Genomic DNA, 72089 nt, shown 5'->3' on the forward strand with positions numbered 1-72089 from the left:
GCCATTTACGTTTAATAATCTTTCATTTGAAACGTACCTATATTAAAACTCTTTTTAGCAATAAAAAATAAAGATTCATAGTGGTCAAAATATTGTAGTTAAAAGCTAAATATTTTTTTTTCCAACATACATATATATTTTGTGAGGATATGCGTATGCTTAATTTTAATTTTTTCTTCATTTACTATTTGCATCTTCAGTAATTTCAATAATTTCAAACTGCAATTGCGTAGGCATATAGTCAATTCTATTCAGCAGAGCATTCATGTAAAGATTAATAATATATTGTATTACTTTTGTAACGCACAAGATAAAGTAATCATTATAACTAACACCATTTAATAACAAAAAATTATTTAAATAAAAGTATTGCTTAATCTATTTTAAAATAATTTAAAACGAAATATATAGTGAAATAAAAAGAAAATATTTATGAATGTACATTTGTACATACATACAAAAAAGTTATGTGTTGCAATGTTTTTCGAATTTAGAATTTAATATAATATTTTTAATTGTTAAAATTTTTTTATTTTGTAAATATAAAAATATTTACTTTATCTTTTTTTTTCAATTTATACTAAATTTTGATTTTTCTTTATTTTATATTATATATAATATTTTGTATTTTATGTTACATAGAAGAGAATGCAAACGAATTTCATTCAACACTTATTTAAAAAGAGAAAAATATTTCAAATTATCATTTTTGTAACTAAATATAATAATTACATAACTTTGCCATTAAAAAGTATTAATATATTTAAAAATTAGCCTTAAAATTAAAATTTTAATAATATTTGGATAAGTTTAATAATAGTTCCTTATAATTATTAATAATATAATATTCAATATATTTTTGTATAAATTTTACTACTTATTTTGCATTTTTTTATCTTACTATCTCTTACAGCTTTATTGCAAAACAAAATCTGTAATAATAAAAAACTTTTAAAGATATTTTCTTTTCGGCATTTGTTAATTTACAATTCGAGTTTAAAAGTTTGATTATACATTTATATTTTTTGAATAAATCTATTAAAGTAATAAAGTTTCGCTTTATTCAGTCGATTGGCACTAAAAATTAAAGGCTAAAAATAAGTTATAAAGAACTTCCAATTACGAGTACTTGTCGAAAACTGCGTGGTATATAGTCGTAATATAAGAAAGTAGAAAAGAAAATCATTCTACTCTTTTATGAAAATTATTATTTTTATTTTAAATACTAATGAAATAGAATTCAACTTTTATTATTTTTTGATTGCGAATGTAAATTCCCTAAAGATTTTTTAAAGTATTGATTCGATTTTTGCAATTGATTACAAAGTTAAAATATTTTCAAATATTTAAATAATTCAGTAAGTTCGGGATACTCGATTCACATTTTTAAAGTAGAATAAAAATATTCCTCCTAATGCGGAATTATACACATATGTATATGTATCTAATTTTAATACTTAACTTCTTAGTCTTAAAATTTGAAGGTAATTGTCACTTTTATGGTAGTTTCAAATTTATAACTTCTTAGATTATTTCTCATTTTGTGTTCCGATATTTTTAATAGGTATAACTTTCTGTACGATTACTGTATGCAACGTGTGTTTCGTATTTCGTAAATTATATAAAATTTTAAAGATTACAAAGTGTACTTTGACTGAATAAGTATGATATAATACTAAAGTACTTACATATAAGAATTACTCATGCATCAGCTTACGATATACTGATTCATATACGCATAAAAAATTATTCATGTGCATAATACATACTTATATACACATTTTTAAATAAGAAGGCCGAAATCAGTAAAATTTATTGCGTTTTTTGCGACAATAATATGTGGGGTTTCGTTTTTCAACTTCGAGTTTTTAAATTTTGTCCTTGTTTTTTTAGTGCGTTTTCCATATGATTTAATGGAAAACAATAAAGACTAGACCTCTGTGCCATCTTCATCTTCATCTTGAAAAAGTTGACTTGTGCTGCCACCATGTCCTGTTGATGTAACTGCAATTTTCTTTTTGGGTTTTGGCGGTGGTCGTGGTGGAATTTTGGCCGATTTTGTTGCATTTTGGTACCCATTGTTGATTGATGGCACTATTGTTAATCCACTATTACTTTTGGCTGTGCCATATAATGGTTCTGTATCAGATGTATTTGTTAAATTTGAGAGTTCATGTATTGGTTCATATAATTTGGAAGTAGATTGTGGGACAAAGTTACTGCTGTTATTAAGCAGAGAATTGTTATTATTGTTATTATTATTTTTATTATTATTATTACTATTGCTATTGTTGTTGTTATTATTACTATTGCTATTATTGTTATTATTACTTATACTTTTGTTAAAATTATGATTAACGGCACCATTATTACTAGTATCGGCTTTATTGAATTTAAGGCCACTATTACTATTACTAACGACGTTAATTGTTACGCCAAAGTTGGTATTAGCACATTCATTGTTAATTGTATTTGGTGTTGCCGGTAATGGTCGATCTTTCATTGTGTACCGTGGTGACATAACTTTATTGCTATTAGCGTTTGTAGTACCAATTTTATGTAAACTAAGCATTGAATTACCACCAGCTGTGGTACGTAACCCTAAATTATCATAAACTGGTTCAGTCAATGATGCTTCTGACATATCTGTTCCAGCTATACTTGGATTTTGCGTGATTGATGCAGGTTGAAATTCTGATAACGGTGAAGTGACGGATGGTGTCCAACTTGGTACACGAGGTTTACGTGGTATTGTCATATAGCCTTGTTTCATTATGATAGGTGGATAAACAACTGGAGCAGGGATAAATGGCGACTCGTTATTGCGATTAGTATTAGAGGTGTTAGCAGTTACAATTGTGAAATTTCGATTTTTAGGATATTGTAATGTGCGAAACTGTGTTTGAGCTGTTCCGTATATTCCATTACTAGCAGGTAAAGATGATGATGTCGATGGTAAGGAACAACTTGGTAGAACATGTTGATAAACTGGACTGGATAATGGAGATTTCCTGTAAGTTGGGCGGTTATCAGTAGGAATATTTGATATAGAGCTTTGTAAGGATGGTGATTGTGGAACACGTTGGGCTGAAAATGATAATAAATCAGGCGGTAAATTTGCGCCACAGCCGTCATCAACATATGTAGCACGGGAGCGTGGTGTTGTATCTGATAAAGTAACTGAATTTGTTTCTTCATCGTGACTTGCTGAAAAATAAGAAAATTAAAAACATTTTAAAATACATATAGATAACACAAACTGAATTTAAATATTGATCTTTTAAATGTATACGTATGGACTGTATCCTTTCATAATATTATCATAGAATATTTTTTATTTTTAATGAATTTTTTTTTTATTTTGAATTGCTATAAGTATTTGTTGTACGCTTTATTGTACGCTGAGCGAATTATTATATTTTCATTATAATTTATTTTTTCCATTAATTTAATTTTTCCATTATTTTATACTTTTTATTTTGTATTATAAGCAAGGCCGATTTTACCATTTATTCAAACTAAGCATTTGCAGAAAAGCAAAGACGCTTTTGAAAATTTCAAAAATTGAAAATTAAAAAAAAACCTAAATTAAAAAAAATTTATTTTTAAAATAAAATAAATTTTTTTATTTTTTTCCAATATTTGTTTTATAAAATCTTTTTTTCTTTCAATTTGAAGCGAAATTAACTTGATAACATTTACGTTATATGTAAGTATACTTTATATTTTGTACATTATACTCGTATTTTGTTCCTAACAATATAAAAAAATCTGATGTGGTCAGCACATAAGCGACCGCATTATATATTGTCTAGTTGAATGAAAGTGTAACAGAATATTATAAAAATGTCTGTTAAATACTTCTTTCCAATTTTTAGGACTTTAGTAAGCTTAGTTTCGGTAACAACCAGAACTCAAATATCAAATTTCATGAAATTCCATCAATTGATTCCGTAGATATGGTGAAAAATGTAAAATCGCCCGCAGATCAGTTTTCGAGCCCTGATCTTTCCAAAAAATTTACATGTTCATTGCTTTAATATGAGGAATTCATATATTAAATTTCAATGAAATTGGTTGATTATTTCTCTTTGTATACACAAAAATGTATATTTGGCCCGTAGTAAAGGTCTAGTTGCCGATGCCTGATTTCTTCCAAAACATAGGAATTTTCGCGGACGATCGAGTTGAGCTTATATATAAAATTTCAAGTAAATCGGTTGAATATTTTCTTCAAAATGATCAAAAATGTAAAACAGGCCGGCTAAAAAGTGCAGTTCCCGAGGCCTGATATATACCAAAACTTGATCAATCCGTGCCATGGTGGAAATAAGCTTACATATAAAATTTCATCAAAATCGGTTTAGCAGAACTTGAGATACACGCGTGCACACACAGACCGACAGGTTGCTGAAAATAGTTTATTTACACTTCCCTACTATAGAGAAGTACGTTCCCACCGAAAACTCGATATGCAAAATTTGTTGCCATAACATAACCTACGGTCGGTAAAAGTGTGCATGAAAACAAACTCAATTACACAAAAAATTATGGCATTAATCTCTAAATAAGAGAAATTAAAATTGTTCATACATTTTGTTACTACACAATACCTTTTCATTCATAATATGAATGGACTAAATGTTTTTGGAATTATATGAATCAATCAGAATATGTAATTCTTATTATTAATTATTACTTTCATTAGTATGTATGTATATACTTACATATATATTATTATTTCGCACATCTGAATAAATTTAATGGTACATAATATACATAAGTTAAATCATTCAATATATATATGTATATAAGATTGTTATATAGTTTATCCATCATATTAAACAATATAAGTTATATATATATAACTTATATTGTTTAATATGTATAGGAACACAGTGAAGTCAAAAACTTCAAGTAAATCTCTTTCTTTGTTTTAAGCAAATTGAATAAGTCCAAGTCAAATTGAATAATGCCAATTAAATGTCAATTTCAAAGTGTTGAAAAAAGACTATTGTTTAATGAAAACTTATAAAAACGAGAAAAAACCGTGTCAACTCTGTGATACCCGTGCGAATTTGTTATCCTATGTGCGAATAAATATACCATAACTGACTATGGAACAGACTATGACTTTAAGTTGCCGTATTACCATATTAATTTATGCAAAATTTCAGTATTGTGCTTTTCAAAAAACTGTGTGTGCCAAACTACTATTGAAGTTGTATGGCAGCTACCAAAAAGAGCCAAGCAATTTTAGCAAATTTTTTCAAACACATCGGCCCTACTAATATATTCGTTTGTCTGAAATATCAATACTATAGCTTTTATACTTTCTGAGATAAAGCCAACTAACTTTTGAACTTGTATGGCAGCTTCTGGCAACCAGAAGGAGCCAAGTAATTTTAACGACTTTTATCAGACAAATTGGCCCTACTAACATGTTCGTTTGTGTGAAATTTCAATACCGTAGCTTTAATAGTTTCTGAGATATAGCCATATAACATTTGAAGTTGAGAAGGAGAAAAGTAATTTCAAAGACTTTTATCAGACACATTAGCCCTACTAATATATTCGTTTGTTTTCGTTGAAATTTCAATTTTACAGCTTTTATAGTTTCTGAGATATAGCCAAATAAATTTTGAAGTTGTATGGCAGCTACCCGAACCAGTACCGCGATCATGTGTAATTCAAATAGGGTTCTGCCACTTATTACAATAAATCATTTGGGAAAATTTGGTGAACTTAGCTCAATTAGTTTTTGAATTATCGCTGGGACAGACGGACAGACCGACAAAGCTAAATCAACTCAGAATTCGACGCTGATTAAAAACATACACTTGAGTCTATATCTCGGAGCATTATTTCTTAGCGTTACAAACGGTAAGGCAAATTTAGTATACCCTTCGAACATACGTTCGTACGGGTATAAAAACACATAGTAAATCGAAAAGAGCAGAAGTTTTTGGTTCAAATGTTGGCATATAGTTTCAAATTGTTAATAGATGAAAATAAATAGATGTTTAACATTTAATAAATGTTTAGAACAAATAGATGTTTTCAAAATAAGATTTTTAAAATTTTAAAATCTTACATACAAAAATATCCTACAAAATTAAGGTTTTGTAATGCTAATGAATTTTATTTAGAATTTGAAGTTTTTACATTTTTCTCAAAACTGGAACATTTTGACCAAAAGGTCAATTTATTAGGCAACTGTAACATTTATTATATATTAATCGACTTAGCGCATTTAATAAATTAAATACGCTTACGTCTGATTTGGTTCGAATTGAAATCGTTGTATTTTTGCTTCCTACCTTATAAATTGAATTTTATTTGAAGATCGCGAAGGGTTCGTGAAGATTTTTTTATACCCGTACGAACGTATGTTCGAAGGGTATACTAAATTTGCCTTACCGTTTGTAACGTTAAGAAATAACGGCGTTAGATATAGACTCAAGTGTACGTTTTTGATCAGCGTCAAATTCTGAGTTGATTTAGCTTTGTCTGTCCGTCCGTCCGTCCGTCCGTCCGCCCGTCCGTCCGTCCGTCCGTCCCAACGATAACTCAAAAACTAATTGAGCTAAGTTCACCAAATTTTCACAAATGATTTATTGTAGTAAGTGCCAGAACCCTATTTAAATTGGATATGATCGGGGTACCGGTTCGGGTAGCTGCCATACAACTTCAAAATTTATTTGGCTATATCTCAGAAACTATAAAAGCTGTGATATTGAGATTTCACACAAACGAATATATTAGTAGGGCCGATGTGTCTCATAAAAGTCGTTGAAATTACTTGGCTCCTTCTGGTACCTGCCATACAACTTCAAAAGTTATTTGACTATATCTCAGAAACTATAAAAGCTGTGATATTGAGATTTCACACAAGTGAGTATATTAGTAGGGCCGATGTGCTTGATAAAATTCGCTAAAATTTCTTGGCTCTTTCTGGTAGCTGCCATACAACTTCAATAGTACTAAAATTTTGTATAAATTAATATGGTAATACGGCGACTTAAAGTCATAGTCTGCCCCATAGTTAGTTATGGCACATTAGTTATTCGCACATAGGATAACAAATTCGTACGGGTATCACAGAGTTGACAAGGTCAACTCTATTTTTTTTCTCGTTTTTATCAAATTTTATTTTAAATAAAGTTTGGTCAAACCAATGGCTTGTAGTGTAGCATTTTTCCATTAAAAAGTGAAAATACTGCTTTTATAAACAATCTATGTATACCTCCTACACTATTAAAGTAACTATCATTGATATACGAAACTATTTCAAGGATTGCATAAATTTAGGATGAACGATTCATGCAGTCTTTAAAATTAAGCAAAAATAAGTTTAATATAATTAATGTTAATATAATGCCCGATTTTAAGGGTTAATTGCGTGAGTTAAGAAAAATAATTATATTTTTTAATGTCATGGAATTTACCGTTAGCTTTTGCGTTTACAGGAATTTGTAAAAACTTCCGGTTTCCGAAATATAAAGCGTCAAAAATTCAAATTTCGCAAATTTCGGGAAACGATAACTTGAGAGGGTGTAAAGATGGAACAAAATTTTCTTCCAACGAAATAAACTATTTGTTTTTGTCTAAAAGCTGCTAAAACTTCAGGCTCCTACAACTTGGAGTCTAGAAGAAAAACGAGATCAAAAATTTAGAAAAAACCGATTTTAGATAACTGTAAATTTCGACGGCCATTTTGTTTTTTTAAAGTTTAGTTATAGTATGCTCCGATAGGAGAAGCAAGCCACTACCTTTGCGTTTGCAAAATTTGAAAAATGCTTATATTTTCACTGTAACAAATGAGGGGAGAGATAGGTAAAAATTTTGTTCCACAGAAATAAGTTTCTAGTAAAGATCTATGTACATATTAAATTTTAGTTTTCTATCTTCAAGGGCGTAGAAGTTTTGTAAACATGTCCACGGATGGACGGACGGACGGACGGACAGAATGAAACTAATATGCAATTTTTTTAAAAAATTTTTTGGAAAAGAGCTAAAAAGTATTGACGAAAAATACAAATCAAACGAGAAAACGAACGAAAATTAAAACGAAAAATTCAAATTAAAGAAAAAAAATATGTTTTATTTGTTTTACTTTTTTCATTTCGTTTCTTTCTTTTGTTTAAACTCCCACTTTAACTGTGTTGTAAGCTTGAAAATTTGTTGTTTTCTTATCTTTAACTTTCTCACATTATAGGTATCCCTCGCTACTGTAAGAAACTTAAATCTATCAAAGAAAGTAGCAGGGTTTCTATCAAAAATTGAAAAACATGACAAGGGTCTACGAGAAAGAAAAGTTTGAGAACCTTTTTTGAGGTATATGCAAAGGGTACTTCTGTTTTGCCACTAAAAAAAATAGGTTTAATAAATGCAGTGGATGCTGTATATAGATATTGTTTATAAAATTATGGATATTTAAAAATTTTAAATTATTTTACTAGCAATGATTTAGCCCTTTTTACCAATTGCTTTAAAATAATGAAAACTATGAACTCAAAATAACAACAAGGTTTTAAAAATAATTTCTTGTCACATTCGCCGTGTTTTGACATTTCGCTCGAAAAAATTTTATTATTCAGAACTACAGCTGATGGAAATACAGGTCTGGACCCTAGATTAGATTAGATTAGATTTTCAAGGGAACCGAGTGGGGCATGAGAAACCCCCCGAGCCACCGCAGCTATTTCTGACTTATTGTATAATATCTCCGTCCCAACTATAAATCCGGAGATATCCCCAAGGGAGTTGAACAGAAGTTCCCGAAGACTTAGTAACCCATGTCCATGACAATGCCGGCGCCGGACAGCCAGTGCTGAACAGTCGCAAAGGATGTCCTCGGCAGCCTCGTCAACGCAGTAGCGCGAACCCGGCTCCTGTTCATTCCCAGCAACTCCGCGGTGAATCCGCTGGAGCACGCCGAAACAAAAAGCCGCCAGCCGAGAGGCCTTCACGGCGGAAAAAGGCAGACCACAGAAGAGCAGCGACAAAGGCAGCACTGTATAAAGGCAGCCCCAGATCACCTCCGCGCTAGCCCATTGACAACCTCGTGACCAATGGACTAGCCATGCGGTCATGGCCACTGTAGCCTGGCACGTAAATGAGCGTAGGTCTGTTCTCCGATGCCAATTCCACAAGAGCAACAAGGCAGCCCCAGACCAGCTTGGATGTAACCTGAGTCAAATGAAGTGCCAACAATGTCAGCTGTCCGAGAACGTATAGATGGTACGGTTTTTATATTCCCTTTCTAAATTGATTGTCAGACAAATCTCTATTGCATGTATTTCGGCTTGGAACACCGTGCAATACGGGTCAAGGGTCGCATATATACGCGTGTCCGAACACCCGAACCCACAACCGACTCTGTTTTGGATCCGTCTGCATACCACACGCTAGAACCCGACTCAAGCACCGGGCCTCCTCGATCCCATGTCCATCGATCGGGAAACAGAACCCTGTACTTGCCGTCGAAGTTGTATCGCGGCAGACAGGCATCCGACTTGTTTATTCTTAGAATCGGATCGCTCTCAATGAAATTCCTGTGAGTCCTGCAGGCCAACTTTCGCCCCGTCTTGTCCTCGCCAGAGAGAAGTCGGTAAGTCACTAACCGAGCTTCATTCAATAAATGGAGGTGCAGTGGCGGTAACCCAATCATCACCTCCAATGCAGCGGTAGAAGCCGTCCGCATTGCCCCAGCCATACCCAGGCAGGCCAACCTCTGCAACTTTTCCAAATTGGCCCGCACACCCGCCTCCTGAGGTGACGATGGGCCTAGCAAGGGCCGTATATAGCCGCAGTGCTATCCTGGGACTGCTTCCCCAGGTCCCACCGATGAAGCTCCTGCATGTCCACAAGGCCGCCGTAGCCTTCCCGATAACTCTATCTATATGAGTATTTCAGGAGAGGCTATCATGCAGGCTTACTCCCAGATACCTCACCTCCCTAGAGTAACTAATACGTTCACCAAACAGAATTGGCCTTGTTAGTTTATTTCTGCGTCTGATAAAGGCAACCAAAGTGCTCTTGCTGGGATTTATTTTTAACCCAACGCCTTCGCTCCACCTTTCTACAACAAATCACCTTTCCTGTACAAGATCAGAAATAGTCTTCTCAAATTTGCCGCGTATGAAGAAGGCCACAACTTTGGCGTAACCCCAAACAAGTGCCCCGGAGCCCCCGAGAGCAGATATTAGATCATCCACTACAATGGACCACAGGAGGAGCGAAAGAAGCCGCGTCCTGCAGACACCCTTTTGAAGCGGAGATGAAGAGTGTATCGTTAGCTATGGTGATCTTAACAATCCTATCCTTTAGCATCCGATTAATCCATCTGCTCGTCGTCGCATCAATCCCTCGTTTGTGCAATGACGCACAGATGACATGATTGTCAAAAGCTCGCTCCATATCAAAGAAGCAGCCAACTGCCACCTCCCGCACTTCCAGTGAGTTTTCAAGGTCCCCCACTGGACTCTGCAGAGCGAGTACAGTAGACCTTCCCGACCGATAGGCGTACTGAGACTCATGCAAGGGATTGATTCCCAGTGCGTCGTCCCATAGGAATCTATCAATTAATTTTTCCATTGCTTTCAATAGAAAACAAGCAAGGCGGCCTGAACCCTAAGAGAGAGTGACAGTTCACAGCTGACGAATTTACACGTATTCTTATTGGATCTATAGAGGACCTTTTTTAACATCATAAATTTTCCGCAGGATCAGGTTTTTCGAATTTTTAATTAGAAAAAGTAAAAATTTAATTTTTTCTACTTTACTAGTGCTTACATTCTTAAAGTCTTGTGATATTAAAATACTAAAAAATTGATTTTATAAAGTTGGGTCAAACCAATGGTTTGTATTGTAACACTTTTCCTTTCAACAAAAGAAAATACTGCTTTTAAAAACTATCTCTAGGATTGCATATAGTTACGATGAACGATTTATGCAGTCTTTGAAATAAAGCAGAAATTAATTTAAAGAGGGTAATTGTGTGAGTTAAGAAAAATAATTATATTTTAATGGATGGAATTTACCGTTATTAGTGTTTAATGGCTGTCAAAATAGCTGTACGGCGTAGAAATAAAACCATATCAAAAATTTAGAAAAAACGCACTTTAGATAACGGCAAATTTTAGCGGCCATTTTGTATTTTTAAAGTTCGAGTATAGTATGCCGCAGTAGAAGAAGCCAGCCAATATATTTCTGCGTTTCAAAAATATGAAAAATGCTTATGGTTTCATTGCAATAAATATTTGAAAAATGGCATTGTTAAAGTTTCAGGGAGGTGTTACTTTTAAAAGGGCGGAGATAGGTAAAAATTTTCTTCTACGAAAATAAGTTTTTAGTAAAGATCTATACACACATAAAATTTCAGCTTTCTATCCTCAAGGGTGCAGAAGTTTTGTAAACATGTCCACGGACGGATGGACAGAGTGAAACTAATAAGCACATTTCTTTCAAAATTTTTTTGGAAAAGTGCTTAAAATAATAGTGCAATTTTTTTTGTCGAATTATTTAGTTGATTTTGGTGCATATTTTCAAATTTGAGAAAATTTATATTTGATATTTGATTATACTTCTGATATAATCACATATATATCTATAAAAATTAACTTTATACGTATTTTTCAATTTTACAAATACATTCACAAAAAAGCCCGGTCGAGGCCTTGATTTTTTGGTAATGTCAAGTTCTGAATGTTTAAGCGATAAACGATATTACATTGGCTTTGCGAACCATAATAACTCTATAAAACAATGAATGAACTAGAGGAGAAGAATTAGCTATTTCACACTTTTTTTCAAACTTCTTAAGAATTTATATAAAAATTGAATATATCAAAGACATGCAACGCAAAAATAATCAAAACTCAATTAAGCAACATGTTGCTGAAATTTGAAGTTGTTTATCGACATAATTGTCAACATGTACTAAATAAAAACATGATTAAATAAACATGCAGTAAAACCTCCTTAAGGCGGAACTTCTATAAAACGGAAACCAGAACAATTTTTCATACCCAACTTTTTCAAATACTACAGCCATGCTTAAAAACCTTTTAAAACGAAAACCTTCATAGACGGAAACGGACAAGTTTTTTATATAAATTTTACATGACAACCTCTATAAGATGAAAAATTTATGTCAAGTAAATGTGCATGTCAATCATTTTTTTGTTTAATTTTTTTTTTGTGTAATTTCGGAGAGACAAATTTCGTGAAATAGTTTTTCTAAGAATTTTTGAATCGTGGAAAAAAGTAAGTTGATTTAATTATGTACACATTTTTCTTCTTTTTGCAATAATTGATTTTAATTTAATAGAAAAAGTGACAAAAAAACAAATTAATATTGGAGCAGAAGTACGAGATAATCACACTCAAAGAAAATAATTCAACAGGCGTTGTAGAAATACATAAATATTTTATGTGCGGAAAAATTCAAATTTAGGAAATTTTTAAGTCTAAAGAGACTTAAGAAGAAGTGGAAAGAATGTTTAATAGTACGTGAAAATAAAAATAACGAGTTTAACAAAATTGTTTACGATTGATTTCTTACTATGTGTGAAACAAATTTTCTAGTATCTGGGCCTCTCCTTAAAAAAAAAACAGTTCTTAAAGTTGCTCAGCAGTTCGATTTTACTTTCAAGGCTTTAATTGATTGGTTTGAAAATTTTTAGAAACGGTTCAATATAAAATTTTGCAAAATATATTAAATAGTTAAATAATAAATTAAATATCTAATCCTAAATTTTTTTTCTGACAATAAGAAAAGATGTTGACAACAAAATTCTTTTGACAATTACCTCTGTTAAAGATATAGACAATTACCTCTGTTAATATTTTATAATATTTTATTAATAATATTACTGTTACCTTCAACGGTTGATAAGAGAATGAATAGAACAGTAAAAAGAAAATACAGAACAGTAGAAAATTATTCTTAATTAATAAATGACAGAAAGTATCTGCCGTTCACATATTGTTTTATCTTTACATAATTCAAGTAATTCACAATAAATAAATCAATTCAAACATAATACATATGTAAATTAATTTCAATTATAATATGAAAGTGAATGTAATACAAAATTGTAAATTGGAAATATACCTAAATCTTTAACACTCCGACTCAATTCAATTTTTATAATCATAAAAAAAATTCAAAAATTAAAATTTTAATTTACAAACCAAATTTTCTAAAAACGAAAAAATTTAATTGAAATAAAAAAAATTTGATGTGGTCACCACATAACCGACCGCAATATTATAAAAATGCCTCTTAAATACTTCTTTCCAGCTTTTAGGGCATTAGTAAGCTTATAGCTAACATACCTACAAAAATGTAAATTTGGCTCTTAGTAGAATTCCCTGAAATGCTCTCCAGTTAGTTTCGGTGACAACCAGAGCTCAAATATCAAATTTCAAGAAATTCCATCAATTCGTTCCGTAGATGTGGTAAAAACCGTAAAATCGGTTCTCAGATCAGTTTCCGAGCCCTGATCTCACCAAAAATAGATTCATTTTTTTAATACGAAGAATTTAAATATTAAATTTCAATGAAGTCGGTTGATTATTTCTCTTTATATACGCAATAATGTATATTTGGCCAGTAGTAAACGTCCAGTTGCTGACGCCTGATTTCTTCCAAAAGTTAGCAGGTTTCGCGGAAGGTCGAGTGAAGTTTATATACTTTTTGCCGCAGTCCAATGAACTAACCTTTAGACGGTAAATCTTCCTAAAGAATTAACTGCAAATGATATATCTGGTCGTACAGAATTCGACAGATACATTAAATTATCTATCAATTCCCTATATGGTTTATCAATTCCCGATCTACTAATGTCCAGGTTTCATTTTGTTTCAATTAATTTAATTCTTTAATCATGCCTTCCTTCAATTTTTCACTATTACAACTTTGCGAAGCTGCCTTAAATCTGCTTGGTGTTTCAAATGATATATCTGATGTTAAATTTGCTTTTTCTGAATATGATTTCTTAGGTTTACCTCTCATTCCAGTTTTAATCACTTTCGGTCTGCCTTTAACCTTTTTCTTTAAAGATTTATCTGAAAAAACTTCATTTGTTTCTTCACTTGTTTCAACTTCAGATTTTGAACTGGAATCATCGTCTACCGTTTGAAACGAGTCACAGCTTTTATTATTTATATTATTTGATGTACATCCTTGTTGACTTACAATACCTTCACTTACTATTCCAGATTTCGTATCTTCATCATTGTTGTCAATAGTTTCTTGTAATTAAATAGCTTGCTATTTAACTTCTTTAATTCGATTGTCGCATATATCAATAAGTTCAACTTTTCTTTCATGAAGACCATTTTCATCATTTTCATAACCGAAAAGCTTTTGAATTAATATTATTACCCACAAAAGTGTATTCTTCACCTTTAGGCTCCAATTTGCAAAAATTTCTGCCTTTACGAAGTGCAATAACTTTGCTACCAAAACTTCTAAAATGATTTGTTTCTGGTTTTCGCCCAGTCCATGGGTTCCAGATATAGAAAGTTCTGAATCTAAAACATACAACGCGCCATCTCCATTAAAGTGCGATTTGCTCGAGCAGCGATACCATTTTGCTGGAGAGCATAGGGTACTGAAAGTTCTCGTTCAATTCCATTTTGCTCTGAGTATTCACTAAACTGTTTTGACAAATATTCCCGTCCGTTATCAGTTCTTAGGCATTTTATTTTTCTTCCAGTTTCTTGTTAAAAAACCCACGTGGACATGCTTTGACTTGCCGTCTATAAATGTCACAAAATATTGTGCGCCACCAACAGATTTAGCACTTAACGGAACACAATTATCAGAAGGCACAAATTCTATTATTAACAAATAAAATTAATTTTTGAGTTTTGAAGCGGCATTTGATGAATTTTTGATTTTTCGCAAACAATGCATTTCAAACCTTCAAATTTTAAATCTTTTAGAACTGCATTAATTATATTTCTGTCTTTTAATTTATGTAAATCTCGGAAATTTAGATGGCCGTAAGGTTGAGGCCATTTAATTATTTCATTATTATTTTTATGATTCGAAATGAAAGAAAAATTACTTGCATTACTTCTTGCCTTTACTACATAAAGGTTACCTTCTCGTTTTGCTTTTACAACACACATATTATGGTAATTCATTATAGTTGTATAATTTTTATTGAATATAGTTTTATAATTCTTTTCAGATGCCTCCGATACAGATATCAAATTATAATTTAAATTTGGCACGTAGGATACATTTGTTAGCGTAATTTCAGCAGTATTCTCAATATTTATTATATTAATTATTACATTACATACTCCATATGATTTTAATTTTTGACCACCAACTGTTTCTGTAATTGAAATTAATTTTGAAGTCCAACTTGAAAATAATTCTTTTCTATTACACATATGAGTAGTTGCACCGCTGTGTAAATACCATTGATGTGAATTCGAAAAAACTTGATTATTTTTAGCACACAGTAGTCATTACAGCGTTTGTTTTTGTCGTATCATCCTTCTTACAACTGTTTTTTTTTCATAGCAATCACTTGATTTTTGCTCTCGTTTGCCGCAAAAATAACATGTTCCAGAAAATGAGTATTATTTTTGAAATTATAATTATTGTTATTATTAGAATACTGACTTTTAAGGTCTCTTTTAAAATTATCTTTTACATTAACAAAATTTTGTTTCTTATTTTCTTCCTCTAATAATCTAATTTTCAACCCATTTGGTTCAGGAAGTTCATCTCTGCTTTCCATCGCAATAATTAAGTTTTCAAAATCATCCAGCAATGAATTTAATAACATAATTGAAATTAAATCTTTTGGTAATGTAATACTAATTTCCTGAATTTGATCCACTAAATTCAAGAAATGTGCTATGTGCTCTCTCACACTTTCATTCAAATTTTTCTTCAACGAAAATAATTTTTTATATATCACCTTCTTTGCAGGTCCACGTGAGGTATACAATTTTGCCAGAATATTCCACGCTTCGTTCGAAATTGTAGCTTTCTTGACATGTTGCAGTTGATTCTCTTTCAATGATAGTAACATCAATGCTAAAGCCTTTGCGTCTTTAGATTTCCCTAATTTTTTTTCTACTTCAGTATTAGGACACTTAATATCTCCATTTACATATTTCCATAGATCGTTAAATACAAGAACACTCCTGGTTTGTAACCTCCACGATTCATATTTATCATTATTCAACTTCTCCACACAATTACTTGGAATATTAATTTTGATTAATTCAAAAAAATTCTTATCTTCAATTTCTAATTATATTAAATTATTCAGGCCAAATTATATTCAATTTTACTTATTAAAAAAAAGCATGTGCCTGGGCCCATAACCTGTTAAAGTTATAGGATAGCAACAAACAGGTTTTTAATATTTTATATAACTGCTACCTTCAATGGTTGATAAGAGAATGAATAAAAAGAACAATAAGAAATTATTCTCAATTATACAGAAAGTACCTGCCGTTCCCATATTGTTTTATACACATTTACATAACTCAAGTAATTCACAATAAATAAATCAAGTCAAACATAATTAATTTCAATCAAAATATGAAAGTGAATTGCAATATAAACTTGAAAATTGAAAATATATACTTAAATCTTTAACAACCTCCCTTAGCAGGAAACATCTGCAAGCCGGAAAGTTTTCCCAGTTCCAAGACGTTCCGTCTCATGGAGGTTTTACAGTATAAACATATAAACATTCAGTCTTATTCTATAGACACGTCACATTTTTTTTATTACGTCGTATTTTTTACCGACCGTATTGTGTATACAATAGGTAGGTTATGTGATGGCAACAAATTTTGCATATCGAGTTTTCGGTGGTAATGCACTTCTCCATGGTAGGGAAGTGTAAATAAACTATTTTTAGCAAGCTGTCGGTCTCTCGGTCTGTGTGTGCACGCGTGTATCTCAAGTTCGACTGAACCGATTTTGATGAAATTTTATATATAAGTTTATTTCGACCATGGCACGGATTGATCAACTTTTGGGATATTCAGCAACTGCACTTTTTAGCAGGCCTGTTTTACATTTTTGACCATTTTGAAGAAAATATTCTAGCGATTTACTTCAAATGTATAAGCTCAGCTCCACCGTCTGCGAAACCTCCTAACTTTTGGAACAAATCATTTGTCAGCAACTGGGCGTTTACTACGGGCCAAATATACATTTTGAAATAATCAACCGATTTCATTGAAATTTAATATTTAAAATCTTCGTACTAAAACAATGAACATATATAAATTTTTTTGAACATTTTTCACCATATCTACGGAACGAATTGATAGAATTTCTTGAAATTTGATATTTGAGTTCTGGTTATTACCGAAAGTAACTGGCGAGCATTTAATGGATTTCGGGTAACACAAAGCGAAATTCTACTAAGAGCAAAATTTACATTTTTCTATGTATGTAAACTATAAGCTTACTAATGTCCTAAAAATTGGAAAGAAGTGTTTAACAGACATTTTTATAATATTCTGTAACACTTACTTAACTAGACAATACACATTGCGGTCGGTTATGTGCTGTTCACATCAGATTTTTTTTATGGTATTCTACTGGAAGCGAAATGTAATGTGACATTAAACTGGTAACAGAAAAAAGTATAAATAATAAATAGTAAATTAGAGAAAGAAAGATGTTTTCCAACTTTGTTTTGTTTTTGGTAAAAAGTGACGAAGAAATTTAAATAAAATAAATTTTCCATTAATTCAATTAAAATTTGAATTAGCCATCGATTGGTTAACTTTTATATCTCTGTTGACAACAAAATATATGCGACTAAATGTGACAAAATAATTTAAGTGATAATTTTCAAAAATGCGTCTAGTAGAGTTACATTATGAACGCTTTTTGTGATAAATAATTTGACAATACTCGTAGAATGGAAAATCTATCACCTTACACAGCTTTACAATGTGCTGAACTGCTAACTTGATTGCTTAAAGCAAATGAAGAAATTAAATTATCGATTGTAAGCTTCGGTGCTTAATTATTATAATTATAAATGAAAAGAAAAATTTTTTTTCATAATAATTGATTCGAATCTTTATTATAATCGGGTATGTATGTATAATTGTATTAAACAAAATAAAAAAAAAAACAAAACTAAACACAATGGCATAACATCATGTTAATGCCATATACATATGTCTCGTATCGAAATAATCTTGTGTACTCATAAGTATAAAAAATCTTTGTATAGAGACGATGTTCAATTCTGTGGCTACAGGAAGTTTAAGTCAATCTCGACTGACTTTTTTATTTTTTGAAATTTTAAGTATAACTCCGTGTTTGTGTATGACAGGCGCATTATTAAATATGATTTCTAAACCTCAGAATAAGGGCTTTCTCATAAAAATATACATTAGCTACTATCTGTTCAAATTTCGGAATTACATGACATTAAATTTCGAAAAACTTGAAACTTCATTTTTAAAAGACGTCAATTTTCTAGGTGACATAACATTCAAACTTTCTCCAATTTTCCTTCCCCAATTTTAACTTCCTTGATTCCGAAATCTGAACAGATAATAGCTAACGAAAATAGTCACAAGGAGGTCCTACATTAGTTAGATTATTAAATAAAAGCAGAATAAGAATTATATAAACGCAGTAAAAATTAAATTCGTTTGTATGACTGCCAAAATTTACAATTATTGACACCCTAGTACAACTATTGACATGGCTCAATGGTACTTTTATTGACACCCAAGTATGGCCATTGAAATGGTTACAAAGTACAATTATTGACATGTCTTTATGGAAAAATAATAGAAAATAATGCAATTTAAATAAAAATAAAAGTTTTTTTGTAGTAATTGCAATAAATACACACTTTTATAGAAATTATCTTATATAGAAATTAAAGTTTATCATTAATTTCATGAAGAATAAACTAAAATAAGCAAATATAACATAAATAAAATTAATAAAAAATCTAAAATTCCGATATAAAAAATAATCATATTTGAAAAATAATTCTTGCGCTTTAAGCTGTTTTATACAGGGTGTTTCGCATAAGGTGTAAATAATTTCAGGGATGATTTTTTGATCAATTTCTAGCAAAAAATGTATGGGCGGGTTTGGGGGTGTACTCCTTTATATCTGGTATATTCCTTTTTGAGCTACAGCCGGTCGACAAAAAAGGTATCGGAATTTTCCTGCATATACACTTAATAGAAAAAGTCTGTGGAGACTGAGCGTTTCTATATATTTTGCATTAAAAATAGATCAATTTCATTGCTTAGAAATTTCAATTTTTTTTTAAATGATGGTTGTAGAATTTAGCATTTTATTTTACAAAAAACAAACAATAACAAAAAAACAAACAAAAACAGAATTTCATATGAAAAACGAGCAGAAAAAGTCGGCGTACAGCATCTGAAATTTAAAGCCAATGTGACTAAATTCAGAATGCAAATTTTAACAATTATTATGATTATTTTATTTTACTAAAAAAAAGTTTCTTTGTAGCTTTTCTCTTTGGCGAGTTATTTTTTCTTAAAACATTATTTTGCCAAATGTGCAATTTTCAGCTGGTATCAATAATTGTATTTTCATATTTTTTCAAAATATATCAATCGACCTAATACTATCATTTGCAGGGTAGTACCCCTGCAAATTCTTATTAGATGTATTACAATTAAGTTTTGTCGATCTCTTTCGATATCAACTTCCGATGCAAAAGGATCGTCAATCTTAAAGTGGTGATATTAATAATTAAAACTTAAAACTTAAGTAAAATTAATATAATAAAAATTAAATTAATAAAATTTAAGTAATAACTAAATTATCTAAAACACAGTACAACGCCAAATTTTGCTAAAATAATTAACCTAAGCGACAAAATTTTTTTTTGCCTAATAATTAATATATCACAATCACACACTGTTTTATTCATAACCACACAGCATCATACATACATCCAATATTCATAGCGCCATATTTAACAAACACGATTTCAAGCAACATACTTACATCACATGAGATTCAGCAATTATCCATTAAGTAGCAAATTACATTCATCTATAGCCAATAATTATCATTCAAAAATTTTGCAACATACACCATCAATCATTTAGCACTCCACAGCACATTCTAAAATGTTAACCAAACAAACATCTTAACAAATGGTAATCGCCACTATGCAAGATAAGTAAAATTACCACAATTACAAAAATATTTAAAAAAGATATATATACTTATATATATATTTTGCATATATATATATTTTAAAAAATTTATATATTCAAAAAAAATAGTTTCAATAGTTTTTAATAAATTAAACATTTTCAACAAAAATTATTTAGGTGATTAGGCCATCTTACACCTATTTTTATTTCATACGAAATAAAGCGAGTTGAATTATAATAACATTAAATATGTACATATAATACGAGTATGTATCTAAGTTTCGGTCATACTGTATATATTTCCTCAAATAAGATAAAAGTCGTAAAAATACAAGTCGTAATTGGTAGAAAACTATTTAAATATTTTGAATTTCATAAATCAAAAATGAACTCTTGCTTTTAATTGTAAGTTATCATCTGATTTAATAAACCTGAACTATATCTAAGAAAAATGTGTTTTAAATCTTAGAAAATAAAAATTCTCTAATCTATAATTCATAAAAATTAAAGTAATAATAAACTTTTTTTTATTTCGAGAATTGGAATAATTATATTAGAATTCAATTTTGAAGAAAAAAAAAACTTTAATCAATTTAAGTATGCGCATACACGCATATATACACAATTATTTTCGAATTATAAAAATGATTATTTGCATATGACATTACATGCATACAAACGTACAAACATATAAAACTTGATTTTACTTAAATAATACCTAATTATAAAAAAATATCTAAACATAATACCTAAATATAAAATTTACCTAATTAAATTTTTGTGATCCAAAAAAAGAAAACACAAAAAAAAAACAATCACAATTTTATTTTTAAATTCATCGATCAAATTGAACAAGTATAAGTACCTGTACTCTAGTAAGCAAGTACGTATACAGTAAACTCGAATTTTAACAAACACAGTAAAGTCGAAATTTTCTGAATATTTTTTTTTGAATTAATGTTTTAAATAAAATTTTTTTTATGAATTATAAATTAATAAACTAAAATTATTTTTTTTCGGAAATTAATATTTTTTATTGTTTTTGTATGCGAGTGATTTCATACACAATTATTCTATAATTATCCAATTATTATTCAATATAATCAAATGATTATTCATGTATAAATAGAAGTTCATCATCCCTATATTAAACTATACATTATTATTGTACATTATTATCATTATACATTTTTCAAATAAAAATAATCGCAAATTAATATCTGGGTGTATAATATTACACTCAGACATACAACATTCAAGAGTACTGATCGAGATCGTGAAAACCTTTAGTGACCTCTTGGAATATCATTTTTTTTGTGTATTACCTCTTACTTACAATTTTAATTTTCATATAAATAATATAATTTCTAAAACGGAAAGCTTAACGGACCTATTGATCGATTCATCGAATCCAACATTAGGTAACGGGAGTGTCGACTTAACGCGATTAAGACTTCCGTCGTTTTGGCCAAGTAACCCTTTGACTTGGTTCATGTAAGTTGAGGCGCAATTTGATGTTTCGCGACGGCACGAAGTATTGTCTAACGGTTGCTGCGCTTCCTACGAACATTTGTGAGTGTGCTATAGATATCATCAGTGACCCCCCTAATTGATGATTCGAAAAATCAACGTCTCGAAAAACTTCTTGAAAAAGCCGAACTCGGCAATCGCAAACCTTCGACCTTTTTCAGGACCATGAAACTACTGGCGGGAACCAACTTCGACACGAACACAATCAAAAACCTTTGGCTTCGGCGCTTGCCACGAGCTTTGAACGTTGCTCTGGTATATGTGTGTGACAAATTAATTGATGAATTAGTATCGTTGGCAGATAAAATCTTTGAGACTGGATTCTTCCGGTAACCCTGTAATAAGTTCTATCGACGATCGCAAAAAACACCGAAAAAATATTGAAGATATTAGTTTGGGAAATCGTCAATGTTTTCGTGATAATCGCACTATATCTTCTTCGAGAAAGTTTTCGCGTTCGTCATGGCGCCCCAAAAATTTTCACTCCAAAAGTTATAACCGGCTGTTTTACTATCACAGAAAGTTCGGAAACAAACTTGTGACAAACGCGGCGTATTCTCAGGGTAGGTTCACAAGCCGGTCAAACACAGCGTTTTACACTATATCGAAAATGAAGGTCAACTACCGTACGCAAAACCCCGATGCCTCGATCCAACCATAAAACCGCTCAGGCTGAATTTCAATATATGGTTGATATTGGTATATGCCGACCATCGAGCCACACCGGTTTCCTTTTCAGTTTCAAAAACGATGCAGCCCTGCAAATTCGATTTCAGTTTGAATTTACAGGGCTGCATCATTTTTTTCGAAGGTGGACATGGTCAGGCCTTACCATCTTATACCGGTTGCTCCAGCTGATATTTACAAAACGGCAATTATAATCCCTCTTGGATTGTTTGAGTTTTTGCGAATGCCTTTTGGCCTGAGGGACGCTGCTCAAATTTTTCAACGTTTCATTAATGAGGTCTGCAGGAAATTTGATATCGTTTTCGTGTACCTTGATGACATACTCATCGCGAGTAAGACCGAAAATCTACACAATTTGGAAACACTTTTGAGGCGGTTACCGGAGTACGGAATAACGATCAATGTACCGAAATGTGTTTTTGGAGTCGATTCAATCGATTTCCTCGATCACACAATCAATCCTCCTGGCATTTTTCCAACTCCTGACCGAGTTGATACCATTAGCAATTTTCCAAAACCGGATTCGATTGAATCTATCCAACGATTTGTTGGTATATGATAAACTATTATCATTGATTTCTCACTCATCTCGTTGAACTTCTAGCACCCGTCCATGTCCACTTAACGTCTTTATTGAAGAAACCAAAAACTGCGAAGAACTTCCACTGGCTGCTATGTTGACATACCGTGTACCTGATAGACAATTCAGCATAGCGACTAAGGCATCCAACACTGCCGTAGGGGCAGTTCTAAAACAGCTGAATGGCGACCAATGGCTGAAAAATATTCAATAGAGAACTTTTGGCCATCTACTTGGCCATTTAGCATTTCAGATAGTTTGTTGAGGGAAGACAATTCAAAATTATTACCGACCATAAACCTCTCTGTTTCGCTATGAAGTCAAAGACCGAAAGAAGTCCACGTCAAGCTCGACATTTGGACTTTATAGCTCAATTCACAACAGACATAAATCACGTGAAAGGTACTGACAATCCAGTCGCGGATGGCCTTTCTCGAATCTCACAAATTTTCACTGAGGCACACAGCCCAAAATTACTCAAAATATCGAGATCTCAAGAAAATATTTCCAAATAACAAAAGTTATTATCGGGAAGCAGTATGTCGTCTGCTAGTTTCGAGTTGAAACGCTTTGAATTCCCTGGGCTTGCAGTTTACTGTGATGTTTCTACGGGACGGAACAGACCTTATGTTCCTGGGAAATTGTAGAAATCAATTTTCGATGGTTTACACAATTTGTCGCCCCCCGGATATTGTGTCGCGTTATGCTGGACTTGTGACAATTGTCAGGTTTCGAAAATATATCAGCATACGAAAACTTCGCCTGATATTTTCATTTCGCCAAATTCTCGTTCGAAAACATCCATATGGATATTGTAGGCCCTTTTGCAACCTCCGAAGATATATGCTAACGATAATCGATCATTTCACCAGATAGCCTGAGGCATACCCTATCATGGTTTATTACCAGTTCAACAATCGCGAAGACCTTTGTTCAAAACTATATTTCGAGGATCGGTGTTCCTGCCATCAAAACCACTGATAAGAACAGACAATTCGAATGTAAACTTTTTCGGGAATTAACGGCACATAGAATTCGAACAACACCCTATCATTCGCAATCCAACGGATTGGTAAGGGTCCGAATTGGGCGATTGAGTTGACAATGTTCTTTTGGGAATTCGCTCAGTTGTTAAGGACGATTTGGGGACTTCCCCTGCGGAATTGGCCTATGTTCAATGTCTAAAGCTCCTCTTGTGCTACCCGAATTGCCTGAAATGCTCGCCAATTAGTTCCGGTAACAACCAGAACTCAAATATCAAATTTCAAGAAATTCCATCAATTCGTTCCGTAGATATGATAAAAATGTAAAATCGGTCCTCTAATCAGTTGCCGAGCCTTGATCTTTCCAAAAAATTTATATGTTCATTGTTTTAATACGAAGAATTTAAATATTAAATTTCAATGAAATCAGTGGATTATGAACAGGCCCGCTAAAAAGTGCAGCTCCCGAGGCCTGATATATACCAAAAGTTGATCAATCCGTGCCATAGTCGAAATAAACTTACATATAAAATTTAATCAAAATCGGATCAGCCGATGGAATCGGATCAGGTTCTTCTACCAATGCAAAATTGGTTGCCGTCACATAACCTACCTATTGTATACACAATGCGGTCGGTAAAAATTTTGTAAGAAAATAATGTTCTTTTATCAATGAAATAAAAGCAATAAAAATTTATTATTCAATAACAAAAAAAGTAACACTTATTTACAGTCATCTCAATCTTTTGATAAAACAGATATGCAGAAATTAATCCATGGATTTGATGGATATTTATGGAAAATTTTAGGGCTCAACTCGTGTAAAAAACTGGATTCTAGTAAAATAAAATAAGAAAAGAAAAAGTCAAAATTCAAAATTATATCTTAATAATACACTATGTACTTAGAATATGCACCGGTTATATAAATTTTCAACAGAACTCTATTTAAACTTTTGAACGTTGTCATCAATCGAATTCAGGAACGCAAAACAATTTATAAGGTATGGTTTGAGAACATTAGCGCTTACGAAATACTGGTTACTTTAAATTGGGTTAAATTGAAAACAAACCCAACAATTTCCATTAAGTTCTTATTTAAATGTGTTATATATTAATACGTACAATATCAAATGTAACAAGTAAAAACGTTTCAGTCGTTATAAACCGACCCTGCACGTTAGCTATCTGAGTTTAAAATTTGTTTTTGAAATATCTAGAATTAGCTTTCATTGTTATATACCTAGTATTCGAACCTGACAAACTACTCTTTAGACTGCCAAGTTTCATGTGAACAACAATTGGACACATGACTGCCAAGTTTCATGAATCTAGCTTTATTATTTTTCTAAAAATTTAAAATTAGCTTTTGGAGTTGTATGGCAGCTACCCGAACCATTGCAACCATTCCATTAAAACTTTCGGAACATATGTAGAGTGTAATTGGACCAGTGTTCCCACTCGGAAAAAACAAAATGTATCCAATTTCGAGAAAAAAATGTATCCAAAATGTATCCAACCTCGTAATATAGCATTATTATAATAAGTCGTCTTATTTTGTACAAATTAACCCATAATTAATATTAATTTGCTTTATTCCACAATATGAGTTTTGTTATTTATACTAAATTCTTTAAGAAATCACATACAACTTCTATTATATTTTAAATGTGAAAGTTAAGGTCAGAAAAAAAATATGTATATATGCCTTCTGTAGTTGTTGAACTATGCGGTAAAGACGATTGACCATGAAAACGGACAAATTTTAAAAAATATGTACATCCAATGCATTTTCTATTACGAGTACATCTAGCTAACACTAAAATATTTTTGGTACGTTCTTGTATGATTTTCTAAATTTGAATACAGGAAGAGGCAGTTAATAAAGTATCTTTTTTACTTTCTTGTAAAAAATTCGGAAACCTGCTTAGAATAGCCAGCAAATAACATTTATTGATGATAAAGCAACTTCGCGATTTAATATTAGCAGCATTTTAACTGTCTTGTTATATTTATTTAGTGTTTGAAAAAAAATGTATCCATATTTCAGTAAAATTTTAAAATGTAGCCAATTTCGGCATTTTAGCAGATTTGAGTATCTTTGTATCCAAGCTCAAATTTAAAGCAAAAATGTATCCAAATGGATACAATTGTATCCAAGTGGGAACGCTGAATTGGACACATCTTTGCAAAATTCGATATTAATATTTTTATTAGTTTTGAAAATATTTAAAAAAACCTTTTTGAGTTGTATGGCAGCTACCCGAATCTATTGTCCGAATTGGTCCTTTTACAATAGCAGCCGTCGTTTGCGCAAAAGAAGCAACTTGTGGAAGTTTGGTGCCGATAGCTTTATTCGTTTTTGAGTTATCGTGCGATCGGTCGGACGGACATGTCTAAATCAACGCAGAATTTTACGCTGAGTAAGAGTATATATGAATATGTTGATACCGGAAACGACTCCTTCAAGCTGGTTACAAACTCCATACCAAAGTGAATATACCCTTCACGAAGTGTAGTTTTCTGGACTAAAAATTTGTGACAGTTAACAAATCTTTCGGAATAAAATAAGTGTCAAATCAGTGCATATGTAAGATTTGTAAGATTTTCTTGTCAAAATTATTATGACAGCGTATGTTGATAAATTAATTGATGGAGTATCAAACTATAAAAAAAATAATTGTTTAACAAGGAATGTGTTTTTGTTGTTCATAAATTTTTTAACAAAAATTCAAAATGTTTTGTCTAATGTTTTTTGTTGCAAGTTTTGGAACCCCGGAACTCTTTGATGCCCCTGAAGTAGTTACGACTGTATATACTATGTATATAATATGTTATGTGATAAGAACGATAAAATTCGTTGATATAATATTTCGTTGATATTGAAGTTGTTATTACAAGAAAGAGATACTGAATTGAAACAGTTTTTGCGTAGATGTTGCTACGTACACCGAAATAAATTTTTCAGAAACTAAAAATTAAAGAGGGACTTTTTTTCTTTTGGGCACAAAATAAATATAAAAGCAATAAAAACAAAACGTAAAAGGAAATAAAAAAAATTGAAATCTTAATATTTTGAGGATTTTAAAAAAAATATTTAAATAATTTTGATTGCCAGTGATGTTGATTATTTCGTCCTCTCAAAGAGCCATTTTAAAGGAACCATAAAAATTCAAATGCAAAAAGTTGCGGCTGGCCTTTTTTACAACGGAACAGCATAACTGAATTTTTAAAAGAAATGTCTGCTAGAATTAACTGTAACCGAAAGCACGTTCCTTTTCAAGTTTTTGATATCGGTTTTTTCATATAAAACAGGTTTTAAAAATTTGAAACTTTTCTTTTAGATACTAATAAAATATTTTTCACAACTCCACCCTCTCGCAAATCTTCGCCTCTTCAAATTTGTAAAATTGCATTTTTGACAGCATATATTCCCGCAACTGCAAGTTTTTTTCAAATTTCTATGAATAAAAGCTAACAATAAATGCCACAATCAGCTCTTGAGTTCGAGCATTATGTTAACGTCTTTATTTTTTTTAAAGCAATTTGGAAAATTCCTACTTAACAAAGAATTTAAAGTTTCAACCAACTTTACTAATTTTGTTAACAAAAAAAGTCTTTTCGATTTATAAATATTTCTTTTACTCATAAAAAACAAATATCTTCATAAACTCCTATAATCATAAGCTCCTATAATGTACAAGACATGTTAATATTTTTGTATTTGTGTCTATTGAGAAAGGTTTTACAAAAAATGAGACAATGCTATTAGTCCATATACAAATTTCATACGGAAAGACTGTGTCTATCTCAAGTGCGGTTGAACCGATTTTGATGAAATTTTATATGTAACATAACTTTATTTCGACCCTGGCATGGATTGATCAACTTTTGAGATATATCAGGTTTAAAAATTTCAGGTAGCTGCAAAAATATACAGACAATTATTTTTGCTATTTCACAATTAATTTTTTCTTGTATATGAAGAAAAAATAAAATAATATGAAAATACCTAATGAATCAGTTAGTCATTATTTTGAAATGTATAAATTACAAAAACATAAGCTTATATACTTAAAATTAAATGAATAAAAATTGGCTTTAAAATTTGAATGCTATAACATTCACGTCATTATGCATCACTACGAAAATGAATGCTATAGCATTCGCGTCCGCGAACCTGTTAAAAAAAAATTGACTAAAAAATTGGTAAGATTTGGTGCATTTTTTAAAGTTTTTATATAAAGTTAATAATATATAATGATATATTTAAATACGTTTATATAAATGGAGATGCCTTGAAAGTGTTGCGTCAAAGGATGCAGAAGTTATAGTCTACGAGAAGAACGTAAGTGCTATACCTACACTTATTTTTCCAAAGAACGACGTCATCAGGGATAAATAGATACAAACATTAGGAAAAAGGAATTGGACACCAACGAATTTTTCAGCGATATGCATTCAACATTTTCGGCCGGAAGACGTACAACATAAATTAATGATACTCCTACAAAGTGAAAAAACTCCTTATGAATGGTTGAGATCAAAATTGCTTAACGACGCAATACCTTCCCTTTTCCCGGGACGTCCGCATACAAAAGAAATGGCTTTAAGAAAACCACTAGATGAAGGAAGGAAAGAAATTTAATAAGACAAGAAATGAAAAACCAAAAAGTCCTTGTAAACGATATGGTATGTACTTTTAACGATATTAAATTTAATTTAAAAGAAAAAATTAGTGCAAATATTTTAGAACATTTTAATGTTCATAATGAAAACGATTTCTAGATTTAGCTTTGGAAGTAATTCCCAACGAATACAATTATGTTAATGAACTTATTTTTTTAGTAGATCAACTTAAATTACTTACAATTAAAAATAAGATACCTCGATATTCACAAAACACAATAGTAATTGCTCATTTTCAGTCAAGCAGTGCATATAATATTTTGCGACAATATTTAACATTACCACATTTACATTGTTTTTCAAATTCGCTAAATATATCCGCAAACAGTAGCATTTCAGACAATAATTAACATATTTCAAACAGCAAGTTGCAAGTTTAAAAAATATAAAACAGAAAGTAATTTTAATGATCGATGAAATATACGAGTACATAAAATCAGAATTAGATTAAAAAGCAGGTAACGTTAAAGGCTTCACAGAAAATATATCAGTAGAGTTAGCTGAAACGGATCAAACTTTTGCGGTGAAATCTGCATTTGATAATTTTTCTGAAGTAGTTCTGGTTATTACAAATAACAATAGTGAAAATAGAAAAATGTTTGAAATTTTTACAACCAATATTGATTTCTTCTCATCCGTGGGATTCAAATAAAACAGTTTTCTGCTGTTACGACTCAGTTCATAATTTTAAAAACATTCGCAACAATTGGTTAAATGTTAAAAATTTTAATTATTCAGTTTTATATTCTGATTTTCAAACAGGTGAAACAAAATATGCTAGTTTTACTGTCGTGAGACAATTATATGAAGAAGAAATCGGTTTGCCCGGCAAAACTGCCCATAAATTAAATTTTAAATCCGTGTATCCAAATACACTTGAAAGACAGAAAGTAAATGTAGTAGATAATATCTTTCATCATAGCACAACTGCCGCACTAAAATAATTTGATAATAATTCTGAAACTGCCACTTTCATAGCCAATTATTAAAACTTGGTGGGACATTGTTAACGTAAAATCAAAATTTAAAGGAACAGTAAAACGTAATGAAAATGCGGAGCCAATTACAAGTGGTGATGATGACAAAGTTAAATAATGTACATAAAGACCAAACTTTTAATAAGAGAAAATTAAAAAAATTTTGGTAATAATTTTGTCATTGAATAAATACTAGTTTTAAGATGAATATTCATAATTTTTGTTTTATTTAAAATTTTTATAATTTTTACTTTTAATTTTAAAATTTAATTTTGCTATTATTTAAATGATTTCGTTTAATACGTTTTTATTTTTCAAACGTCCCAAATCACCATGAACATTTCTAATTTATTCGAAAATACCTAATATAAAATATAAAATATAATATAATCTTAACAAAAAGTATGATAATCAATTTTCAATATACCGTATGAATGTAATTTACCATTATATTGTTAAGTCTTGTATAAAATTGTCTGTGGAAAATATCACCCCGAAGAGATTTCACCTTTACGCTGTGTGGTGGCTTATTTGCTACTGAACTCAAGAGCGATGTCGGTGGACACTGCAATCTTGTAGTGTCTGGCAGGTTCAGCCATGCCGATAAGGTCGGGAGGAAGGTTGCAAATTAAGAGAATCTCGCTAGGAGTGAAGCAACGGTTAAATCCTATCTTCAATAAGACCCAATGCCTCAATCCAACGATACGCGACCCGTGCCTAGTGGACTAGTTGATAGCGGGGGGTAATACTATGCTATCACAAACGGAGCCTCACTAATACCGGGTCAGCTCAGTGAGTAATTTGACGTTGCCGCAGTGTTGAACCTCTGCTGCGGTCGATTTTTCTTTGCCGCAATACTCGTTGGAACAGAGTGAAGAATGAAACAGCAAATTTGAAAACAACAACGACAACAACAATAATAGCACCAACAGTAACAACACCAACAAGGACATTGGTGTCAGGTGAAGAATCAGACTTTCCCGAAATACTGTTGTCACTGGAGGGTGGATCGGCCCATCCCAATGACATCGGAATGGGCAGTGATTTTGATGAGGATTCGTCTTTTGGATCTTCGTCCGATGGGGTTGATACATTCGACGAGAGTCAGTTGCTGGAGTCACCTCAAGAGGTGAACTTCACGATCGTTGAGATTGACTAGGCAACCCCTTCGATTACGAAGGCAATTGGGACGATGAAGCTAAAGAGGAAAAAGATATGTGGGTCGGCATGAAAAAAGCTGAAGAAGCTGAAGGTTTGGTCGGGTCCTTCGCCCAAAGAGGCACCCACCAGGAGATGGAAATGAAGATGGGCGGTCAGGCAGGGCAGCAGTTACGGCGGAAAAATTTAAGGATGCCATAAAGCCTGCGAGTCTTGCGGTGACTGCCAGTATTTCGGGGGACTTTACACCAGACGGTAAAGCGTCTGCTGATCGGTCCCTTGCTACTGGAGAAGCAAAGATGGAGGAGCTGCGCAGGAGTCGTCCCCCACTGCAGGCAGGTAGGAGACCTGCTGAGAATTAAGGGAAAAAGGAAGAAAAAAGCCTATTACCTCCTCAACAGAAGCTTCTCGTAGCGGAAAAGACGCCAGAAGAAAGTTCAGCAGGAAACGGCTAGAAGACAGTGGGGAACTGGCTTCTAGGGGACGAAGGAAGGACGAGAGGCGGCCTTCCAAAGATGGTCCGGGGCGCTCAAACCTTTGAAGGTAGTGCAGGCGATTCTGCATCATGCTAGGGCGACTTCGGCTGTCCTAGCCCGTAGATTTATGGGCGAGAGTGTGAAAATAGCTCTCCTGCAAGAACCATAACTTAGCAAAAAGGGTTAGCAAATCTGGGGGCTTGGCGAATCAGACGGAATATTGTTATACATTAACTTGATCACTTCTCCAGTTCGGAGGTTGTCCCCTTTCTGGATGGTGGAGGCTAATTTGGGATCCAATTGGCTACACATGGCCACAGGAGGCCAGTGAAGCAGTATTGGACGCTGGTCAATAAAATTGTCAGCTATGATTGGGTTAGGTGGATCATACGGTCATTAAAACGCTTCAAGTCTATGTCGGCCTGGTACTCACGTGGTTTTTTAGAGCCAGTCTTGCGTTTGAGTACGTCTCGCGTACATGGTCGAGTGAACTGGTGACTTTTTATTTAAAAGCTTAGAAAAGTTGTGGAAAAAATTGTGTTCATTAGAGAAACGTCTCTAACTGTGGACCCTATATTATGCATCAGTACGCCTATCAGGATGGAAAGTCCAACGAGATGGCTGTGCTGAACCTCACCTCTAAGATCAAAAAGTTCATGGAGCAAAAGAAGATTGCCCTGGTCGCTTTTATGGACATAGAGAGCGCTTTCCACAATACCTCATATGGATCAATTATGGTCGCCCTGAGACTGAGGGGTACTGATAAAATGGTGTGTGGATGGATCTTGCCACATCTGTAAGGAGGGCCTTGGTAGAGTTTGGCTACTTCCTTCTGCCCATGGTTGCATGGAGTGTGAACTAAAGTTCAATTTCGACAGGCTCTTCAGGGTTGTGCTTCCTAGTAGGGAAGGATGGGAGAAGGCGAAACCGGGATAGACGGAAATTGAATGATACACGGACAGGTCCAAAGCTGGAGATGGGGTTGGATTAGGTGTCTTTGTGTTGAAACCGCGCTTTAGGCTATCCAGAAACTTGGGGGGGTCTGTTATCCAAGTCTTTGTGTTGGACCTTTGTATACGTGAAAACGTTCGTAGGGGATATGTGAACAAGACTATCAACATATACTCGGATAATCATGCGGCGATCCGGGTGCTTGACTCGTACCAAGTCAAGTCGAGTTTCGCATGGGAGTATTTGCAGGCGCTAGTGGAACTCGGTAGAAGGAACAACGTTACCCTATCGTGGATCCAGGCGCAGGTAGGCATTTGGGGCAATGAGGAGGCGGACGCTCTTGCGAAGTCGGGGGCGATGATGGACTTTGTCGGACCCGAGCTATTCTGTGAACTATCTTACTGTCATATGAAGGGGTTTGGGGTGGAACGAATGGGACGCCTTCAACAGGATTGTTGGGATCGGGCGTCGGGAATGAGGCAGTATAGGAATAAAGAGCCTCGACTGCCTCATATGGAGAAATCAGACTGGTGGTGGGCCTCCTCACGGAGCACTGCAGGTTTGGCTATCATTTGCACAAACTTGAACAACCTGGGGACCGTTTCTGCAGATTTTGCCACGATGAAGATGAGACGGCTGAGCATATTGTCTGCTTTTGTGAAGCAGTTGCCAGAAGGCGATTGGTTCACTCGGGCGGATATGTGGTGGTACTCTTGGATTTGTGGGAGGTGGCGCTTGGGCGAATATATAATTTTGTGGGAGTCACAGGCCTAACTGGCGCTTTATACTGCAGTGACCTGGTCTGAGGTTGACTCCTGCCAATCTGCAATCTGCAATATAATCTAATCTAATCTAAATACTCATAGGTCTGAAAAAACAGCATATTCTGATAATTTTTAATAATTTAATCTTCTCAATTTAGTTAGGCAGAAGTGAGAAAAATTGTTTGTAAATATTTGAGAAAGTTCAAGCAAAAACAAATATAAAACCAATTAATTAATTTAACACATAATAATATTAAAGCTAAATTAAGACTTGAAAAAAAAAATAATTTTTAATATTTTACGTAAAGTACAATAACATTTTACAAAATTTTGTATGAAATGATGTCAAATGTGGTTAACTTACCAAAAGGAGTTTCATAAAGAAGAGTTTTTTCGATTTCATGTATATCATCGCCATCAATGTTTTCCAGTTCAGTTCTTCTAGGCGGCTTTTCAACTGGATTTACTTCAGTTAACAAACTTTTTTGCAATTCCATGATAACTGAACCTTCCAGAACAGAACCATTTTGTGGTTTTTCGAATTTGGATGTTATTAATCCGTTTTCACTCATTGTTGCTTCTTTTGAGTAGTGTCGTACTTTACGGCAATACCAACATAATACTAACACGATAACAATTAATAATAAAAGTAGTGTTATTGCGACTAAGCAAATTATTAACAATAAATTTGATGTGCTATCTGTATTTGGTACTCCAGCAATTAATTTATCAACATTAAGAGCTAATATTATATCAACTTCATCTTTTCCACCACGATTTTCAGTCATACAAGTGTATGTACCACGATCACTCGATTTTAAGCCAATAATTGTAAGTTCAGATACTAAAACATGATCGTAATCTTTTTTAAATGTTTCTAATGCACTTCGAATTTGTATTCTTTGTTCATTCGTATTTAATGGTCTTTTATTAAATAACCAAAAGACATCTGGTTTTGGTATGCCACGTATTCGGCACACTATAGTAACATTTTCCTCAGTTGCTTCAATATAAGATTGTGTTCTCGGTTGAATTATTTTAGGTTTGCAAGCAAAATGCTCTGTTGGTACTTCAGTCCATAATTTACCTTTTAAATGAGTTGGCTCGTAGCAATCTGTGGGAGGAGTATACAAATTTCGTGCAATTGAAAAGTCACGAAACGGTTGCAATTCACATGTACAATTCCATGGATTATATGCCAATGTTAAATCTACTAATTTTGTTATGTTTTCGAATGTTTCTTTCCGTAAAAATGATAAACGATTTGATTCCAAATAAATTAGTTGTAGACTTTCAACATTTATAAAAACATTCATTTCGATTTTTTTGATTCGATTATGTTTGAATTCAACACGTATTAAATATTTCATGTTATCGAATAATCTATTTTCCAATACTTCAATTTCATTATTATTCATAATCAAATTACGTAATCTTTGTAAACTTGCAAATGTTCCAACTGGCAATGCTCTAATATAATTGTTTGATAAATCTAGTTCGAAAAGGACTGCCAAGCCTTTAAATGAATCTCGACTTATTTCTTGTAGAGTGCAATTTTTCATATATATTTTGTGTAAATTTTGCAAGCTTGCATCGAAAAATTCTTCTCTTCTTATTTCTGGTATTTGATTGAGTGATAAATCAATAACTTGAAGCTCACCATTGAAAATTGTCGGTATCTTACTGAATGTTCGATTTTTGCAATCAGCTGTCTTTTTACCAGAATTCCAATGACAATGACATGGCTCACAATCCTGTAGCCAATCAGATCCACCTTCAATTAATGCTAAAGATTTTAATAAAAATAAGAAGAAAACAGTATTTTTTGTCAAATGTATTTTTAACTTTATATAGTTGCACATCAACATTTTGACTTAATATTTTTAATTGATGTTAGTATAATTTTTTTGATTTTTGATCCGTTGTATTAATACGTGTTATGAAAAAAACACAAAATTAAACTCATTGATATTCAATAATAAAAATAAAATTTAAAGTTTCTAATTGCCATAACGCTTACAATTTATTAAAAAATAAATAGCTAAATTGTGGTTGGTAGAAAATTTGTTTTTTTTTGTTTGATATAAAATATTTCTCACGATATAAAAAATTATGTTTATGGGTTTTAATCTAACTGATAGTATTTAACTTGTGATATTCCGTTTATAGAGGCATCAATTTCGGTATTTTTAACTGCATAAATTAAATATAACTAATTTATTGATATTTGCTTATGCACTTTCATCCACAAAATATTTTTATTGCCCGCCTCTAATTGATACATTTTGAGGTATTTTCTTATGTGTCATACTTTTTTGGTATATTTTATCCTCCTGACGTTTTAGAATTATGCTTTTTTTCCTTTTATTTTTTTTTTCCTTCTTTTGTCTTTATTCAGGGCAGGATATATTTAGTTTGTGCGCCTTGCTAGTTGCTTATTTTCTTCTTCTTCTTCTATATTATTTTTTGTTTTGACTCAAAAGTTTTTGCTGTATTTCGTGATTTTTTAAGAGAAATAATTTCGTTTTACTTTTCTTTAAAATTATCTGCTATTCAAAACATTACACTGCATTTATAAATTGTAACATAATAAATAAAAATTTGAATTATCTTTCCTTTTATTTTCACGTACGAATGCTTCCAAGTTAGCAAAAAAATATTTAAACTGATTATTTGAGGATTTGCTTATGCTGAAAAAAAAAAAAAAACAAAAATTTACTGATGCAAATTTAATTAATAATGCAACTTTTAAAAATTTAATAAAAAAAAGACAATTAAGAATATGAGAAAAAATGAATTTTAACTTCTAGCTATTTACATTCAAACTTGAATCTTTAGCTCCAAGATGCAGCAAAAAACCTTAAATTATTTAAAAATTCTTTCAAATAAACGTAAAAGAAAAATAAAACAGAAATTGAAGAAATAAAAAAGAAATAAAATAGTAGAAAAGTAAAAAAACATTGTTTTACGAGTACTAGTCAAATTTTAAAATTGTCAATTTGTTTCACCAGTAAAATTTGAAATGGCTTTTTTAAATTTTTTTGCTCTTTTTCAAAAAATATTCAGTTGAATAAATGCATATACATAATAATAAAAAAATAATTCATATTACAAAAACAAAACTCAGTTTTTATTGTAAAAAATATTATCTTTTCTTATTTAATCAAAACATCCAAATTGCAGACGAAGCAAAATATTTGTCACAATTTTTTACGAACATCACATGATTCAAATTATTTTTTTTTATTTGCATGTGATTAATGCATGGGCATATTATACTATATGGGTAGAGTGTATCAGAATGTTTTTGAAGCAAGCGTAGAATATGATTTATATGCTGCAACATCAAAAGTTGTAGCCAGCGTAGACCAAAAAGTAATAATAATTTTCAACCCGTTGAATTTTTTGTGTGAAATTTTATACAAAATATAAACCAAATTGTTAAAGTTTTATTAGAACTGGTGTTTTTTATTTTGTCCATTAAGTAATTTAATAAAAATTTGAATTTTGAAAAAAAAAATTTTTTTTCTCCACAAATGACACAAATTTATTAATATTTCGTTCTGATTGTTGTTGCTAAGAAATATTTAAAATTTGAAACTTGGTAATGCTAATTTTCATAAAACATTTATGTTTCGTTTGACAATTTGTCAAAATTTGAAAAAAAAATTTTTTGTTTGCAAAAACATCCTCCTGACGTTTTTAAGTTAACAAAGTCTGGCTGTAATATGAAATTTTAAAAAATATTAATTGTACGATGCAGTCAATAAACCTTTTTGTTATTTTATAAATAAGTGTAATGCAAATAAATATAAGCGATAAATCATTTCAGATTAAAAAATTGTTATACATATTTATATTGTTATATTATAATATTATATTTATATTGATTTCCAGATGTACGGAGAAAAAATATTCGTCAAAGTTAAACGAAATTTATACATTTTTCTGATCAATGATTTTTTTGCATTTTGTACCTTTCTTTTTCTTTTTAATTTCATATAATTTTACTTAGTGTGTATAATCTGTAATATAATTAACTATATCACAACTAACCTTATTAGCTTATTATATCTTTTTAAGTTTAAATAATTTATTAATCTTTAGTACAATCTTTAACTTTACAAAATTAGTTTCTACAATTTTTCTTTTAAGAATTTAATTATAATTATAATTAATTATAATATTTTAAATTGAAGTTTTATCAATTTCCCATAACTTTTTCCCCTTTTTTAAATATTTTTAAAGGTAGCAATATTATTACTTTTCAAAGAATACGCTCTTTATGCTAGCTTCATTTTTTTTTCTACGTAAAACATATACGACTCACTATCCAAGTGTTATTATTCATCCATGGATTTACGTTACTTTAACTGTCCAAAATAGATAAGTGATGCAAATATGTAAATTCTTTATAAATATATATTTATAAGCAATGTTTTCTATTTATAAAGAAAATAGTTTGCTTCGTTATGATTTTGATTTATTTAGAACCTTATTTGCAATTTGGATGCCACAATTATAATCAAAAATCTATTTGCAGTTTTACTTCTAAAAAAATTCCTGGTAATTATACAGTTTGTAAGTGTTCACATACTCGTAAGTGTTTTTATTTCTGTACTGAACAAGTAAAGCCTATTTATTTTACATTTCAATTCTACTAATTCTCTTATTTTTTATATCCGTACGAACGTATGTTCGAAGGGTATACTAAATTTGCCTTACCGCTTGTAACGCAAAGAAATAATGGTTTTAGATATAGACTCATTGTGTAAGTGTATGATCAGCGTCGAAGTTTGAATCGATTTAGATTTGTCTATCTGTTCGTCCGTCCGTACTTCCGTCCCAAAGATAACAGAAAATCTAATTGAGCTAAGTTCACCAAATTTTCACAAATGATTTATTATAGTGAATGTGTGAACCCTATTTAAATTGGATGTGATCAGGGTACTGGTTCGGGTAGCTGCCATATAACATCAAAGTTTATTTGACTATATCTCAGAAACTATAAGAGCTATTGAAATTTCACACATGCGAATATATTAGTAGGGGCAATGTGAGAAAAGTCGTCGAAATTGCTTTGCTCCTTCTGGTAGCCGCCATACAACTTCTAGATTTATTTGACTATATCTCAGAAGCTATAAAAGCTGTGGTATTGAAATTTCACCCAAGCGAATAAATTACTTGTGCCAATGTGTTTGATAAAATTCGTTGCAATTGCTTGGCTCCTTCTGGTAGCTGCCATAGAACTTCAAAAGTAGTTTGGCCATATCTTAAAAAATATTGAAAACACATAGGATAACAAATTCGCACGGGCATCACAGAGTTGACATGGTCAACTCTACTTTTTCTTGTTTTTTTTTTTTGAAGGAAATCACCGAAATGAGACATTTAATGGGAAGCGCAAGGTTGAAGTACTGTAACATTCGAAATCACTAAAACCTTCTATCAGACCTTGCAAATTAAACTAGTTCTAAAGGCTAACCATTAATACAAATTTGGCTGTCGAAAGGTTTTGCAGACATCTATGATTCACAAATATTCCAATAGGAGAACTTGATGAATATAATGTTTTTATTATCAATTATTGGTTGCAATCTCTTCAGAAATAATTTTTCAAAAAACTTTGAGACAACTGGAAGCAAAGAAATTGGCCTATATGATGACGTTTCATTTAACTGCTTTCCCGGCTTTGGTATCATAATTATTTCGGCTACTTTCCAAATCTCGGGAAAATATCTCAATCTAAGTACCGCATTCATAATTTTTACCAGAAGTAATATAGCTCTTTCTGGAACATGTTGCAGGACCTCAGCCGTGATTAAGGTAAAAGTCAGACTTTTCTTGGATTAATGCTTTCAAAGAAATTTTCTTCCGTGTCAGGACTCTTTCTTTTAAGTTTTGTTTAAAGCTAGCCCAGTCTGTAGAAGCATTGCAAAGAGATGCTTTAGTTTCTTTTATTACCACTTTGTCCCTAAGTGGTAACATCGCCGAATGATCGGATTCATTTTCTGCAATTTTTCTTCTAATGAAAAAATTTATAAGGTCTGTTTAAATCGATAGACCAATATGTTGGCTTATCCGTCGAATGAAATAAACAAATTGTTCCTCTTATGTCTCCTCCCATGACGAATCTGTCCCCCAGTAATTGAATTACTTCTTTAAATATATGTTTTTTGGTTGTGTAATTCGGCGGACAATATATCGCTTACACTTGCAAGCTATACTTAGTTGTTTTCACTTGAACTAAACTTAACTGTATCTCCCTGTTTTCAACTTTACAGAACTCATGATGTTAAATTGATTCCTTAATTAAACAGCACTACCGTATTGTGATATGTTGTCCGGATGCACTGGAGGGTAAACCTTATACCCTCGAATCATTTGTCGACAGTTGTGACTCTGTGACACAAGACATATGTCTATATTTTCCAAATGTAATATAGTTTGTAACTCCAATTTCTTTTGGAGAAGACCATTGGCGTTCCAAGTCAGAATGCTTATCATATTGTCAGCCACCATCTTTTAATCTACTACGCGGTCTTAATTCGTATCAAGTAATATAGTAACTTTGCTCAAGGTTGCCCAATCTTAGACTAATTCTATCTAATAATTTTAACACAAGTTTCATTCTTTGCCATACATGGTCGTCATTTGACTTTGTTGCTGTTTGCATTTGTATTTTGTTTTCCCTTTTGATTTGGTGTCTTTTCTTGAAACTTTTTGCTGCGTGTTTTTGTATCTGTACGATGTTGTATTTATTTTCGATCTTGAGACTCAGCATTTGAGTACGAAAATCCATTTTCGTTACTTTTACTTACTCTTACTGATATGAATATCTTTGACTTTGAAGTACTCTGTATCGATTTCCTGATATTTTTTCTTAATTGCATATCTTTTATACTTTACACCCTATATAGTTGGGTGGGTGGGTTTGCAGTTTGCACATTTTGGTGCGTTGGACCAAATAATTCCCTTATTATTGGAATTATAGAATTGTAGTACGACTCCTGCAAAGTAGGACACATTTTATCAATTTGCTCGAACATGGCACATGTTTTGGCCATTCATAAATATAATGTTGCTTCAAAAGAAGCATATAAAACCATATAAAAGAATGGTCTAAAAAACACTTTTAAATATTAATATTTTATTTTTTTTTTATCCAACAGAGATTTCGGATTAATAAGGGTATATCATTTTTATAAAAAATAGAATTTATTGACAGATCGGTGATATAATCATTTTCTCATTTTATGTGTTTTCCATATAGTGTCGGCTTGGTCCCTGAGTCATAAATTTTTATTTTCCATCAGAAAAGAAAATAACTTATTTTTAGAAAACTATTTAAAAGATTAATTATTTCAAGGGAATTTTTAGAAGCTGCCAATAACACAGTATCTGCTTTCTTTAACTGGTCTAAAGTTATTCACTTGTTTTGTGTAAAGGCTAAAATAAATCAGCTCTACCACTTGTAGAATCCTACGAATTACGAATATAACTACGTAGACTTAGGAATGATCACAAATTCCTTTCGTAGAGATTGTGAATCGGAAATGTCAACACATTCTTTCGGAGTTTCAAAATCAGTATTTTATTTTTACTGTCAAATGTTTATTTTTATTTCATGGCAGCTATTTCAGAAAACCACTTTCATAAAAAAGAATATTTTTCAAAACATTCATGCAAAAGAATATTTTTTAAAATATCCTTTTGTATGAAAGTTTTTCTGCTTATTTTAGTTTTTCAATATTTTTGCAAGTGAAATAATTTTTTTGGCAATATGAATTCACTTCCTTTAATGGTAGCTCTTTAAATTGCTTGTTACGAGTGATTATTTCTTTCGTAGACTTTTTAGGGTAATATTTATTACGAACGTAATTTATAATTACTTCATTATGAATATTCGGAGCAGAACTTTAGTAATTCGTAAGTGATCATATGATATTTGTAATTTTCCGAATTTCAGAACTACGAACAAAATTCATCATAGATTGTATGTACAAATACATATGTATATGGACTTATTTATTACATACTTATTGCTTTGAACTCACCACATCTTTCAAAAATGTTGAAATGTTATCAATAATATTTTATTTATCAATTTACTTACTTACACATTTTAAATGAAATAATAATAAAAATACATAGAAGAATACATAGAAATTTTAAGAAAATCTTAAAATGCAAGAATAGGTGAGTCTAGAAAATTGAGAACTATATGACCAAACTTCGCTTCATTTAAATTCCAGCTATAAGGGCAAGTTCCAGGACATGTAGAGTCTTTTATATGGTCCATATTGTATATGTATATTGACATTGCCAATATTGTATACATACATTACAATGTCGGCAAAGTCAAATTTTTCTGGGGCTTTACTCACCACATCATATACAGAGACAACATAACATTCTCTTGTCTTATTAACTCATATATATTTTTGAAAACAAAAAATAGTTTTTTTTATTATTAATAAAAAAACGAAATTACAGTTTATTTAGTTAAATTGTAATTTTTTTATGTTGTTTTGTTTTTTATTGTAAATTATTATAATATAATGTGTTACGAGCATAACGCCATTTGTCTTCTTTTTACCGACCGTATTGTGTATACAATAGGTAGGTTATGTGATGGCAGCAAATTTTGGATATCGAGTTTTCGGTTGAAACGCACTTCTCTATGGTAGGAAAGTTTAAGTAAACTATTTTATCTCAAATTCGGTTGAACCGACTTTGAACTTAATTAGACAACACATATTGCGGTCGGTTATGTGTTGATCACATCAAATTTAGAACGAATATAGATAAACGATTTAAACATAATATTAATATATTGATATTATCAACTTGGAATGTACGGACAATGTTGCAAGCTGGTAAATTAATGCAGGTTGCGAATGAAATTTTGAAATATAAAATAGATCTAGTAGCATTACAAGAAATAAGATTCAAAGAAAACGGAACTATAACGAAAAGGGATTTTACCTTTTTCTACCATGGATCAAATTAAAGGACTGGACAACTTGGTAGTGGCTTTGTTAACAGCAGATAGTCTGCTAAGATCAGAATCAAATTAAAGTTTCAAAATGTTACGGTAATATGTGCACATGCACCGACAGAGGGCAAGGATGACGTAAAAAAAGAAGGGTTTTATGACCATTTGGAAAAAATCTGTGATAAAACGCCCAAATACGATATGCTAGTAGTTGCTGGAGATCTAAGCAGAGAAAACTATGTGAAAATAGTTGCTGGACGACAAACTCTCCACAAAGAAACTAATAGCAATGGGAGAAGATTATGCAACTTTGCCACATCAAATAATCTTGTTATTAAGGGCAATTGCTTTGAGAATATAAATAGAAGATGGGAGCAAATTCAGAAAATAATAAATAAGTGCGGCCTGGAAACAATAGGCATAAAGAAAATATAGTAAATGAGTGATACGATTATGACTGTGAAGAAATAATGCGAAAAAAAAAACACCGCAAGAAATGTAATGCTACAGAAGAAAACCAGAAGTAACGTGAAAAAGTATGAAGAATCGAGAAAAACAGCGAAAAAGCTATGTAAAAATAAAAATAAAATAGCAATGCAAAACAAAGTTAGGGAAATCGAAGAGCACAACATAAGAAATTACAGAAAAAACTTCTTCAGGAAATTAAATACAAATACAAAACCCAAGCTTCAAACCCAAAATAAATGCTTGCAAAGATAGAAATGGAAACATAATTACACAGGAAAACGAAATACTCAAAATATGGGCAGAATACTTTAAAGAGCACCTGAAACAGAAATCACCATCAATCATTCGACAGCACAACTTCTTAATGAGTCACCTTCCCAGGAGGAAGTTAAAATTGCAACGGACAAAATGCGTAATGGAAGGGCTCCTGGGAAAGACGCAATAGTAGTCGAACTTTTCAAATATGGTGGCTTAATTCTACTAGCAAAAATGCATGACTTAATAACTAAAATATGGGAAGAAGAAACAATGCCTGCAACATAAAATGTTGGAATTATCAGTCAAATTTATAAAAAGGACGATAAATTGTCATGTCCAAATTTTCGACCCATAACTTTAATTGCCGTAGCCTAGAAGATCTATACGCTGAAGAAATTTTAGTGGAATACCAGGACGGTTTTAGCCAAAAACGTTCTACCTGTGATCAAATATTTGCAATAAGACAAGCTATAGAAAAGTACTACTAATTCAAAACTGGCCTAAATTTAATATTTATTGATTTTATGCAAGCCATTAACAAGCTAAACAGAAGCGCTATTTTCAAAGTCCTAGAAAAATTTGGACTATCACATAAACTAATAAAATTGAAACAAATGAGTTTAAAGAATACAAAGGCTAAAGTTTGTATAATAAAATTGTACTTCAGACGAGTTTCAAATAAACATGGGGGTAAGATAAGAATACTCGTTACCGACGCTGCTTTTTGACATTAAAGTATATGACGAATGTAGAAAAAAATAACACCATCCTGATAAAATACAGACAACTATACAGTCATGCGCATACACTGGTGACTTAGCAATAATTAGTAAAAGAGAGGACGATCTGAGAGAGAATTTTATTGATTTAGAGAAGAACGCAGAGAAAGCTGGCCTCAAAATTAACGAAGCGAAAACTAAATTTATTACGGTGTCCAAAAGAAACATACGAAGGAATCGGCAATATTACACAATAGGGGACTACAATTTTGAAAATGTAAGCGAATTTAGCTACTTAGGTGCACAAATAAGTAGTAATAATTTGACAAGAGCTTGCATTCAAGAAGGAATACAAGCAGGTTCCAGATGCTACTATGCAAATGTAAAAATGTTAAAATCAATTTTGTTGGCAGCTCAATTTTGTTCACAATTTTGAATTACTAAAATTCTAGATTGGACACACTCTAATTGAATACACAACTGCAAAGTTTCAGCTAGTCAAATTTGTCAAATTTTTAGAACATATGTAAAGTGTAATTGGACACACCTTTGTAAAATTTTATATTAACATATTTATTAGTTTTTAAAATATTTAAAAAAATCTCTTTGAGTTGCATGGCAACTACCCGAACCTATTACGATTAGTTTAGTACCCGAACTATTCGTAATAGATTTACTCATTTTCTAAAAAAAAGACATTTTGCTCTTTTTAAAATAACTCTGCAAATTTAATTTACCAGATTGTGCGCCATAGATAAGGCCTTTCTATTTCAACTTGAAGCTCAACTGTCTATGTTATGTTCAGTCTTCCCACTCCGCAAAAAAAAAATTATCAAATTTCGAGAAAAAAATTTATCCAAAATGTATCCAGCCTCGTAAAGTAGAATTATTATAGTAAGTCTTCTTATTTGGTATAGATTAGCTCAGAATTAACGTTAATTTGCTTTAATCAGCAACGTGAGTTTCATTATTTAGTAATTTTTTTATAAAAAGACATAATACATATTGCATCTTGATTGTGAAAGTTGAGGTCAAAAAAATACGTTCTGTTTGGTTTACTCATAAACTTAAGAAGCCAAAAAAAGTTTTGCGCTAATTACATGCATTTATATTATGTTATTATAGAAAAAGTAATATATATGTATATGTTAATGTGTACATATGTAAATAATAATTAAGATTGAATTCGTTTACAGCGGAGGTGATCCACACATCCGACATAACGTAAATATAAAGAAAATTAAACGAAAAATACCGGCAAAATTTACATTTTTGCGCATGCATATAAAGAGAAATAATCGTCTAATTTCCGTGAAATTTAAAATTCTGTCTGAACTCGAAAACCAAACTAGATGCCGAAATTTGATTTGCTATCATATCTATGGCACTAATTGAATAACAAACTGGTTGAAAAATTGAGGGTATTTAGGAAGAGATGAGCGCAAGAAAACTATGTGTCGGCAGAAAATAATGAATAAAAACTGAATTTTACCTAAACAACATGGTAGTACTAAAATATATTAGACGAGGTTTATGGGTGAAGGAATCAATAAGTATAAGTAGCAGCAAATTTAGTAAGATCACTTGAATTCCAATCAACAGTATTGAATGAATGTGTATAAATAATTGACTGTTAAAAATTAAAGCCACAAGCTTCAATCAAACTAAAGGTGTTTTTATCCCCTCTCGTCAGCCGCATTTCGTTCTCTGCCCTATGCATGGCAGCCAACACAGAACAGCTTTTCCAATCTTTCTGTTGCTCAGCAATAAGGCAAAGTTTGTTTTTTTTTGAAGCTGTACTTCCTTACCATGTCGTGTCTAGACATTCTCAGGAACGGAGTCTCTCCGGCAAAACGAACCCGATCCCTTACCCTATTTCTTCCCAAGTTCAAAATGGCACACTTTGTTGGAATTTCAAGAACAGGATGTAAAAGAATTAATATTAAAATCGCCTCCATTGCCGATGTTGACAGGTCCTCATAGCCTATGTGATACAGTTACATGCGGGTCTTTGCAGTAGTTCCAGCTTCTTCCTTTGTGCACCAAGAGCCGCCCTTTGTACCCATGCTATTGCCAAGAGCCAAGGATTAAAGAACAGCCACTGATATATAAACTGAATAAATTTATATAGTAAATCCATTACAAAAGAAAGCATATACTATTTAACATTTACAAAACTGATGAACATTCGAATAGATCGAATTACAAGATATTGTGGATTACTAAATATTGTAAACTTGGACTATTGTTTATGTTTTTCCTTTTTTCAATATTTTTTTCTGACAAAATACTAATACAGATATTAACATTTTCGTTTTATATAAAATATTTTTATATTTTATATAAAAATATTTTATATAAAACGAAAATTTTAATTTTGCTTACTCATAAACAAGACCGGCATGCACATAATACTATGTATTAATGTATTAATGTATAAAATCCCAGTTATTCTTAATGTAATTGATATCAGCACGCAATCATTAATTAAATTTATATCAATATTTTTGTATAAAAACAAAATTTTTTATTTAGTTTTGTTTTATTTTCATTTTCTGGGTAATCAAGAAGCAGTTGATATGTATAAGTATTATATTAAAATATAAATATTAATTTTGATTTCGACAATTTGACTGTATAAGTTAAGCTTTCCATGAATTGATTAATTTACCATTACGAAGTTAATTTACATTAACAGTTTTTATATAGACAATTTTTTAAATATATTACAAGTTAGTTTCATTCGAGTACGAGTGAATTGAACAGAAACATTCATATTTCTTAATACAGTGAGCTAAAAGTAAATTACAAAATCATAGCAAAATTTTCGTCCTTGGTACAAATTTGCACCTATTCTTCTTCCAATATGAAAATAAAATAACAGTACTGTAACAATCTAAATTCACTTTTATCTGTACAGATAAATGTGTATTCTAATGTTATTATGCCAATATAAGTTATTTTGACATTTAATCGTAATATTTATTAATAATAGAATATATGTATAAGTTATACACATACATAGTAAGACTATATACATACATATACTATTATTAATAAAGAATAAAATATATTTTATTTTCACTCAATAAAAAAAAAAAAGCATTTTACTTAAACCTGTGAGAGATAAGTAAATGATAAGCAAAAAGAATTATACCAAGTTCAAAATGGTATACAAGATGATACGTTCTGGTATGAAATATGTATAAAATTAAAAAAAAAATGATGGGTTAACAAAAACTCGACCTTATTGTGAATTTTCTCAACAATTATTTGAAATTTCAATAAATTTATTCTTACAAGTTTAGTCTGGCTAAATCTCATAAGATTTTTATTACTAAACATCTTTTTTTACATTTGTGTATATTCTAAATTTCAAGGGGATAAGTAAAATTTAGACAAACTTTTTCTTACGATAAGCAGGGTTGCTATTCTGGTAGGTTTCTACCTTACTCTACCTAACTTCCCGTAAACTCAAATTAAAACTTTTCTTATTAAAGTCTCTTACAGAAAAAAGATCGTGTTCTCTAGTAAGTTGGTAAAATTATTATGAATACATTTGTTCCAAGAAAGAACCTAAAGGCTTATTGACTTTCTTAAATTATAAAAGAAAAATCTAAAGCTTAAAATTTTTTTGAAAAAAAATTTTTGAAATGTTTAGCAACATTCAAAAAAATAAATTTTGCGGTTGTGTGCTTACTAGATCAGATTTTTTTTACTTTTGTCTACATAATAGCATCACATTTTTGGCGCGTATTTAAATATGCATATGACATTAAATGATATAATATATATATCATTTAGTATTTTAATGTATATAAATAGAATAAAAAAAAATGTGACGTGGTCAGCACATAACCGACCGCATTGTGTATTGTCTAGTTGAGTGAAAGTGTTACAGAATATTAAAAAAATGTCTGTTAAGTACTTCTTTCCAATTTTAAGGACATTTGTAAGCTTATAGTTAACATATCTAGAAAAATGTAAATTTGGCTCTTAGTACAGTTTCGTTTTGTGCTATCCGAATTCCCTGAAATGCCCACCAGTTAGTTTTGGTAATGCCCAGAACTCAAACATCAAATTTCATGAAATCCCATCAATTCGTTCCGTAGATATGGTGAAAAATGTAAAAACGGCACGCAAATCAGTTTTCGAGCCCCGATGTTTCCAAAAAATTTATATGTTCATTGTTTTAATACGAGGAATTCATATATTAAATTTGAATGAAATCGGTTGATTATTTCTCTTTATATTCACAAAAATGTATATTTGGCCCGTAGTAAACGTCTAGTTGCCGATGCCTGATCTTTCCAAAAAATTTACATGTTCATTGCTTTAATACGAGCAATTCAAATATTAAATTTCAATGAAATCGGTTGATTATTTCTCTTTACATACACAAAAATGTATATTTGGTCCGTAGTAAACGTCCAGTTGCTGATGCCTGATTTATTCCAAAAGTTAGGAATTTTCGCGACGGTCGAGCAAAGCTCATATATGAAATTTCAAGTAAATCGGTGAAATATTTTCTTCAAAATGGTGAAAAATGTAAAATCGGCCCGCAAATCAGTTTTCGAGCCCTGATCTTTCCAAAAAATTTATGTTCATTGTTTTGATACGAGAAATTCATATATTAAATTTCAATGAAATCGGTTGATTATTTCTCTTTTTATACACAAAAATGAATATTCGGCCCGTAGTAAAGGTCTAGTTGCCGATGCCTGATTTCTTCCAAAACATAGGAATTTTCGCGGACGATCGAGCAAAGCCTATATATGAAATTTCAAGTAAATCGGTTGAATACTTTCTTCAAAATGTTTAAAAATGTAAAACAGGCCCGCTAAAAAGTGCAGTTCCCAAGGCCTGATATGTTCCAAAAGTTGATCAATCCGTGCCATGGTGGGAAATAAACTTACATATAAAATTTCATCAAAATCGGTTCAGCAGAACTTGAGATACACGCGTGCACACGCAGACCGACAGACCGACGGACCGACAGGTTGCTAAAAATAGTTTATTTACACTTCCCTACTATGGAGAAGTGCATTCCCACCGAAAACTCGATATGCAAAATTTGTTGCCATCACATAACCTACCTATTGTATACACAATACGGTCGGTAAAAATACAAAAATTGTTAGGAATAATTATAAATAAAATTGTAATAAAATAAATAAGTTTGCGCATTTATTTTTTTATGTACTGAATATTTGCAATGTATGTTGTTAACTATAAACAAGAAATTTTATTCGAAGTATAAGAAAATCATACAGAAAAAACAAAGTGGAGAACAAAAAAAGATAACGAAAGATATGCTCGTATTCGAGCTACAGCCTTTTGAAAAAAAGGTATGTACCAGATTTTTGCTGGGCATGAATAAACGATTATAACTTCGGCTTGTTTTACGCCCAACTAAGTTCTGCAACAATAATAATTTCAACAGCTTAATTATTTGAAATTTTAGCAGATTGAAGGATCCTTTCCAAATACTCATTAAGTGTCCGATACCTTGTTTTTTGAAGTAGATTTTTATTATCACTGCGCCGAATAATTTTCTCAGTCATTTCGATTGTTTTACTTGCATCAATATTAATATCTCTTATTCTATCATACTTAATATTACTCTTAAGAAGTGTACCTATGCCTCTGCCATTATTAAGTTTGCTATATACTTTATAAGAAATTCATAAACTTAATTTTGATTTTAGAACATAAAGTTGTATGTTCTAAATCATTTAAATCATAAAACCCTGACGTCATTTAGTAAAACGACGTTAGGGTTTTCAGAGTCTAGAAATCTTTTTAAATATAATGTTTGCTCCATTTTAATCAAAGTATTGACATTATTAGTTATTATTTTTTAGAATTAATTATTAATATCATTTGTTTTTTTTATAATTGATTGTTGCAAAATTCAGAAAATTGTAAGAGGTATTTATCGTCGGCTTTAGCGCATTACTTACTGTAAGAAATATTTCTTTTATTTGAAATATAATTTGGTTGAGTTATAGAATCCGCTTGTTTCCGACCTTATACAGTCAAAAATCTTTCTTCCTTTATACAATAAAAAGCTCGGTTTGTATGAGTGTGAGGATAAGAAGACCTAGCGGTGGGGCTATCTGGCCTAGATGTACATTACGACATCCTTAAACTTAACCTAGCTTATGTTTAAATTTAATACACAGAAATTTACGTACGTAATCCACTTTTTTTACTTGAAAATTGCAAATTTTTCAATATTCATTTTTTTACATATTTGGAAAATATAAATTAAACAACTTTAACAAGATTTGATCATACCAAAATTTAAACAAAATAATATCTTTTGGTTAAAATTTGTGCAAACTCTTATTCATATCTGAAAGCCATATGATATGTGCTGCTTTACATAAAACGCAGTTACAAGTTCGTTTTTAGCACTTTTTCAAAAAATTTTAGAAAAAATGTGCTTATTAGTTTCACTCTGTTATACATTGCGGTCTGTCCGTGTATCTGTTTACAAAACTTCTACACTTTTGAAGATACAAACCTAAAATTTTATACGTATATAGATCTTTACTGGAAACTAATTTTCGTAGAACATAATTTTTACCTATCCTCCTCCCCTCTAAAAGTTATACCATCTCAAAACCCTAAAAATGCCATTTTTCAACTGTTTACTGTAGTTGAACCATATGCATTTTTTTAAATTATACAAACGCAAAAAAGCAGTGGGATGCTTCTTATATCACGGTATACTGTACTTGAACTTTAAAAAAACAAAATGCCTTTAAATTTACCGTTACATAAAATCCGTTTTTTCAAATTTTTGATGTTGTTTTTCTTCTAGACCCCAGGATGTTGGAGCCTGAAATTTTAGTAAAAGCTACTATAATAATAATTAGCTACTATAGGCATTAACAAATAGTTCATTTCGTTAGAAGAAAATTTTTTTCCGTCTCCACCTCCTCTCAAGTTATCGTCTCTTGAAATTTGTAAAAGTTAAATTTTTGATGCCTTATATTTCCGAAACCGCAAGTTTTTTCAAATTTCTATAAATGCAGGAAGGTAACGGTAGATTCCATGACATTAAAAAATATAATTATTTTTCTTAACTCACGTAATTAACTCTTAAAATTGAGCATTATGTTAACCCCTCTTTAAATTAATTTTTGATTTATTTTAAAAACTGCATAAACTGCTCATCCTAAATATGTGCAATCCCAGAAATAGTTTCGTATATGAATGAAAATAATTTTAATAGTGTGGTAGGTATACATCGATGGTTTTGCAAAGCACTATTTTCACTTGGTGAAGGGAAAAGTGCCACAATACAAATCATTGGTTTGACCCAACTTTATTAATATCAATGCCAACATTTTTAGTTCAGCTCAATTTTAATAGCGCCTGTGCTTCAGCAGTAGAATTTTAAATGCTTCAAATTAACAAATTAAATTGATTAATTTTAGTTCCAAAAATATTCAAAAAATATTTGATTATTTTTGGAACTAAAATTATTCAAAAGATATTTTAACCGACATTTAAGTTGATTCTGTTCATTCAACTATAGATCAATTGCTAAAAAATAAATTAACTTAGTAACTAAATTTTTATTATAAGTACACTTACTGAAGCTGCAAGCAAAATTAATTCTAATAGCATTTATATTAAACAAGAGTTCAATATGAGTTTGGCCGAAACTTCAGTAATAACAACATTTATGAAGACATTAGGTAAAACTGAAGTTTTAATGCGAAAGTTAATTGTACAAAATCAATCAAATACTCGTATGATGACAGAGGAATTACAATAAGTAAAACCGCTTAAACGAGTCTAAACTTTAACTTGCTATTTTATTCCACAAAAATTCAAGCATTTACGAATAAACAATAATTGGATACATGACTATCAAGTTTTGTGGATCTAACTTTATTATTTTTCGAAATATTTAAAATCAGCTTTTAGAGCTGTATGGCAGCTTCTTGAACCCTTTCAAGTCATTCCACAAAACATATTTAATGTAGGAAACGTTCCGAAAATTTGTTATTAGGGTAGGAGAAGCATTGTTGGACATCATATTTGGAGCCCCAGACGTGAGAAATTCGGTTAGGGATTGGAGGGTGTCTGAAAAGACTTCCATGTCTGGCTATTTTTTGACTATTGATTTGACACCCTCTCGATGAGTACTTGACATCGTACCTTGACTGTAAATCGGTTAAGGGTCTTGTAAGACATCCTCAGACTCCAGGGCTGTAAATGAGCTGGTTGGAGCTATTGTTGCGTCGTGGTGACTCAACCGGCCTTGGAAGTCGACTGATGCTCCCTGGTGGACTTCAAGAGTCTTGGGAATCTAGTAAGGAGATTAATCAAGAACTTTGGAATTGCATTTCCCAAATACATTCATATGGAGTGCCACAGTAAAAACGGCATGAAATGCTATACATATTTGGTTTGTTAAAGATAAGTTTAATAAAACTATCCTGCGAGGCATAAAGTTCTGAGAAAGTTTCAAAATGGTACTGAATCAAAATAAAATGTTAATTTTACATATTCTACTTGAAAAAATGCTTGAACTGCCAAAATAGTATGTCACCCAAAGCCTGAAATATTTTAACAAGATTTTATTAAAATGGACACGGTTACTACTAAAAAACTTACTATTTAGAATTGAAATAATATGTACCATTATTTCAATAATAGCAATGTATATGAATGAAAAGAATATCATTTATTAATGGAGTTTGAATTTCAAAAAAAGAAAACATTATTAATAACATAAGAAGAGTGTAAAAATATATATAAATTCCATAAATTTAAATATCTAAATTCTACATTTAAAGAATGCTAAATACACAACTTTAAAACTTCAATTTCTGAATCTTTAAAATCATTCTAAACTTATGACTTCCAAACCAAAAAAAGACCCATCTTATTTAGTTGACCTTACTTATTTTTAAATATATAATTTTTTCTGTATTAACGAGAAAAAATAGAGTTGACCTTGTCAACTCTGTGATACCCGTACGAATTTGTTATCCTATGTGCGAATAAATATGCCATAACTGAATAACTATGACTCTAAGTTGCCGTATTACCATATTAATTTAAAGTACTATTGAAGTTGTATGGCAGCTACCAGAAGGACTTTTATCAAACACATTGGTCCTACCAATTTATTCATTTGTGTGAAATTTCAACACCATAGCTTTTATAGTTTCTAAGATATAGCCAAATAACTTTTGAAGTTGTATGGCAGGTATCAGAAGAAGCCAAGTAATTTCAACGACTTTTATTAAACATATTGGCGCTACTAATTTATTCGTTTGTGTGAAATTTCAATACCACAGCTTTTATAGTTTCTGAGATATAGCTAAATAAATTTTGAAGTTGTATGGCAGCTACCCGAACCAGTACCCCGATCATAACCAATTTAAATAGGGTTCTGGCACTTACTACAATAAATCATTGTAATAGCTAAGCTCAATTCGTTTTTGAGTTATCGCTGAGACGGACGGACAGACGGACAGACAAAGCTAAATCAACTCAGAATTCGACGCTGATCAAAAACATACGCTTGAGTCTATATCTCAGAGCATTATGTCCTAGCGTTACAAACGGTAAAGCAAATTTAGTATACCCTTCGAACATACGTTCGTACGGGTATAAAAATATGTAGTTAAACGCAATAATTGTGGTTGCTCTATTGATAGTTAAATAATTTTCACGAACGGAAAATTTGGGGGATTTTCTGATTTGAATTTTCTGTATGAATTTTAACTTTAATTAAATAATAACAATAATAATTTGAATTAATATTGTTTCTGTTCAAAAACGTTTGATTGCACAATCCAAAAATTTAGTGGCACATTCCAAACTGTGTGACCAAATTCAATAGGAAATTTCATATTTTTGAATCTTCTAATACCGAACTTGTGTGCATGTGTATACCAATACATATATTAACATTTTTTTCATTTAAAATTCTGATATACCTGTTTTGAATCAATAAATTCAAGAAAACCTATATTATAATTTTTGTTATGTTATTTTTTTTTACTTTTGTTTTTCATGGTATAAGGAAACAGAAATAAATAAAAATAATATCTACTATTCGCCATTAATATTATTTATGCAAAGAAAAATAAAGCTGAAGCAACTCTTTGTGAATATATAAATGTAAAATTAAGGACACAATGTGAAAATTCACAAAAAATTCAAAATAGATATAGTATGAAAAACAAGAGGAGTAAAAGAGAGAACATAAGGTGAAACCTTAAAAACAAACATCTTAAGGAATGTATATACGTACGTATATAACGGTAAAAATATCCTTGTTGCATTATATATATGGTGTATTTATATATGCATATGTTTACATAATATGTATGTACGAAAATTCATATTGTAAATATGTCAATTCCTGGCCTGAAAGGCTTTCTCATTTATTCGTCCCAGAAATATATAAACACTGAATAGAATTTTATTTATTTTTACTTGTGCAAAAGAGAAATTCAACTTTAAGAAAATACGAAAAAAAATAGAGTTGACCGTGTCAACTGTGTGATACCCGTACGAATTTGTTATTCTATGTGCGAATAAATATGCCATAGCTGACTGTGGTACAGACCACGACTTTAAGTTGCCGTATTACAACGTAATTTAGGCAAAATTTTAATACTGTCATTTCAATATTTTCTAAGATATGACCAAGTAACTTTTTAAGTTATATGGCAGCTACCACAAGAAGTCCAGCAAAATCAACGACTTCTGTGAAACTACTAATATATTTGTTTGTGTGAAATTTCAATATGACAGATTTTATAGTTTCCGAGATGTAAGCAAATAACTTTTGAAGTTGTATTGCAGCTACCAGAAGGAGCCAAACAAGCTCAATGACTTTTACCAAAAACGTTGACCCTACTAATATATTTACTTGGCGAAACTTAAATACCAAAATTTTTTTAGTTTACAAGATAAATAAAATAAATTTTGAAGTTGTATAACAGCTACCTGAACTTGTACCCTGACCATATTCAATTTAAATAGGATTCTGGCATATCTTGCAATAAATCATTTTGTGAAAATTTGGTGAACTTAGCTCAATTAGTTTTTGAGTTATCGTTGGAACGGACGGACAGACGAAGCTAAATCGACTCAGAATTCGACGCTGATCAAAAATATGCACTTGAGTCTATATCTTAGACCATTATTTCTTAGCGTTACAAACGGTAAAGCAAATTTAGTATACCCTTCGGACATACGTTCGTGAGGGTATAAACATAATCTTATAAGTTTTTCTACATGATACTTCTTTTTGTGGTTATATTTTTGAAAAAATAAATTATTTCTAGTTTTGTTCTTAATTTCTTTTTTTTTGCACCTGTATAATATCATTTACATAGTTCTATTGCCTTTTTTTTAACGAAGCAAACATAAATTTTAGACAATTCTAAAGATTTTTAAAGATTTTCTATTTTTGGATATTTGCAATATTCTCTTAGTTTTCTTGATTATATTTTTCACTAGTATAATAACATATTTTATCAATTCAAAATTAATTTGCTATAATTAACACTTTTTAATAATTATGCCATAAGAAAAATTTGCTTAATTTTTTTCAAAATTATTTTAAAAGCGGATTTCAACTCAATAACCGGAAATTCGGACAATGGAATTTTTACACAGGTTGAGAGATAATACTTATGCAAAGCATAAATGTCGTCTGTTCTAGACAAGTTTACTTAGAGTCCTACAAACATAACAAAAAACATTCGAGGCTTTTGTAAAAAAATCATGCATGTAACTTTATTTTAAGCCTAAAATAATATCAAATATATATTATAATAATAATTTTATTTTTTCCCGCCACACTGTAAGCTTTACCCTTCCACATTTCATAATTTGTTTTCAATATTAAAATAAGCGTAGTTATATTTGCTTTATTTTTAAGTGCAAATGTTGATTTTTTTTTTCTTTTTTGATGAGATTATACGGAAAATTCAAAAAATAAGAAAACTTTATTTTGATATATGTATGTCAAAGTCGAAATACCTACCGGTTACAAATGAACTTTCTTCATTTAAATTTTTAAAAGACAAAAATTTTTACACATGTTACTAAACAAATGTTGCCAAGCGAGCTTCTTGAAGATTTTTCAACAATATTTCGATTGAATTTTTTTACGTAGTTTTCAAACATGATGATTATTTTTCCAAGGCATTTATCAGGACTTTAATATTTGGGGCCTGAGTTTACCGATTTTTAAAAACAGCCCAGAATAAATATAACGTTGTAAAGCAGGCTGTTATTGTAAGCTGAAGGCACAAAAAAGTACTTCAGAAGCTAAAGAACAAATTTATTTAAATTAAAACTATTAAGAATAGAAATTGTTTAAATTATGTAAATATACACTATCTCTTTATATAACGAATGAAGCACACTCAGCATTTTGAAAAGATTAAATTTTTATATCATTCATTAATTAAATTTTGTGATACAAACAGCATCAGTTTTTCTATATAAATGGGACGTTTTACTAAATTCAAATAAAGTTGGGTCAAACCAATGGTTTGTATTGTAGCGCTTTTTCCTTCAACAAGTGAAAATACTGCTTTTAAAAACAGTCTATGTATACCCACCACACTATTAAAATTATTTTCATTCATATACGAAACTATTTCTAGGATTGCATATATTTAGGATGAACGATTTATGCAGTCTTTGAAATAAAGCAAAAATTAATATAAAAAGGGCTTAACATAATGCTCGATTTTAAGGGTCAATTGTATGAGTTAAGAAAAATAATTATATTTTTTAATGTCATGGAATTTACCGTTAGCTTTTTGCGTTTATAGAAATTTGAAAAAGCTTGCGGTTTCGGAAATATAAGGTGTCAAAAATTCAAATTTTACAAATTTCAAGAGACGAAAACTTGAGAGGGGTGGAGATGGAAAAACATTTTCTTCATTAGTGTCTAACCCCTAAAATTTCAGGCTTCTAGAGGCTGGGGTCTAGAAAATAATCGACATCAAATATGTGGAAAAAACGGACTTTAGATAACGGTAAATTTGAACAACCATTTTGTTTTTCTTAAGTTGAACTATAGTATACCGCGCTTGTGGTTTCACTGCACTAAATAGTTAAAAAATGGCATTTTTAGGGTTTTGGGGGGTATAACTTCTAAAGGGGTGGAGATGGAAAAAAATTTTCTTCTAACGAAATAAAGCATTTATTAGTGTCTAAAAGCCCCTATTTCAGGCTTCTACAGGCTGGGGTCTAGAAGAAAAACAACATCAAAAATTTGGAAAAAACGAATTTTAGATAGTCGTAATTTTAGATTGAACGAACATTTTGTTTTTCTAAAATTTAACTATAGTATACCGCGCTAGGGGAAGTAAACCACTGCCTTTCTGCGTTTGCAAAATTTGAAAAATACTTATGGTTTCACAGCACTAAATAGTTAAAAAATGGCATTTTTAGGGTTTTGAGGGGGTATAACTCCTAGAGGGGGGGAGATAGGTAGAAATTTTGTTCTACGGACATAAGTTTCTAGTAAAGATCTATGTACGTATTAAATTTCAGTTTTCTATCTTCAAGGGTGTAGAAGTTTCGTAAACAGACAGACAGACGGACGAACGGACGGACAGTGTGAAACTAATGAGCACTTTTTTTCAAAAAATTTTTGGAAAAGTGCTAAAAACGACAAAATAATAATATTTTTTATTTTACTTTATTTTGTTTTGAGAAAACTGAAAATACTAAAAAATCCCAATGGATTTTTGAATAATTCTATTTTATTGTTTCTTCTTTTAGCTTCCTTTTTTGTTTTAAGATCATAAAACTAAACAAACCAACATTGAATTTCCAAATTATATGAATGTTTATTTTTTTATTTATGTAGAATAAATTTGAGATTTTTTCATCCACTTTTAAGTTGAATAAAATTAAATTAACTAAGAAATCGCATTTTTCTTTAATATAAAAACAAAAAAATTAAAAAACATATTGGAATGGTCAATTTATGAAATTAAAGGCAACAACAAAATAAAATAAAGTAATCAATGGTTTTATCTTGGTCGAATGTAAATTTTTTAAGTATGCATTGAATTTATAGTTGACGTAATGTCGTTCTGTATATTAATTTAAAAGCAGTATGTATTTAGAAATGTAAGCATATGATTGAATCTAGTAACCTTTTTCTTACACCTATTTTTTATACAATCAAAAAACTCAGTTGCCCTGTTTTGAAGCAACTATTGAAAAAATTCTTACAAAATTTTGATACCAAATATTTTAAAATTTCTTTACTCATTACGATACACGTTGAGTTACGAATGTGACACAAATAGAAATATGACTTTCAAGTTCATACAAAAAAAATCAAAAAAATGAAGAAAATCAGAGATATCCATAAGCTATTTAGGAGTGGAAACGGTTAACGCTGAATGTTAAGTAAGATTTTAATTTCCTACTTTAATTTATTGATATCCAAAAAAGTTGTAACAATAACTGAGAATATAGAACGACACAAATATATTTATATTTGACCCGACGTTTTTGGATAGACGTTCTGTTTGATAATAACAAATCTATCTTTATGGACAAAAGAAACGGCCGTCATTTTTTCATTACTTTTGATATTGTAATGTAATATCCTTATCTTCACTGTACATTCTTTCAACATAAGACCTTCGATTATAAGTTACGAACAATTAAAGAATTATTATACTTACTTTAATTCACATAAACTGTGACATCCAAATTGCAAGTCAAACACAAACTTTACGAAGTTTTATGATGCAATTGTGAAATCAAAAATTTTTAAAATGTCAACGGTTTCAAAATGTTTAGTAAACGTCAAATTAAAGCACGAATAAAGCAAATCGTACATCTAAAAATTTGGGTATACTTTACTTAAACTTTATAGTATGCATTGAAAATATAAATCGAACAGCTGAACATTTTTATATGAAATTTAAAAATTTATTTAACTTTTTGTTTTTTACAAAAAAGGTGATCCAAAACATAAAAATAAACTTCTTATTACCGATCACATTGTGTAGGTGATGTGATGGCAACAAATTTTACATATTGAGTTTTAGTGGGAACGCACTTCTCTATGGTAGGAAAGTGTAAATAAACTATTTTTTAACCTGTGTATCTCAATTTCGGCTGAACCGATTTTGACGAAACTTTATATGTGAGTTTGTTTCCACTATTGCATGAATTGATCAACTTTTGCGATATATCAGGCCTCGGGAACTGCTCTTTTTAACGGGCCTGCTTTACATTTTTAATCATTTTGAAGAAAATATTCAACAGATTTACTTGTAATTTCATATATAAGCTCAACCTTCGAGCTTCGCTTAAAATTGTAAAGAAGATTTAACAGGCGTTCTTATAATATTCTGTAACACTGTCACTGAACCAGACAATACACATTGCGATTATGTGCTGATCACATCAGATTTTTTTTTACAATGTACATATGTATGTATATTGTTTAGGTAACATAAATTTGTATTAATGCGGTATATAAACTGTGATAAAACTTTGTTTTGAGACGATTTGGATGTCACAAAAAGATTTACCAATTAAAAAGCTTTTGAGTGAAAAAGGGTTACAAATCAAATAATTTCCAAATTTTTTTTTTAAGTATACGTATCCTTTAAAAGAGGAATTTCGATATTTTGCATGTTTAAATGACCTTTTCATATACATAAAAAATTCAAAGCAATACAAATCGTTCATAGCAATACAAGATTTTCATGTCTCGTAGGTAAAACTTTTAGTTTTTCACAAAAGAGTTCTTATCAAATTTTATATGTTTATAAATTATGATTTTAAAAAAATAAAACGACCTTTTGGTAAAAAAAATAGCTAGTACTTAAAACGTCAAAACTAACTCATTTGAATGTCTATATTTAACAGAACACATAATGTAATAAAATAAGATGACATATGAATATTACTGTATGGAATGTCAGTAAGCTATCGTATGCTCGCCATTATTCTACTTTTTGATTCATTTATTTAAAAGTTAAGTATTTTTAACATTAGACTTCAAAAATTTATTAAAAGCATTATCATATGTATGTACCTATATGAATATGTATATATATGCATATGTAATCAATATCAATAAAAAGACAAAAACTTATATCTTATACTTATTTCAATAAAAGTTTGTTGTTGAATTTTCAATATTAGAACATGATTTATGTTCTTGTTTTTCTGTGAAAAAGGTACCTTGTTTTTGCAATTCAAATTATATAAAAATATTTTTGAGAAAATTTGAATTTTCAACCCCCTAAAATTCTAAATTCTTTGTTTTCAACCGAAATGTCACTATAAACCCGAAACCTCCACAGATATTTATACGTATAACAGAATAAAATTCTTGTTTGTAACTAAATAGGAATTTGTAATGATAGAATTATACAAAAATGGTGTTGGGTTGGTATTTACATTATTGTTATACGTGCGAAAGAAAAGGCTAAACAAAAAAAAACAGATATGATACAAATACATACTTTTTTAAAAAGCATATACAAAACATACAAAAATTTCATATACAAAACGGTTTATGTTATAGTGCATTACATTTTACACTAGTAAAAGGTGCATAAGTTTTAAATTAAAATAAAAAAGAAATACTTTACTTATGTCTAAGCTTAAAAGAATCTTTGCATATTACTTGATTAAATTAAATTTTTTTAGGTTTAGTTTAGCTAAATTTGGAAAATGATAAGAATGTTCCAAATACGGTATGATATTTAGAATCTTTCCAATGTTTATTCGAGTACTAAAACATAAACTATTTGTGAAAAATTTATTACTAAAACCTATCCGTTCTCCTGATATATTTTGGGAAAATAAGATCTTTCATCCATATAGTTACAGTTATCTTTAAGGCCATATTCATGTTAATTATCTTTATCCCAGAACTTTGTTTATTGACGTTACAAGTGTTTCCATAGATCGCTTCACAACGTTTATGTATCAATTTAAAATAGTTTGATATATTTGAATTAAGAAAAGGCAACCTTCGTTACCGTTTATGTAAAGCAGACCCTTCATATAATTTGGCAAATTATTTAAATAATTTGAAAAGTTAACCTATATGGTTTTTTCTGTTTTTTTGGATTACTTTAAGAACGTAAGAAAAAATTATGTAACATTTATTTACAAGGTGACACAAGGTGATAAATTATTACAGGTGAGAAAATATATGTAGTATTTTATATATTTGAATTTATATACATATGTAGCTACTCAAGGTAATTTAGAAAGATATATACAACAACAAAAACCGTTTATCAGAGGATCAAAAATGGTTAAAACTTTTGTTCCGGACAGGATGCCAAATCTCAACGATTTCGAAGATGCAGGGATTTTAAGACAATTTTAGAAAACTTCACACGTCTAAGTTTTTTTTGCTTATACGAGTAACTTCCGTTCCAAAAAAAAAAATATTTCAACTAAACAATTTTGAAACAGGCTAATAAACAGTTTTAAAATTAAATATCATATTATATTATTATTCATTTGTTTTCGGAAAGACTTTAAAAATTTTCCAATTTTTCCAGTTTATTATTTTTTTACATTTGCTTACATTTTTAAAAAAATGTAAGCAAATGTACATACGTACTGTCACATACTATTATGTGCGATGTATGTACAAATGTATATGTACATACATCGCAAATAATATTTTTCTTTAAAAAATGTGTACATATAATTATTATATAATTTTCTTTAAACTTTTATATAACATTTATCTGTTATATATTAAAAAAAAATAAAACACAAAATTTAAACAAAATAAAAAAAAAAATTTTTTAAAATAATCCAAAAAAAGAAAAATACAACATCCAGGCAAGCATTGATCCAATAACCTTCTGGCTATGAGACTACCACGCTAACCACTAGGCTACGCAGTACCTTGAATTTTCCTTTATAATTCTATATTTTATTCATATTTCGTATAACTCTTTAAAAACCATCCTATTTTACATTATATATATATAGCTACTTCTCAGGTGCCAAAAAGTACGGGTACTTCTAGAAAGGCTAGAGATATGGGACGAAAGGCGTTAGATAGGGTTTTGCCTCTAGGGCCCCAGAAAAATCTGACGCTGGAATTTTTTAGCCCCGAAATATTAATGCTTCATTGGTTATTGCTTTGAATATTATATTTCGTCACCAAGCTTTAAAAAATTATACATACATAATTTATGTACGTATGTATTTAAAATTTTATTTTTATTGTTCGAGCAAAAACTCTAAAATACTAAATTCTAATACATTCATATATAAGGTAAGTGTCAGTAATACTGACAGTGGCGGTAATACTGACATATACGAGTTTTTTTTTAATTATTAAGAGATTTTCTCTATACAACATATATATATTTTTTTATTTCTAGATTAATTCAAATTATCGCAATACTTCCTTTTATTTAGTTTTGAAATAACTCCAAAATATTGAACATAAATCAGTTTTGTTTCCCTAGACATAGCAAAAGTGGGGTGCAGTGAAGAATTTCTTATACTTTTTGCTTAATTTTTCCGATTTTGTTTTTATTGTTTTTTGACTTATTTGAGGGTTAAAAATATATGTATTTATATTAAATTAAATATTTTGATTATTTTTTATCTTATTTTATAAGTAATTCGGAGTAAAAACGTTAAATAAATAAGAATTTTAACAAATAATTTCTGTCAGAATTAGAAACATCTAAAATTCGACCCTGCCTCTATTATTGACATGTGTCAGTAATACGTCAAAAATCCGTATTTTTATAAATTACGTCATTTTTAAAATATTTAAATTCTTATTTTCGTATTTATTTAATTAAAATCGAATTTGAATTTTCTTTCTAATGTCCGAATTCTGACACTAAGAATTCACTACAGGTTCGGAGTATTTTACTTTTAAAAACTGGTGTCAGTAATACGATCTAAAGAGGGTCAATATTATGTACAAAATTATATCAGTATAAAGTTTTAATTTTGATATTGATTTTAATTAATTAAAATAATTTCTTTATACTTTAAAATTGTTTAAACTATTTCTGTCGAATAAAAGTCGATTACATTTGTGAAAACCTATATCTGACTACGACCTTTTTACCTTTTTAATAGTGATATTCGTCTAATAAATTGTGTGTCAATATTGTATACAATACTGTTAATAAAACAGAACAATTCGCTTTCTAAAAAATGCTTTAAAATTACTGTAAACGTTAACGTCATAACAAATATCACAACGGAAATGGTTCCCTTTAAATAAGAAAAGTAGTCCTTTTTAATAACCCAAAATGTTGTTTTAAAAATTAAGAATGGGTTGCTCTCGTTATGTACTTAATACATAAATAGTCTTTGTTAAAGCAAAAAGCAGCTTTAGAATAGGCTTATTAGCAGCTTTAGAATATATTGATATGATTTCTTATAATTTCGTGTGATATGGTACATCATATTTTAGGTATTATTTATAAGAATGCGTTTGTAGCAAATATTACTTATAATACTTTATAAAACATTATGTAATTTCGAATTAGATTTTCACAAATTTCTTTTAAAAATTTTTATTTGTTCATTGTTGCATATTAAGACCACTAGTAAAAGTACGTTCTACAGTAATAATAAATTCAAATCAGTTGAATTCCACATATTTTTACCTTTAATTCAATAAAAAATATGTTTTTTATTTTTGTTTGAATTATATTTTGATTCATTTTTAATTTTTTTTTTTAAATAAGATGAAATATCCGTAGAAATCTAAATTATTATTCCATTTTTATTGAATATTATCATTTTAACCATTTTAACCATTTTAACCATTATTCATATATAGAATATAGATTACAGCATATGAAATTACATTGTCAGTATTAGGAACACAAACTGTCAGTAATAGACACAAACATTTGCGGATATGTCAATATTAGGAACATATTTTCTTTTCATCTTTAATCGAAAAATTATGAATTAAAAAATATTTTGATTAAATAATTTTATAAAAAACATTATTCTCAATTATCCAAATTATTCAAAAAATCGGAAACACGATCATTTATTGTGTCCCACATATAAAATATCTCACGCCAAAGTTGAATTTGTTGCGAAATATGTCAGTAATAGGGACACTTACCTTACATATATATATTTGAGTTAAATTATTATTTTGTTTTTCCCTTAACCTTTTCTTTATTTGAAATTAATTCTATATGTTCACCCACAGTTTTGAATATTATGTTTCGTTAGGAGTTTTAAAAAAATAGGTGTATATTCATAATTATGTGCGAGTATGTAGTTAAAGTTTTATTTCCAATTGTTTGAATGAAAAATTGTAGAATGTTCAATTTTAATAAATTCATATGTACATACATATATTTGAAGAAAAAATATTATTTTGTTTATGCCTAAACCTTTTCTTTATTTGAAAAATTTATTTCTGTATATTTATCCCCATGATTTGAAAATAGTAGAACCAAAACCCATACATTTGCAGATTAATATGTTTTGAGTGAAATGGAAAAAACGTTTTGTGGGTAATTCAGACCTCATATTTCAAATTATATTATTTATACTCGTTAAAAAATGAGCTTAAGCCTTTCTATAAAGAAATATTAAAGATAAACAAGACATTTTGGACAAAAAGCGTAATTTAAGAAAGCAAATGTGGGGTTTTTTTGCAATTATATGCAAGTGTTTCGGTTTTGTTGCAACTAAGTTGCAAATAATCGTTTTTGTTGCAATAATTTTGATCAGAAACAAAAATTAAAATGTTTTTAATGTCAATTTTGTACAATTTTATTTAAATTAAACAATAATATAAATTAAATTTTGGTTATGGTATATAAAAAAATGTAAAAAATTACAACTTTTTCTAATGTTGTAAGAGATTATTAATTTGTTCTGATTTTGTTTTATAAGAAAGAAAGTTAAGTACAAGTAATTTATTTGAAATGCCGGTATAACCTTATTTGGTTAAGTATAGCAGAATTATAAATGAGTAAGTTTTCTGTAGTAAACTGAGCTTAATATGTAGTTTATTTTACAACATAATTACAACTTTTGAAAGTACTACACCGTTACATGAAAAATATTATAATTTTGTAAGTGTTTTTAAGTCTACAGTACTTTGCTAACAGGGTCATTGAGTAATGAGTAATTTTAGAGAATTAAATAGAAAGCTGGTTAAGAGCTTCAAGTAAAATGTTTAATAAAATTTGAAGCTGACATAGCACTGTAGAAACTAACATTTCGTATTTTAGTACTTTTATAAAAATTTTAGATATTTTTCATAAACAAAGCAAAATACTTCGAAAACTGGACCAGGAGTCGATTTAACATTTCTTATAACATCTAAGACTACTAATTGAACGTAAATATAATGTAAATAGAACAACGTTCATTTCGATTCCATTTTAATTCAACGTTTATTTCTACGGTTAGTACAAGGGCTTCAAAATATTAAACACATTCTTATACCAATCGTTTTTTTTTTGTTTTGTTTCATGCTAAGATTCCAAAATCGTCTAAGATTCATAACATAGAAGAATCACTTGCAAATTCCTTCCTAAAGCAGCGTTATTTAAATTGCTAAATAAAATTCAACGTTTTTTTTCTGAGTTTATCTTAGCTGCCTTTCGATATTTTTTTATCAGATAAGGCCTTTAAAATTAAGAATTGATTCACGATTTATTTAGTTTTCAATTTCATAATTATTATGAGTTAATTCTAATGTTGCAAAATTCATACTATTATTCCCATTTACTTTTCTATAAACATAAAACTATCGAACTTTTTCTTAATTATCAAAAAATTTATGTTTAATCACAATCAATCGATTAATCACAAATTCGAAGGCTTTTCAAAATATTAATTTATCCTGCAGACCTTGCAAATAATTGCTAAATTTTCTGACTGCTAATAATTGCTTAATTATTTTAACTGTTTAAAAACTAAAAATAGTATTAACATTTAATAATTATGTGTTTAAAATATATTTCTATATGCCACACCACAGTTTTGAATATTATTCAATTCATATATAAAGCTTAAAAAAATTCGTTAGGAAACTTTAAAAAAAATCTGATGTGGTCAACACATAACCGACCGAATTGTGTATTGTCTAGTTAAATGAAAGTGTTATAGAATATTATAAAAATGTCTGTTAAATACTTCTTTCCAATTTTTAGGACTTTAGTAAGCTTATAGTTAACATACCTAGAAATATGCAAATTTGGCTCTTAGTAGAGTTTCGCTTTGTGCTACCCGAATTACCTGAAATGCTCGCCAGTTAGTTTCGGTAACAACCTGAACTCAAATATGAAATTTCAAGAAATTCCATCAATTCGTTCCGTAGATATGGTGAAAAATGTAAAATCGGCCCGCAGATCAGTTTTCGAGCCCTGATCTTTCCAAAAAATTTATATGTTCATTGCTTTAATATGAGGAATTCATATATTAAATTTCAATGAAATCGGTTGATTATTTCTCTTTATATACACAAAAATGTATATTTGGCCCGTAGTAAACGTCTAGTTGCCGATGCTTGATCTTTCCAAAAAAATTTACATGTTCATTGTTTTAATACGAGGAATTCATATATTAAATTTCAATGAAATTGGTTGCTTATTTCTCCCTACATACACAAAAATGTATATTTGGCCCGTAGTAAACGTCTAGTTGCCGATGCCTGATCTTTCCAAAAAATTTACATGTTCATTGCTTTAATACGAGCAATTCAAATATTAAATTACAATGAAATCGGTTGATTATTTCTCTTTATATACACAAAAATGTATATTTGGCCCGTAGTAAACGTCCAGTTGCTGATGCCTGATTTGTTCCAAAAGCTAGAAATTTTCACGGACGGTCGAGCAAAGCTCATATATGAAATTTCAAATAAATTGGTTGAATATTTTCTTCAAAATGGTGAAAAATGTAAAATCGGCCCGCAAATCAGTTTTCGAGCCCTGATCTTTCCAAAGAATTTATATGTTCATTGTTTTAATATGAGGAATTCATATATTAAATTTCAATGAAATTGGTTGCTTATTTCTCCCTACATACACAAAAATGTATATTTGGCCCGTAGTAAACGTCTAGTTGCCGATGCCTGATTTCTTCCAAAACATAGGAATATTCACGGACGGTCGAGCTGAGCTCATATATAAAATTTCAAGTAAATCGGTTTAATATTTTCTTCAAAATGTTCAAAAATGTAAAACAGGCCCGCTAAAAAGTGCAGTTCCCGAGGCCTGATATATCCCAAAAGTTGATCAATCCGTGCCACGGTGGAAATAAACTTACATATAAAATTTCACCAAAATCGGTTCAGCCGAACTTGAGATACACGCGTGCACATACAGACCGACAGGTTGCTAAAAATAGTTTATTTACACTTCCCTACTATGGAGAAGTACGTTCCCACCGAAAACTCGATATGCAAAATTTGTTGCCATCACATAACCTACCTATTGTTTGCACAATATGGTCGGTAAAAATATACATATATGGTTATGTACTTACAATTTTTGCGAATTTTTCCAAACAATTAAAATGAAATTTTTCTTTAACTTTCATAATAATATTTACCTGTTATATGTATATTAAAAAAATAAAACAAAAAATTTAAACAAAATACAATAAGAAGAAAAGTTAAAATCCAAAAAAAGAAAAATACGACAATATCGATCAAGCATCGATCTTATAGTCTTCTGTTTATCACACCTTCACGCTACCCACCAGGCTACGCAGTACCTTGAATTTCCCTTTAATTTATATTTTATTCATATTTTGTATTAACCTCCTATTTTACATTATATATATATAGCTACTTCTAAGGTGTCAAAAAGTACGGGTACTTCTAGAAGGACTAGAGATATGGGACAAAGGACATTAGATAGGGTTTTGACTCTAGGGTCCCACAAAAAGCATTAATTCCACCCACCCTCCCCCTTCACCCCCTCCCAAGACGCTTTGTGACCGCTTTTTAGAAAATGGTACTACATCGTATAAGGATAGTTTTTATTTATTTTTGGTGGTATAAATCTTGTATATAAATTAATTTTTGGAAGTGTGAATCGTAACAAAAAGTGAAGACTTTCTTAAGAAAATTGTAAAGAGTTAATAAAATCTACATTGTTTTATAAGTACGAATATGTACGCATTTAGTTATGTATTCCATTCGCGATCTGCTACAAAATGTATTAGTAAGCAAAACATAAGTGTACATTAATTTTCTCTTAAATATATTCTTAGGAGAAAATTTAATAAGAAAATGTTATTCTATTGCATTAAACTTTTACAATTAGGGTATTTTCAAAAAAATTTTTAGAACGAAAACTCGTTGATATTGATTTGTATTGACAGTAAAGCTGTTTTAATTTCATTTTAAATAAGAACAAAAAAAAAATTAGAACTATCATTAAAAAAAATCATCTGATAAATCTCATTTTTCAGAGTTCGAACCTGAGACTTTTGGAATAGAAATCGTATGCTATACGCATTACCCTATATAGTATTATCATTAATTTATTATACGTTCACGTATTTTTTTCGCATGTATTATAAAATGCAAAATGTAACATACGTGCATGAATTTTAGTAGCGAATTATTTTGTACGTATACGGTATTTGATCGCTTAAAGTGCTAATTGTCAAAGGTAATTTACGATTTTATGCGACATAACTCAAAGCGAGGTTGCAAAATAAATTACTCAAAAGATATCACATCTTAAAGGAACTACTTATTTGTTTAAATATGTACTTTTTAGCACTTTTCCAAAAATTTTTTGAAAAAAAGTGCTTATTAGTTTCACTCTATCCGTGTGTCCGTCCGTCTGTCCGTGTGTCTGTTTACAAACTTCTACACTCTTGAAGATAGAAAGCTGAAATTTAATACTTGCATAGATCTTTACCAGAAACTTATTTCCGTAGAACAAAATTTTTATCTATCTCCCCCCCTTTAGAAGTTATACCCCCCAAAACCCTAAAAATGCCATTTTTTAACTATTTAGTGCAGTGAAACCACAAGCGCGGTATACTATAGTTCAACTTAAGAAAAACAAAATGGTTGTTCAAATTTACCGTTATCTAAAGTCCGTTTTTTCCACATATTTGATGTCGATTATTTTCTAGACCCCAGCCTCTAGAAGCCTGAAATTTTAGGGGTTAGACACTAATGAAGAAAATGTTTTTCCATCTCCACCCCTCTCAAGTTTTCGTCTCTTGAAATTTGTAAAATTTGAATTTTTGACGCCTTAATATTTCCGAAACCGGAAGCTTTTTCAAATTTCTATAAACGCAAAAAGCTAACGGTAAATTCCATGACATTAAAAAATATAATAATTTTTCTTAACTCACACAATTAACCCTTAAAATCGAGCATTATGTTAAACTCACTTTTTATTAATTTTTGCTTTATTTCAAAGACTGCATAAATCGGTTATCCTAAATACATGCAATCCTAGAAATAGTTTCGTTAATGAATGAAAATAATTTTAATGGTACACATAGACTGTATTTTAAAAGCAGTATTTTCACATGTTGAAGGGAAAAGTGCTACAACACAAACCATTGGTTTGACCAAACTTTATTTGTAATTAATTTTTAGAAGTGTTCTTATTTTAAGTTTTATCTTATTATTTATTAGGAAAAAAACATACCTATATGAATATTTCAAGTTCGTTTTTGAAGACTAAAACTTTAAAGTAAACTTAAAATATCTCTCACAAAATGGAACACAAGATCAAAACTACAGACATAATACTTGGAAGGCTTGCAATGTAAACACACACAACTAGTTTAAAATATTTCTAAAGCTCTTTTTGCTAATAAATTTTGCTTATTATCTTAAGTATTTATGTGAAATGGGATTTTCTTCTTTACCATACTCATAAAATTTAGAACGAGAAATTGTTTGAAGCCGAACATAATTACACGTAGTCATTAATTTTTAGTACATTTTTATACCCGTACGAACGTATGTCCGAAGGGTATACTAAATTTGCCTTATCGTTTGTAACGCTAAGAAATAACGGTCTTAGATATAGACTCAAGTGTATGTTTTTAATCAGCGTCAAATTCTGAGTTGATTTAGCATTGTCTGTCCGTCCGTCCCAACGATAACTCAAAAACTAATTGAGCTAAGTTCACCAAATTTTCACATATGATTAATTGTAATAAGTGCCAGAACCCTATTTAAATTGGGCATGATCGGGATACCGGTTCGGGTAGCTGCCATACAACTTCAATATTTATTTGACTATATCTCAGAAACTATAAAAGCTGTGGTATTGAAATTTCACACAAACGAATATATTAGTAGAGCCAATGTGCCTCATAAAAGTCGTTGAAATTACTTAGCTCTTTCTGGCACCTGCCATACAACTTCAAAAGTTATTTGACTATATTTCAGAAACTGTAAAAACTATGATATTGAAATTTCACACAAGCGAATGTATTAGTAGGGCCATTGTGTTTTAAAAAAGTTATTGAAATTGCTTGGCTCCTTTTGGTAGTTGCCATACAACTTCAAAAGTTATTTGGCTATATCTCAAAAACTATAAAAGCTGTGGTATTGAAATCTCACACAAGCAAATATGTTTGTGGGGCCGATGTGCTTGATAAAATTCGTTAAAATTTCTTGGATTTTTCTGGTAGCTGCCATACAATTTCAATAGTAGTTTAGCACGCACAGTATTTTGAAAAATACATTGTACTGAAATTTTGCATAAAGTAATATGGTAATACGGCAACTTAAAGTCATAGTCTGTCCCATAGTCAGTTATGGCATCTTTATTCGCACATAACAAATTCGTACGGGTATCACAGATTTGACAAGGTCAACTCTATTTTTTCTCGTTTATTATATAATTATGTTCTTTTTAATATTTCGGTTATTATTAAAATAAAATATGTACTTACGTATAGCTGAATTTTATTACATGCAAAAAGATAAAATATCTTTTAGATAAAATATCTTTTTTTATAAATATAAAAATCTTTTCATGGTTAAAACAGATTTGCCGGTGAATCGCCGAAGTAGTAATATATCGGCGTAAATTATACATATTTTTCTTCTCTATACAATTTATTTTTATGGAAAATATGGAAAAACTATGTCAAATTATAATATTGATATAATATTTACATCAAAGAAACTATGATAAACTTTTAATTGAATTGTTTAAAATTAAGGAGATCTATACTTGTAGATATTTTATTGTTCAATTTAATGTCTTGTAGATATTAAGTTGTAAGAATTGTACTACCGAGTTGCAGGAAGATTATCTCTTTTGTTTGCCTTTTCATTATTTAAACAAGTAAAAACGTTTCACTCGGTATAAACCGATTGAATTATACCCTGCACCTTCCGTTATTGTACAGCAATTACTCGAACCTGTGAAATGATTCTATAGAAACTTCACGGGCATGTCTGACCTATAATTGGACATCCGACTGCCAAGTTTCATGAATCTGACTATAATTTTTCCAAATATTTAAAATTAGCTTTTGGAGTTGTATGGCACGTACCTGAACCTGTCAAGCAATTCCATCAAAACTCCACAAATATATCTGATCTATAATCGGACACACAACTGCCAAGTTTCATGAATCTGAATTTATTATTTTTCTAAATATTAAGAATAAGCTTTAGACTTGTATGGGAGCTACTCGAACCTGTCAAGCAATTCCACCAAAACTTCAGATATATATCTGACCTATAACTCGACACACAACTGCCAAGTTTCATGAATCTGACTTTATTATTTTTCCAAATATTTAAAATAAGCTTTTGGAGTTGTATGGAAAGTACCCGAACCTGTCAAGCAATTCCATCAAAACTTCAGAAATATGTCTGACCTATAATTGGACACACGACTGCCAAAGCTCACGAATCTGACTTTATTATTTTTCCAAATATATAAAATAAGCTTTTAGACTTGTATGGGAGCTACTCGAACCTATCAAGCAATTCCACCAAAACTTCAGAAATATATCTGACCTATAACTCGACACACAACTGCCAAGTTTCATGAATCTGACTTTATTATTTTTCCAAATATTTAAAATAAGCTTTTGGAGTTGTATGGCAAGTACCCGAACCTGTCAAGCAATTTCATAAAAACTTCAGAAATATATTTGACCTATAATTGGACACATGACTGCCAAGTTTCATGAATCTGACTTTATTATTTTTCCGAATATAAAAAATTTGCTGTTGGAGTTGTATGGCAGCCACCCAAACCGGTGCAGCTATCCCATTATAATTTTTAGAGCATGTGTAGAATATAATTGGACACGTGTATACAAAATTTTAAATTTATAGCTTTATTAGTTTTTGAAATATTTAAAATAAACTCTTTGAGTTGTATGGCAGCTACCCGAACCCGATGGCCGAATTAGTCCAATAACAATAGGGCTCGTCCTTGGCACAAAAGAAAAAACTTGTGAAAGTTTGGTGTCGATTGCATTTTTCGTTTTTGAGCTATCGTGCGACCGGACGGACGGACGGACGGACAGACGGACATGTCTAAATCGACGCAGAATTTTACGCTCAGCAAGAATATATATATATGTCCATACCGCAGATGACTCCTTCAGGTAGTTATAAACTCCATACCAAAGTTAATATACCCTTCACGAAGTGCAGGGTATAAAAAAACAGTAAAGATT

At 30.4% G+C, this 72089-nt stretch overlaps 1 protein-coding gene across 1 annotated transcript; it reads right to left on the reverse strand.

Moving 5' to 3' along the window:
• Positions 1-761: 761 nt before the first annotated feature.
• Positions 762-35665, reverse strand: LOC129618868 (uncharacterized). Its single transcript, XM_055533892.1, has 2 exons — positions 33337-35665; positions 762-3207 (listed from the first exon to the last, which is right to left on the reverse strand). The coding sequence occupies exons 1-2, from the start codon at positions 34838-34840 to the stop codon at positions 1931-1933; spliced, it is 2781 nt and encodes a 926-aa protein (XP_055389867.1). The 5' UTR covers positions 34841-35665; the 3' UTR covers positions 762-1930.
• Between the last annotated feature and the right edge of the window lie 36424 nt (positions 35666-72089).

Source organism: Condylostylus longicornis, unplaced genomic scaffold (assembly GCF_029603195.1).
Source record: "Condylostylus longicornis isolate FDR11 unplaced genomic scaffold, ASM2960319v2 ptg000010l, whole genome shotgun sequence".
In the NCBI taxonomy this organism is placed as follows: domain Eukaryota; kingdom Metazoa; phylum Arthropoda; class Insecta; order Diptera; family Dolichopodidae; genus Condylostylus; species Condylostylus longicornis.

Excerpts from the sequence above, each read along its gene's own strand:
- LOC129618868 (XM_055533892.1), bottom strand. The coding sequence starts at position 34,840 with ATGTTGATGTGCAACTATATAAAGTTAAAAATACATTTGACAAAAAAT. Across the intron at positions 3,208-33,336 it reads TCTTTATGAAACTCCTTTTG|CAAGTCACGATGAAGAAACA; the intron begins GTAAGTTAACCA and ends CTTATTTTTCAG.